The sequence below is a fragment of the Aedes albopictus genome, chromosome 3, assembly GCF_035046485.1.
Source record: "Aedes albopictus strain Foshan chromosome 3, AalbF5, whole genome shotgun sequence".
Classification (NCBI taxonomy): Eukaryota; Metazoa; Arthropoda; class Insecta; order Diptera; family Culicidae; genus Aedes; species Aedes albopictus.
This window is the reverse complement of record NC_085138.1, coordinates 436,749,092-436,820,025: the sequence shown is the minus strand read 5'-3', so window position 1 is coordinate 436,820,025 and position 70,934 is coordinate 436,749,092. Positions and strand designations below refer to the sequence as shown.

At 39.4% G+C, this 70,934-nt stretch overlaps 2 protein-coding genes across 3 annotated transcripts; one reads left to right on the top strand and one right to left on the bottom strand.

The window, feature by feature from the left end:
- Positions 1 to 28,057: 28,057 nt before the first annotated feature.
- On the top strand, positions 28,058 to 56,097 carry LOC109426022 (alanine--glyoxylate aminotransferase 2, mitochondrial). Of its 2 annotated transcripts, XR_009998728.1 has the most exons (7): positions 28,061 to 28,384; positions 46,263 to 46,557; positions 46,620 to 47,448; positions 47,504 to 47,617; positions 54,519 to 54,653; positions 54,985 to 55,377; positions 55,649 to 55,760. XR_009998728.1 is itself a non-coding variant. In XM_019701450.3 (6 exons), exons 1-6 carry the CDS (start codon positions 28,357 to 28,359, stop codon positions 55,769 to 55,771), a joined length of 1,524 nt encoding a protein of 507 aa, XP_019556995.2. In that variant the 5' UTR covers positions 28,058 to 28,356; the 3' UTR covers positions 55,772 to 56,097. The 2 variants fall into 2 exon arrangements, 1 of the variants encoding a protein (XP_019556995.2); XM_019701450.3 differs by lacking the exon at positions 54,985 to 55,377 and having other exon boundaries at positions 28,058 to 28,384; positions 55,649 to 56,097.
- LOC109426023 (protein amnionless) lies at positions 47,645 to 50,957 on the bottom strand. Its single transcript, XM_019701452.3, has 2 exons — positions 49,722 to 50,957; positions 47,645 to 48,078 (listed from the first exon to the last, which is right to left on the bottom strand). The coding sequence occupies exons 1-2, from the start codon at positions 50,692 to 50,694 to the stop codon at positions 47,678 to 47,680; spliced, it is 1,374 nt and encodes a 457-aa protein (XP_019556997.3). The 5' UTR covers positions 50,695 to 50,957; the 3' UTR covers positions 47,645 to 47,677.
- Positions 56,098 to 70,934: the final 14,837 nt, after the last annotated feature.

The following is a 70,934-nucleotide window of genomic DNA, read 5'->3' as shown; positions in this document are numbered from 1 at the left end:
AAAGGTTTCTCCAAGCATACCCGTCAATAGATTTTCCAGGAAATTTTTAGAGATGATCAAGGAATTTCTAGCGAAAAGTTACAATTGTGTCCAAAACTCTTCCCTTAAATTTTCTCCAGCAATTTCTTTCAATGTTTGAACAGAAATTGCTCTCTTCATACTTTCAATAGAATTCTCTTGAAATTTTTAAAGATAAATTTCAGAAAATTATTCACAAGAAGCATCTCTAAAATAATACCATGAAAGATCTTTCGAGGCATTTTGGGGCTTTGCTTTGCATTATCTATATTTGATAAACATGTCAATCAAGTTCGTAAATAATTCAGTTTTGTATGAAAATTTAACATTTTTGTCACTTTTCTATTTGTTACGTCTGAAACCAGTATTTTGATATTATTAAGTTTTTAGTAGGAAATACGGCCACTGAATCACTGAATAACTTTTGATTTGTATTATGTTAACTGTGTCCCGCATTAATGCAAAATAAATCTGGTCACTTTAGGTTAATTAAACTGCATTCAATCAGATTGGGTAACGAAATCCGATTAATTTGATTGTGAATAACCGTTGTGAGGATTACATGGATATTATTGCCAGAAAATTAGGAACAACAAAAAAACCTAAAAAGCGAAGCAGCGAAAGTCGGTGTTATGGAAGGCCCCAACTACGGTGTAAAATGGGATACTTAACAACTGACAACAAAGAGTGTCACGAAATACGAAAAAGCATCTTAAATAGAAATTGAGCTCCAGGAAGAATCAAACTTCACAGCAAATACACCACGTATAGAACGCTTCTAAAACCAGCGATGATATTCTATTGGTGATTTGATGTTGCATGAAGAAGAAGAGAAGAGCGATGATGTTTTGAAAAATCCCTATCCCTATAACACAGGGGAAGATTTTGAAATGCCTCTAAAAATCTAAAAAAATCTAATTAAAAACTTGAATGTAATTTGATGTACGGTGTTGAACTTCGGACGGACTACATATTGAACGTATATGTCCGTCCAAAGTCTAACACCGTACCGTCTACCCCCGTTGGTTTGAACGACATCTCATGCAAACCAACGGGGTTCACTTTTTAATTTCTAGTTACCCTGTGGAATCGAAACACACACTGATGGAAACCCTTTTTGCTGTATTGTTTTGATTCTGCGTTCCGTTTCACCCCGTTCCATGAGCAGAATGACGTTTGAACCATTTCATGAACGATGTGCAGATTAGAGGGGGTCAAATTAAAAAGTGTTCAAATCAGATGCGGTCAAACCTACGGGGGTAGACGGCATATCAAACCTTTTTTAATTAGATTTTGTTTTAGATTTTATAGAGGCATTTTAAAATCTTCCCCTGTGTTATAGGGATAGGGATTTTTAAAAACATCATCGCTCTTCTTCTTCTTTTTCATGCAACATCAAATCACCAATAGAGATAAGCAGGGAGATAAGTGACATTTTAACACACGAACACTAGCGCGAGTTTATCTTCACACAGAAATGCACGCCAATTCAAAGGCTATTCAGATTGCATATGAAAATATTACCCAATCGAATTGAATAAAACGGGTAAATAATGATAAAACTAACGTCCGGGGTAAGAATGCAAATGTTTTCCTCAAAGTTTCACACCTACATCTACAAAAAAGGCACGCATACATTTGAACATGATTACCTCAAGTCTTGGATCAGGCACGGTTTTTGGCTGTGTGCAGGAGAACCCGATATGGCGACGAAGAATCGCGAAGTTGCCACACTACACAGTTAGAAAATCACCGACTTCGGTTATGTTTTACCGAAATCTCAACCGTTAAGTTTGTTTTACAGGAAAAATTCGGTAAAGGTAGTAACTTTTACCGAAGTTCGTTAGAGTTTGACAGATAAATGATAACATTTTACCGAAATTTGTTATTTTTCTACAGAATTTCAGTAAAAATCCATTACCGAACGCTCAGCGGTTGAGATTTCGGTAAAAATTACCGAACGCGATTAGCTGTGTATGTGGCGAGCCCAAAACAATAAATATGACAAATGCTGGATAGATACGTTGAATGGAGCATATTGCGAGAATGCCGGACAAAAAGTACGATAGAAGGTGAAGGTTGTCGTGAATTTTTAACAATCCGTAATTTTAATCGGATTTCAAGTCAGTCACTTCTTCTTGGCGTAAGGTCATCCCCACTGGGACAAATCCTGCTCCTCAGCTTAGTAGTCAGTAACAAATTTTGAAAACGACGTATAATCAATGATGTAGCATTGATTATACGTCGTTTTCGAAATTTGTTACTGTAGTATTCTTTGACCACTTCCACAATTATAAACTGAGAGCTTCCCCTGCTAATGACCATATCGCATGTGTATTAGTATGGGACCCGCTTGTATGGAAAAAATAAATCCTCGCTCCAGTCGGCTTTTTAGATCCCATTTAGGTCCCATATGAACTGTACAAAATTTCAGCGCAATCGGTGAAACTATAATTTAGCGCAAGCGGGTCAAAGTTTTCATAGGATTTACTATGGAAAAAGTTACACTTTCAAACAAAAAATCCCAGAGGTCGCCCTTTGTCTCCTTAATTCAAATCGATCAATGCTTCTTGTAGAAAAATCATTTATGAAACTTTCCTTCGAAGACCGCAAAACAATTGGATGCTTGTGGAAAAAGTTATTGATTTATTACCAATTAGTGATCCTACGAACGGGTTTTTGTTTTGTTTTATCAGCAGCACTGCTGCTGTCGCTGTTGCATGAGGTGGCGGGAGGCATCACCACCCCCAGAAACAGCAGGAGCCAAGGCAGCTGATACAGTGCTGCTAATAAAACAAAGCAAAAAGCCGTTCGTTGGATCACTAATCAGTAATAAATCAATAACTTTTTCCACAAGCATCCAATCGTTTTGTGGTCTTCGAAGGAAAGTTTCATAAATGATTTTTCTACAAGAAACGTTGATCGATTTGAATTAAGGAGACAAGAAGCGACCTCTGGGATTTTTTATCCGAAAGTGTAACTTTTCCCATAGTAAATCCTATGGAAACTTTGAACCGCTTGCGCTAAATTATAGTTTCACCGATTGCGCTGAAATTTTGCACAGATCATATGGGACCTAAAAGGAATAAAAAAAGTCGACTGGAGCGAGAATTTCATGTTTGTCCCATACTAATGTGTATATGTATCGTGAGGCAGGTATGAAGATACTCTATGCCTAAGGAAATCAACGAAATTTTAATTACGAAAAGTTCCTTGACCGACCGGAACCGAACCCGTCAACCTCAGCATGCCTTTTCAGCTGGGGGGCCTCAATCAAACACTATGATTTAAGAGTCGAAGATGAAAGACTTGAATAAGATTACCCGCATGGGGCGCGTTCACAGTTGTTGTTAGGAGTATAATCATTTTATTTTGTATGGCGAAAAGCATCTAAATTTAAATCTCTCGAAAATAAAATCCTTCGCCGAAAAATGTTTGGTAGGCACCAAAACGGTCCCCGTTGTGCCACCTTGGCTAGGGGCTGTTCATAAACTACGTAGACCAAATTTTGGCCATCCCAGACCCCCCTCCCCCCTCATAGACTTTCGTTCATTCAAACATTTTTAAATTTGTATGGAGCGTAGACATTGGCTAGACCCGCCGCTCTCCCCACAAAAAGTCTACGTGGTTTATGAATGGTCCCCTAGCACTACATCGGTCGATGTGGAGCGTAGAAAAACCTCCAAAGCATTTAATTCATTCGTTGACGCATCTTCAATGCGTCTTGGTGTGATGATATAACAAGGAAGGCATCCCTATGCTTATTTTTTGTGCGTCGAAGGCGTTAACTGAGACGGAGTGGATATTAATTGGAGGTAGAAATCAAGGATGAAAAACACCAGCTGTATGCTGACCAGTCCTGCAAAATATCAGTCTCAGTGCCTGTTTTTCAGCCGAAAATGAATGACTGCGGCGGTCGTTTTCAGTCCCTCGATGTGAGAACTGACAGAGTCCGAGAGCTCCATTCGTGAGCGACCCAACAAGATCAATTCCCAATCATCCACACACTACTCATGCTGAAAGGCCATTCGTCTCAAGCGGTGGCTTGTGAGAGTGAGTGCCCTATACGCTACCACGGGTGAAAACACTCAACTACAGAAAATTGAATGGAAATTTAGCCCTGTCAGCTCTCGCTTTCGCGAGTGTGAGTACCTATTTCATTTCGCTCCCGTGTTAGGATAGGAAAGCAACATTGACAGGAAAACCAAAACGGAGAAAATGAAAAAAAGCAAAATATCGCTATCATAAAGGCCTGTCGAAAAATTGCAGCACTGATACTGGCTGACATTGGACTAAAAATAACATAGCAGTGATTTGGCATGGGTGATTCTGTTCGAAGTCCATATCGAGCATAAGGTTGAAGAAGTCATCATAGAAACACGCGTATGTAGTTCTGATAGTTATCAAGTAACATGCGGAGTCAATAAAATGCAGATAAAGACAAGGCAAGTTTGAAAAGAATTTATAGAACACTGAATGAAGCTCAGCATAATAAAGCCACAGATAAATAGACATATTACGTAGAAGAAATTTGTTTCAAAAACATCGTTTGGCATCTCACTAGCACCCTAGCACCATCTCTAATGCTCAATCCGAAGCATTCATTCGCAGGTTATGTTTATCTAGGCTCGATGTAAAAATTTAACAGGTGACCACTCCCCCGTGACGTTATCCGTCAAAAATTCATGATTGAATCATTCTATGTAAAGATAGATCGGTGTTGCGTTAATTTGTCCTCAAAACTGAGAGATGTAGGTTAAGCAGCGCCACCATTGATTTTAGGAAAATTGATCTGTGTTACGTCTGTTTGTCTGCGCTTTGATCATCAAAAACGAAAACGAATGTAGGATAGATTTGGTGACAAATCCGTGCGTAGAATAAAGGGGGACACGGGTGAGGGTTGGAACCAAAATCAAGGACTTGCTAATGATCGTAATATTCTCATTATTTTCTTATGGACTCCGTTGCTAAAACCTTCACGATAGGTTTCCTTGGTTTTTATACCAATCCACTAATCCATGGGAATCAGACTTACCTTATCGGAAGAAAGCTGAGAGCTCTCTCAGTTCAAGACGTCTTCATCAGGAGTTTTGCTTCTTAGAGGAGCTATAATTTTTATCTGAACTATTAGCTTTGCAATAAAAGGGTTGCGGTACCGGTGAAGTTGAAGCTATGGGCGGCCGGTTCGAAGCGCCAGAGTCGATTTTCGATTCGCCGGTCAGCGCGTCCCTTTCCCGTCAGTGATGCCAAATTGAGATGCAAAGCGAGAGTTATCCTATATGAATATGTGAAAATTCCAATAAGATTCCGTATACGTGAAAGTAAACAGTGACATCGCGAATTTGCAATTTGACTTTTCGCAGCTTCGTACTGGGCCCTATCCGAGGTGCTCTCTTTTCCGTCGCGTAATATAACCACGTAGGAACTGCAAACCGATGCAACAATAGTGAGTGAATTCGGGGAAGTCGTTGTACGGTAGTGCTAATATCTCAACATGAGCAAGGAAGATGTCTGTAACAGCTGCGGCCGCGAAAACCCGCCTAGCGCCAAGAAAAGGAAAGGGAAAATGAAGCAGGATATTCAACAAAACGCTATCAGTTGGATATGTTGCGACAGTTGCCTGAAATGGTACCACACAAATTGCCTGTCGATCAACACTCTCGTTGTACCCGAACTGAAAAACTTCTGGTACTTCTGCCAAGCATGCAGCGCTCTGGGGAATCTGATTCCCAAACCCAATGGCACCTCTACCCCCTCCGTTGTTTCACACGACCTTGTGACGGAACAAATCAATGATCTGTCTGCAGAACTGTCAAAGCTGCGCGTGGAAACTGAAGCTTACAGAGTATGGGCTAAAAAGCAGCTGGAACGGCTTCAGAACTACGTTCGAGATACAGACAGAGTACACGAGCGGCACTCAGAGCAAGCAAAGTTCCTCGAGACCATAGAGCAAAAACTAGAAGCTATTGAATCTGGAGCCAAACTCGCCAACATCAACCTACACAGCGTCAACAACGTCAGAATTGCCGTCAACAAGGTTCCACATCGCCCTGGGGAGTCTCTCAACACCATCGTAGGAAGCATATTTCAATTTCTAGGTGTTACCAATCTAACTCCTCACATTGTGAAGTGTTTCCGTGTCCCTGTGAAAGCCTCCAAATGGTCCGACCGGACGCTCACGCCGACAATCATCATCGTGCTGGATAGTGCAGAAGCGAGGAACTCCATTCTTCGAGTGTATTACAGGAAACACAGGGATGCAAAGCTTTGTGTCCTCGACAACAGCCTCCAGTTAGACTATCGGTTCACCATGAACGAAGTTCTGTCCCTTCCCACCTTCCGAATACGGAATCTCTCTCTCAGGCTGAAACATAGGAAGGTCATCAAGTCTATCTTCATCCGAAACGACACGGTCTCTGTTCTTCTTCATGGTCAGCAAGATTACACGTTGGTCAGTAGCATCCCCGAACTCTTGGAGCTCACCAGTTCAACTCCTGCAAGCGACGAGTCATCCGTGTTTTTCGACGCGGTATCAGCGAATTCCTCTCTAGAATAATCTCCACAGCAGCACTATCTACCCGACGACCCCACTACCATTGCTCTAAATGACGACATCACACCCCAAACTACTTCGTATAGGACACCTCAACGTTCGTAGCCTTGAACGGCATATCGATGGTGTCAAGTTAATGCTCGACGATAACAGATACCACTTCTTTGGTGTCACCGAAACAAAACTCAAGCAGTCATCACCTGTCGGACCGGTTCGGATCCCCGGTTACAATTTCATTAAACACTCCCTATCATCTGGACGCGGCAGAGGAACTAAAACTTGCGGGGGCGTCGGTATCTACATAAAAAAAGGTATCAAGTCTACGACTGTCTTGAAATCTTGCTTCGATCCGGCAGTCCCCATCAACCAACGCCTGGAGTTCCTGGCAATTCAAGCTAGAATAGGTGAACTGAACACCTGCATCGTAGTTTTGTACAATCCCTCTGGCAACAACGTGCTCTTCGCGCAGCAGTATGAAAAAATGCTACTAGACCTCCTCGATCGCCACTTTGACCGAATTTTCTTGGTAGGAGACTACAACATCAATGTTGCCACTAGTCAACCTACCGCCAATCTGCTCGCTCTACGACAGATTCATATCGCATTCAATCTTACTATCCTTCCAACATCTGCTACTAGGATAACGGAACATAGCTCTACTACGATTGACCTAATGATTACCGACCATCCTCAGCTTATCAAGAAATCTAAATCAGTCAGCGCAAACACTATATCAGATCACGACGCAGTATATTTGATCGCCGATCTTCGGGTTCCTCGAGCTCCACCCCAACACATCAAAGTACGGAATCTACGCAGAATCGACCCCGTGAGGCTACAGGCGGACTTTCAAGCGACAAATTTTCAACATATCTACCAAGAAGAGAACATTAACAATAAGGCTGAACTTCTTAACAATGAGCTACGTCTGCTGCTGGACCAACACGCTCCTGAGCGAACAGTTTGTGTTCGCGATAAACGTACTCCGTGGATTACGAACGAAATCAAAAATGCCATTGCTCTACGCGACCTTGCCTATGCTCTCTACGTTCGGGATCCGAACCGTGTTAGAGGAAATGTTCAATGGCAAGATTATATCTCCAAAAAGAGCAGAGCCAACACCTTGATAAACACTGCGAAAAAGCACTGCTGATTTGCATTTCAACAGTGATCTTCCAGCTAAGCAACTGTGGAGCAATTTGAGAAGGGAAGGCATCCACAACAATGTCAAAACGCATTCAGCAAGCGAGGAATTCGACGCCAACCAGCTCAATCAGTTTTTTGCCGAGGGCCACTTGGCGCTTCAGCATAGGTCATCGCCTGCAGCTCCGATAATCGAACCAGCGCCGAATTTAACTGTAGAACGCTTTCGGTTTTCGCCAACCAGTATTGATGAGGTTTGCAAGAGAATCTACGAGATTACCACCAACGCAAAAGGAATAGATGAGATCCCTATCTCGTTTATTAAAATGCTTTGTCCGTTCATCCTTCCGCTTTTGGTGCATTTGTTTGATGCGATCATAGATGCCCGTTCATTTCCTTCTCTTTGGAAACAAGCACTGGTAACACCCGTACCGAAAACATCGAATCCAGCATCATCCAAGGACTTTAGACCAATCAGCGTCCTGCCTGCTGTGTCTAAGGTGTTTGAAAAGATCCTTCTCTCCCAAATTACCGAACATCTCCAGAGGACCAATCCTGCTCTCCTTGCCAAACACCAGTCCGGATACCGTAGGGCACATAGTACAACAACGGCTTTAGTCAAAGTCACTCATGATGTCCTGAAAAACTTCGATAACGACAGATGCACGCTGATGGTCCTCGTCGATTTTTCAGTAGCTTTCAACTGCGTCAAACATGGGCTGTTAAGCGAGAAACTGAAAAGAGAATTCATGTTCTCGGATTCAGCGTGTATGCTTGTGTCATCATTCCTTGAACAGCGAAGTCAACGTGTCAACTTTGGTGGCATTTCCTCGGACCCTCGAATGCTTGCTGACGGCACTCCGCAAGGATCGTGCCTGAGTGCACTACTGTTTTCACTCTACATCAACAGCCTGCCAAGCGTCGTCAAATGTGAGTATCATCTATACGCAGATGACCTGCAGATCTACGTGTCAGGTCCAATAAACGAGATCAACAGACTTGTACGGCTGATCAACGATGATCTCAAAGCGATTGAAAGTTGGTCCATAGCGAACGGACTGTTTCCCAATCCCAAGAAGACTAAAGCGATAGTTTTCTGCAGAAACGGCACTGTAACCCCGCAAGGCAATATTTGGTTTTGCGGTGAAACCATCGAATTATCCAGGGAGGTGAAGAACCTTGGTCTTATCATGGATTGCAACCTAAAATGGACCAGCCAGGTTAACGACATCACAAAGAAAATTTATTGTACCCTGCGCACGTTTCGGCGCTTCCAAGGGGTACTGCCTTTCGAAACCCGCAAAAAACTGATGCAAGCCGTTCTGATGCCGTTCTTCTCCTACGGTGACGTTGCATTCTACCCTGGGCTTTCAGCACTGCAAAAACAACAACTAAATCGCTGCTTCAAATCATCGGTAAGATTTGTCTACGGACTTCGACGACGTGAAACGACTGAATTGGTGCGACACACTATAGTTGGATGTGATCTCCCTGAATTCTACCGTCGACGTATCTGTCACTTCATGTATGCGGCCTACCATGGTAACCATCCGGACTACATCACCCAGCATACACCAATAGGCCGGAACGAACGGGCTAGATCTTTCATCCTGCCACAGCACACCACTAGTCTACGCAAAAGTGTGCTGGTATATGGCGCATCGGTTTGGAACGCATTACCACTCTCCGTGAGGCAACAATCAACATTGACGTCTCTCAAAACTGCACTGTATACGATCAACTAACCAAATAAGTTATATAGCAATAGTTTTTTACTTGTAACTATTACCAGAATTGCCTGTAGTTATCCAGTATTATCTGTATTTTTTCCCATTTGTGGTTTTCCTTGACATGACTTAAAGTTCAAAACTAACATGTTACCGTTTAGTAAAATAAATACAATAAATAAATACAATACAATACAACAAAATTTAAAAACCCAATTAACAATACAGTATTGACCAACTTTCAACACCATGGACCAACAGTGCACGGCGGCTAGTTTGGGAGTGTAGAAATGCAGCAAGACACAGCTTTTCTCCGCGGACGGCAGAATGAGAGAGAATGCATGCATGAAAAGGAAATCGAGGAAAGGCCAAAAAGTTTGATTTGGTAACAACAATATTTGCAAAATTTCATCTAAATGGGACGCAAACTTCACTAATGCTACTTAAAATATACTGCTTACCTGTTAATTATGGATATTCCGCTTGAAACTCTGGATCCGGACAGAAAAATCCACCGTTTTTATAGAATTAAAAATTCACTCCTCCACGCATATTTTTATTCTTCACTCCTTCACCAAGGAAGCTAGGCAAGAGGCGATTCCAATTCACGGTACACTACGTACGTTTCATCAGCACAGAAATGCAAGATTTTCATGCAAAACCGGGATCTCTCACTAGCAAAACAAGGATCAAACACTTCACCGATCAATTGTTTATCGTCTTTGCGTTCAATAATCGGACGAGGCGATCTAAATTTCGCTGAAATTGATTATGGAAATGAAGACAAAATTTTTGCACCACTCCACCACTCGTTTATAAACACATTTGACGCACACAACGGACTTTGACAGATTTTGTCAAAAACGAATGAATAAAATTCATCCCGTTCACCCAGAACGGGTGAACGATAGCCCAGTGAGCTTCGACATACACGGAGAAAAATGGATATACTTGTTAGCTTATTTTTTAATAATAATTATTTATTTCGTAGATTTAAACATTGGCATGTGTGAAATGTATGCATCCCGTTCATTTATATTATACACTCCAAAGGATTTCTGAAATATATTGATTTCCATGCATATCAATGCGTTGTTATTATTCTAGGGACTTATGAAAATAATTCAGTTGCCAACCGCCATTGCTTCTTAATGGATTTTTGTCATCCGAGGCTATTTTGCTGGATTTTCCTAATTTCGGTAAGTTAAAGCTGTTTATTTGTTTGGTAGAAAATAGACTATAGACAGACTTGCACGGAAACAAGCACGGAAAATACATTTTTTTGGCAAAATGTTTTTAGCATAAAAAGGGTCATTAAATAAAATTTGTTGAATATTCGTTCGTTGAGAGCTCGATGGTTGAATCACAGACAAACAGACGTATCACTCTGATAATTCCCATCGTACACGGATTTAACAGTGTATTTAAAAATATGATAATTGGCCAACTGCCCACCCGTGGTGCTCGCATCGTTTTCGTTCGAGTTTGACATTTGCTAACTACCGCCACCTAGTTCATGGTCAGCCAAACTCAGTCCTTTTAGTATTGGGCGAACATGTGTCCGTGACTATGATTTGAGTCGAAAAATGTTCGAGGTGTTACGTCTGTTTGTCTGTGGTTGAATGTTCACTGGTTGGGGCAAAACCGAACTAAAAAGCACTGTCAATGTCAAAATAGATGTCAAAACGAGTTTGACGTCTGACCGCCGTCGCATCACAGCTCCTGTATACAGAACGTTTGCGCAAGTATGTGAGTGTTCCGTAACGTATTTCTCGTCACTTGCGTGTGTCTAGAGCATTTTGATCAGTTGTCAGTTGCCCTAACGAACGAACACGATTCGCTAATCGGGGCGCAGTCGTGACCCAACCAGTGAATCCGGACTGTATTATCTAGCAGGGAAGCAGTATCAATGTTTCAAGCGCATTTTTGCCATGAATAAAGCAATCAAACCAAAATCCTTGATCGAAAACGTCTGATACCTAACACTAGTTTACAAAATACAATTCAAGTCATGAACAAACGAATATCTCAGCCAAATTTGGTTCAAATCCATGATGAACGAGTGCACGCCAAGTGCCCGGCGCGGATCCATCACTAGGGTGGCCCCAACAAAATGACCGGGACAGGCGCTTCACTTTTCAAAAAAATCTTTTCAATTAGTTTAATTTTTCAAAAATGTGGTACCTTGTGGTATGCACATAATAAATTATTGTATTGCTCTATTACGTTTAGCGTGTATGTTTACATTGAGTATCTGTCATATGCGGAGATATTGTTATTGTTGTCTGGAGTGTGATTCATTGTATGTAATATTGAAGTATCGGTAATAAAGTGTATACAAATAATGAATACAGTTGTTGAATAATCATTACAGAGAAAGATTCTCACATTGGCGACGAGAACGGTGAACAGTGCATGTGAAATTAGTTTAATTTCGGTTCGGGAAGTGTTGTCTTTGGAAAAAGAATGAGATGAGTGGTGTGTGTGTGTGTGGTGCATGCAGAGTGGTGATGACCTCCAGGTGATGACTTGTGAATGAATTTCAACATTGAAATCAAAAAGGTAAATATTGTGTACTAACTGTTCAATATGAATCAAACAATCTATTTGTACCTTCGACTAATGACAATGATCAACCTGTGAGAGATTTTGATGGTGATCGGTATTGTTTAGTTCAAATCGATGACAATCACTATTGTCAGATAAAGAAATAAAGAACTGTGAAGAAAATCTAAGTTTTGTTGATTGTGATATTGATACTCGTTGAATAGGGTTGTTGTCCTAAATCTAGACTTAAATGCTGAATGATGAATGAAGTATTGATTTGTTAAACGGATGACCATGGAAGGCGTAGAGGTGAAACAATACTTTGAAATCAAATTTTGCCGTTGCTGTTAAAAGCCAGTGAAGGCGATAAAAGCCAATGAAGGCGATAAAAGCTAATGAAGGCGACATTCTTGAAATAGCCGTAAAAGGCGGAAAGGATTACAGATAGAAAAGCCGTTGAAGGCGGAAAAATGTTATAGGCAGAAGAGCCGACTAAGGCGAAAAACTGTCGATGGCGGAAAAATCCGTCGGAGAGTGAAAAGCTGTTGAAGGCGGAAAAAGCCGTTGAAGGTGGAAATGCCGTTGAAGGCGGTAAGACCTGCAAGGCAGATATAGTCGATTCTTTGTAGAGCCGTATAAGGCGAATTGTGTCATTAAAAATTAAAGTACTAAAAACGCAACAGTGTCGTAAATTTCGTAAGAAACAGATTACCAGCCAACGCAGATTTAAGGGCTGTTTGCAGGTCAGAGGGAATTTCTCGGCCTATCTTCAGGCATGGGAAATTCCTTGGCTGAATCACTCAAGAAACCGTTTTTTCTTCGATCGCAGTACGCAGTTGCAAAGAAATGACAGTTCAAATGTCACCATAGAAAGTTTCTGCCAGGAATCGTTCTAGAAGTTTCTTGAGCGATTTCTCTTGAACTCCAATCTGGGCTTTTTAGTTAAATTGAACCATTAAAAATGAAATTTCACACCAATTAAGTGGCAGCTGAGAAGGCGAAAGACAAAACTAAACTTTAGGCTGAGCGTGACTAGAAAAACAGTAACGAATAGTATTTAAATATGTTCCAAATGCGAATATAACTGAGCAGATACTGAGGTTGTTGTGGACCCACCTCAGGTGATATATATTGAAGTTATCATTGCTCAGTAAAGTATAATAAGTCTACCCGTATAAAAATGAACCATTGGATTTTCTGTTGATACCATTGATTTACAATAGAAAGTACCGTCCACATAAAAATGTATTGTTTTTCAAATGTCAAACTATATTTGCAAATTGTATCTACAATACAAAAACATAACATTTTTATGTAACAATAGATTGTATTGTTTTCCATATGTTTTACCATACGCATTTATTTTTTTTCCGTGTGTTTTTATAATCAAATTTTGGGGATTTTGCTTTACCGTGCATGTTTTGGTGTCATTTTGTCTCAAAAAAAAAAACAAAAAGTTTTGCGGTTGTGCTTTTTTCCGTCCGTATTCCCAGTGGACCCAGACTAGAACCGGTAAAGGGAACCCTCCGGAGCGTGTCCAGCTGTCCTAACGGAAGCCATCGCCGTTCTCGAGAAGTACCGGATCAATGTGAAAACGTCGTTGCAGAACAAAAGCCGGAGGAATCTTCTGATGCGGGGTAGCAGGAAAATGTTGAGAAAGGTAAGCTTTTTTTCAGGGAAGTTAGAATCATTCTAATTGGCATCGCCCTCATTGCCCTATGATAATTGCAGGTTCGATTATGACTGTGGCGCGGCATTCATGTTCCAAATCGACTTGCAGTGGAAGATCTTAAGAATGCGGTGCACTTGCGACCCCGGCGATGCTGAATATCAAACTGCCGGCAAGACGAGAAGCTCGGTTTTCATCAGGGCTCGGTTCGCGGAGAAGGAAACACGAGCAACTGGTACAAGAACTGGTACTCATTCCCGGCTTTGAAATACGGAACACAGATGGAAGATTTCCGGATGCAAATGGATGACAAGTTTAGGAAGGACGGAACTCAAATTGTATTAGCCTCATGATTTTACGGTAAGGGGCGAGTGGGGGTGGAGTGCAAAGAAGGGGGTGGCGTTGTCGAAGTACGACCCAATGCACACGAGCGATAATTCACGAGTGTTTCAATGGGGTATGCGTTGGTATTGCATACGGCGCGGTTGCGGAGTGATTGCGTTGCGCTCTTGTGTACATTAACTAGACATGATTTAATGTAAAAAAAAACTACCTTCATAAATTGTGTGAAAGCGCCTCACGCGAGTTATCTATTGTAACAAATATTAAAAAATAACTTTGCTACGCTATCTTTTGCATTAAGACAATCCGTATATTTGAAGGGCTATTCAAATTAGAAGCTTGTGTAGTCAAAATTTAAATGATTTATAATCTGTACAATGATGTATGCGTCGTTTTGGGAAAACAAGTCCAAATATATCATTGTATTAAAATTATCTTTTGCATTTGAACGATCTTCTAATATAGGTTCCAGTTGTAGTATAGCGAGTATTTTTAAGTGCTACAATAATGGTTAAGCACGCTGTAATGTTACTTTTGTACCTCATCACCCACTAAATGCAACTACATTAGTGGACTAATAACACTTAGCGCGCTTAGGCACGGTTCCATTATGCCGCTTATAGTGTTGCCACATATAATGCTTAGTCTGCTAAACCCAGTTATCTGGCTGTGGGGCATGGGAGCTTAAGCTTCAACCATAAATGCAATTAAACATTACTCGATTTACAACACGAGTGTTCCAAATATTCGATAATTGTTCGATCTGTGTTCTTAAAATGTAGCTTAAAATATACAAACATCTAGTTCAAATGCATCATGATAGTTCAGTTTCGCTTTATTCGAGTTTTTTGTAGCAGTCAGTAACACAATCAAAAAGCAGAAACAGATTAAACTATTTCAAAATCATCATATACTTTTGTAAAATTAAACTATTCCAAAATATCAGAATATTCTGTTTCACAATAGAAAACAATTCCAAAACAATTAAATCTGATGTGGAGCCAGTTATAAAGTCACTGCTCAAAGGAATACGTTTACCATAGATTTCACTGTCTAAAATAATTTGAAAACATAAGAATCTTCTCTTTCGCAATAGAAAACAATACCAAAACCATAGAATTCAATGTAAATACAGTACAAACAGTATGCTCTGATTCACAATTGAAAACAATTGAATTTAATGTGGAGCCAGTTCTAAAGTCACTGCTCAAAGGAATACGTTTACCATACATTTCTCTGTATATTGATCAATTTGAAAACATAATAATCTTCTGTTTCACAATAAAAAAGCAATACCCAAACCATAGAATTCAATGTAAAAACAGTGCAAACAGTATGTTCTGTTTCACAATAGAAAACAATTCCAAAACAATTGAATCAAATGTGGAACCATAAATAAAATTACTACTCAAAACAATACGTTTACTGAGCATTTTACTGTTTGAAACAATTCGAAAACATAAGAATCTTCTGTATCACAATTGAAAATCATCCCCAAACCATTAAATCTAATGTAAAATCACAGTTCAAAACAGAATGTTCTCGGTTTATATAACTGTTCAAAACAATACAAATACATAAAAATCTTCTGTATATTTGGTTGGACATATCGGTATTACCAACATTTCATTTACATTAGAATCTTCTGTTTTGCGAAAAAATTTGTATGGAAAAAAGTAATTTTTTGTATTGTTACGATACTTAACAACCTATACAATTCAATGTGAAATGCTTATTCACAATTGATTCTATTGTTAAAAACAATTGATTCTATTGTATTTCTATTGTTAATTTAACATTGAATTCTATTGTGAAGGCATGGTTTTCAATGGTACTGTCACATTGGAATCTTATGTTTTTCTATTGTATTTTTTATCCGGGTACGGAGACGTAAAAAGGGTTGGCTCTTGAAACCACATTAACATGAAGACATGATTTAACTAATGCTTTGTCCTCTCTTACAAGACTTCAAGAAAATTAACATCAATGTATGAGAATAATTAAACTGTCTTGGTAGTTTGCAAGATAGGAAGTCAAAATGACAGTTAAAGCATTCGTTGAAGCTAGATGACATATTCAGAGCAGTTGCTAACCACGATCCTGTTAAGTATCATGCTAGTCAAATGGCTAGTTGAATTGGATATTTTAAAAAATCGAACAATAAAAAAATGAAACTTTCGGCTTAACTAGAAGTCTCAGGAATTCGAGTAAAAGGCGCTTTATAACCTATTGAATGCCACTAAATGTATATGCGATTCAAATACAGTGAGTTCTTGAGTAATCACTTCTGAAGTCTTTGAATATAAAATGTATCGGGTGTGGTCAGGAGGGGCATTTTGACTTATGATTGTCTAACACTGGAAATAGTGCCATTTTTGCTAATGAGTGGGCCATCTTGCCAAGAATTGTGGCACAAGTTAGAGAAAAAGGTACAGCAGTACGCTCAACAACAAATTCTGCACAATAATTTCCTTACAGGAAGAGACAAATTTTGATCAGTTAAAGAAGTATTGAAACTATTATTGAGGAGAATAACGTACAATATATCAAAAGCACAAGAAGATATTGGAATAATAAAAGATAATCATTTCTGTAACTACAGGAATAGATATATCTAATGAAAGGTGGATTATGAGGTTTGTTTTTCAGTCGAGCTTATTAATGCAAACAGGTACCATTTACTAACAAGTTACCTTGTTTGAATTTTTAGATTTCATACACTGAAAAAACTGCAAATATTGTATGCATGTGTCGCTCACATAGATTTTTGCAATTTGTCATAGATAACCTTTTTCATGTGTAGATACACATTGTTTATATAAGGTCCACCGATTTTATGTGTGATCCAGCGTGGAAAACGAGTATGTGTGTACAAATAAATTTTATATATAAAATTCATGGATTTTTACCAATAAAAATGCGTGTACATGTATAAGTGATATTTGTGTTAATAAGTTCATTGATAATTTGAATAAAAACGTGCTTTAAATTGTTTCAGTACAAATAAATGAATCGTAGAGGCAAGCGTAAGGGCCATCATGACACAAACAATCATGGTCAGTGTGCACTACGTCAGACTTGTAGTCGTTAACAAAAAAAAAAAATGAGGATGTATTTCATCGGAAAAATGTGAAATAAGTGATATGATAGACAGATGATTGGGCTTTGCAATAATGCAGAATATTCTAGTTCGATCCAACGAACTGAGAATATTATCAATATGATGAGCATATGTAGAAAATCAGAGTTACTTAAAGATAAAAAGTTCTAAATTTTGACGGTACATTGAATGCGAATAATTTGGAAAAGGCTTGTTGAAATAGCTTCATTAGGTATCTAGAGTGAGAACATAACATGTTGAGGGGCTTTTGCAATATTTTGGAGGTACACCATTAAAATAAGTCCTACAGTTCAGATCCCGAAAGAGCGACATCAAAGGAACAAATTTTTGGTTTTGTAATGTTAAAATAGGTTTGATTGAGCACGAATCACCAGTTAATGCGGGGGAATATGCATCGTAGAATGTAAACCTATTCCTTGACCTATTCAACGACCAAACCGAAGTGACTGGCGGTGCGAAAATTGATGTTTAACCTACTTATAAACATAGCAACTCGATTTAGATTGGTGCTAATTTCAGCTCTTAAGGAGCTTAATGATGCGCAATACCAGCAACCGGTTCAAATTTACGTCACAACTGCAACTTTGCATGTGCTTAAATGCGTGACTTCGATTTGGTACTGCGTCGATTATGTATGTATTAAGAATTTGAGATAATTATAGGATCACAACATGAAAAAAAAGAATGAATATTAATATTCTACTATAGTATATATACTTTCAAACAGCTAGTGCGGGTGCGAGTTTTGTGAACAATATATATTAAATATAATTCAAAAACTGGATGTTTTCAAGTTTTCAAATTACTATTCAGCTAAAACTAGTATTACAAATATTGCTTTGGACAAGTGACGTTTTTCGAAATCGTGATTTGATTTAAAAAAAAGTATCAATCCCTTCGATATTTAGAAAACAAAATCTGTAAAGCCAAACTTCTGAATATATTCTGAACAAGAAACGAGTTCCAGCAAAGTTCGCTAAAAAAAACATGAAATGAAATAGTGTTTGTATGACACTTGGACACTTTGGATCGAAAACGAGTTAATGGATATTGATAATCTTTCCACTGTAACATTCGTGCAGTGTTCCGACATATTAGTTAACAAAAAATGTCTGAATAATAATCTGAATATACATACCTTATGTATGAGATTCTTCTATGAAAGGACATGTCAAAAAAAAAATCAGTGGGCAGTATACAATGTTTGCATGCTGGCTGTCATTGAAAACATTTGAGAAGAGGAAAGCAATTCAATTAATTCATCAGCAAAGGTAATATTTAGCTTGACACTCAGTATTAAAAATGTTTTGGGATTTGGGAAAATATTTGGGTCAAAATAATATTTCTTTTTAGGTACAACGACAAGTAACGGCCAAGTAATTTACCAAAATGCCGAGCAGAGATGGATGACCAAATGGATGACTGTACTTCTAATTCTGATGTGAGACTGAAGCGAGACGTTCATAAACTGAGGAGACTATAAGCGAAACAACGTGGAGTGACCTTGCTACGGATCTGGAGAAAAAACGAGATGTGGTACCTTGTGGTATGCACATAATAAATTATTGTATTGCTCTATTACGTTTAGCGTGTATGTTTACATTGAGTATCTGTCATATGCGGAGATATTGTTATTGTTGTCTGGAGTGTGATTCATTGTATGTAATATTGAAGTATCGGTAATAAAGTGTATACAAATAATGAATACAGTTGTTGAATAATCATTACAGAGAAAGATTCTCACAAAAAACTTGTAGAAAAATGCGCCAAAAATTCTCATTGAATCCGGAGATATAACGATTGGGTTGTTCAGTGAATAAAATAATGCTATTTTCTATAGCCTAGCCGAAAGAGCTCGTTTTTCTGAGTATAACGTGATTGTATTGGATTCCAATGCCTTCATTTTGATGGTTAAATTTAAAGTGTCTCGAGCATACCAAAGTGGAGAATCCTTGTCGTTTTGACAGGTCTCCTGCTCAATTGGAACTATGGGGATGACACTACCCAAGTAACCAGTAACCACGTAGCCGTATATAAGTGCATCAATTTTGCCATATATTTATATTTATAATTGTGTAAATAATGCTACAATACTTTAAACACCTCATTGAAGCAATATTAAAGTCGAAAAGGACCCCACTAAAATCAAATTAGTGCCACATATTGCAGCACGCTGACAGCCATTGCTAAAGTAACATAAATTGGGTTTTTAAATTTAGAAAAATGTTTTGATTTTTTGATTTCATACGAAAGAGCATCTTTTTCTGAACCACTATGATTTTTTTCAGATTTTTAGAACTTTATTTTGATACCTAAAATCAATATCAATGATATTTTTCGAAATCACCTTTTGACAGCTGGGCAACTGCTGGACAGCTCCGCCCAGTACAAAATGCGACGAGGGGTGATTCGACAAATCGCTCCCATACAAACTTCAAATTGATTTTTAAATAGGTTCCCGGGCACCAAAAATCATGAAAATTTGGATTTCGGCTCAGTTTCGCATGCAGATTCAGAATATGGGATTATCTCAACACCGCTAAAGAAGCCAATTACTGATACATTTTAAAAGATATTTAATCAATATAAGAAAATTAAAACACTCTTACCATACTGCTCATATGCTAATTGGCTTCTTTAACGGTGTTGTTCCATATTCTGATTCTGCATGCAAAACTGAGCCGAAATCCAAATTTTCATGAATTTTAATACCCGGGAACCTATTTAAAAATCAATTTGAAGTTTGTATGGAAGCGATTTGTCGAATCACCCCTCGTCGCATTTTGTCAAAAGGTGATTTCAAAAAATCTCTTCGAAATCGATTTTAGGTGCCAAAATAAAGTTCTAAAAATCTGAAAAAAATCATAGTGGTTCAGAAAAAAATGCTCTTTCGTATAAAATCAAAAAATCAAAACATTTTTCTTAATTTAAGAACCCAATTGTGGTTTCCATCATTATTGGCATGTGATAGCAGCCTACAGAAAAGAAAAAAGGTCATCTCTAAAAAGGTTTTGCTGTCGTCGATCGGTGGCTCAAACGGGGATTAAGTTGGTCGGGAGTCGAACCAGAAATGTTGAAGAGCGCTAGAGTTGACCGTAAAGTTGTTCAATTTTCTTGATTTCATTTGTTTACCACTAGAGTCAAGTTTTTTTAATTGTATTGTTAGGGTAAACTTTGCTAGTTTGTACATTGCATTTATTCAGTTTTTACAGCGTTGAATTATTGAATTATCTTATATCACCTTTTAATCAATAGTTCGTACAATAACTGAACATTAGCTGTTGCGACGCCGCAACATGGTGCACAACAAAATAAGTTTTCTGGGCCGGTCTAATATTGGACCCGTCTAACCGCAGCATAACGCAACATGACAGTTCTCGCGCGAAGTGGTAGTGGTAGGCGAAATGAGACTAGATAACTGATGTGGAAGAGAGAAATAAATAAAAACAGGAGAATTTCGCCATCGTAAGAATAGCAAAGAAAGTAGTTCTGTAGGTGTTTCGGAATTAATAATTTAATTAACTTGTGAGTGCCTTTGAGTTTAAGTTCAGAGTGCGGCGCGAGGTGCGGTGTAAATTAACAAAAAGTCCGTAAGGTAAAACCTGAAAAGAAAGGCTAAATGGTTAGTGGAACAATTAAAAATACTTAGCTGCATATTTCTTCTTAGCTGCGCGAATTCTGGTACCAGGTGATTCCTGAAACAAGGAAATTTACCAAACAAACCTACCGTGTCAGTGGACTGTATCACCCGTGCAAAAGCTACCAATTTAGGGTAACGTCACTCAGATTGGACCACTTTGATTGGAAGTTACAAAAGAAGTCGTGGCAGAGGAAACCAATTAATTGTAAGTAGTTTATTGTTAAGTTATGTAATATAAAATTATAAATGAGTTTTTTTGTTAATAAAATTACAGTTTAAGCGTTGCTACAAAAAACTTGAGCCGCTCTAAAAACCTGGTTTCCCTCACGGGAACATTCTTAAAAATTAATTGACACCCGCGAAGTAACTTCCGCGAAGTGATAGTGTCAAGTGAGAAGTTCGGACCTGCCAAAAGATGACTTCCGATGCTGAGTCCACCCACGACCAAACCGTCATGGATCTGACGGCAACTCAATGTACGATTTGTGGACTATCTACGAGCGACGAGGTGATGGTCTGCTGTGACGGATGTTCTAAATGGTTCCATACATGTTGCGTGGACATCGATGAGGACAATCTGCCGAAGAAGTGGTACTGCCAAAGCAAGGCGTGCCAGAAGAAGGCCCAGGAGTACCGGCAGAAGCAGAAGGACGCCAAGAAGCAGCCTCGCACCCGGAAAAACGGCAACGAGTCGGACATATCCAGCGTCAGCTCTCGTCTAGCTGCGTCTAGCGTGGAAGCAAAAGGCCGAGCGTTAGAAGAGAAGCAGAAGCAGCAGTATGAAGAGCTGGAGGTAGAGATGCTGCTGCGGAAGAAAGAAATGGCGATGCAGCGCGCATTCGAGCAGCGAAAGATGGAGTTGGAGCTACAGATGCGCGCTGAAGAAGAAGTGAAGCAAAGGGCATGGCAAGCGGAGATGCTCCAAAAGAAGAAGGAGCAGCTTCAGCGGCTGAAGGCGAACAGGGAGTCGTCCTTCGAGATGCAAATGGCGGCCATGGATGAGGAGCTAGCTGAACTTTCGGGTCAAAAGTCGAAGCCGGTGCCGAAAGTAGTCACGGACGTTTCGCGAGCGATTCCTTCCGGCAAAATCAACCCGAACGTGTTGAAGCTGAGCAAGGAGAAGGAGAGAAAGCAAACGCGAGGCTACGACAGCACCGACGAAGAAGGCGAGGACGAGTATTCTGACGATTCGGATCTGCAGAGTCAGAGTTCAGTCTCGTCGATGGAGCGCAAGACAAAACGGAAGATGCGCAATAAAGTGGGAAGTCTCAGCCAAAACGGGCTGGGGCAGCAGCAGACCGGACCGACGAAGGCACAGCTGGCTGCGAGGATGGGGTTAACCTACAAACTCCCAAAATTCTCCGGCAAACCAGCACAGTGGCCATTGTTCTACGCGGCCTACAAAGTGTCCAACGATGTCTGCGGCTACATGAACCACGAGAACTTGATGCGACTTCAGGAAGCCCTGGAAGGCGACGCTCTCGAGCTGGTGTCCGGGCAGTTGCTTCTTCCCGAATCCATCCCGCAAGTAATCGAGAAGCTGCGCCGGCACTTCGGCCGCCCGGAACAACTGCTTCAATGCCTGCTGGACAAGGTGAACCGGCTGGAACCCCCGAGGCCGGACAATCTGAGGAGTTTTGTTCCATTCGGAAACACGGTGGAGCAACTCTGCGGCCATCTAGAGGCAGCGGATCTACGGCAACACCTCGTCAACCCGCTGCTGATAAAGTCGCTGGTCGCCAAGCTGCCGGATCGGGAAAAGCGTGAGTGGGTCCATTACCGGCGAGGTCGAGGGGAAACAACGTTGCGGACGCTGACGGATTTCCTGATGAACATCGTGGCAGACGCCTGCGAAGCTAACGTTGACGTGGACTTCGTGGAGTTCAATTCACCACCGCCGTCCGAAGCAGATTCCCAATCCGAAGAGGAGGGTTCGGATGAGGCTGGACCCAACCCACTCATGCATCCGGTCGAAAATACGGTCGGGCTGAGTGCACACATCCGGACAAACTGCACCGTATTGTTCCGGATCGTTCCGGTGCAGCTGCACTACGGTGGAAAAACGGTGTCAGTGCTGGCGTTCCTGGATGAAGGTGCTTCCGTCACGCTGGTGGAGAAAAAGCTCGCCGACCGTCTGGGCGCGGTCGGAGTACAAGAGCGATTGACCATCCAGTGGACGGGAAACACGTCGAGAGAGGAGGATTCCCGAAGAATGAGTCTTTGGGCGTCGGGAACAGGCGCTGCAGCCGGCGGCAAAATGCTATTACACACAGTGCACACGGTAGACAAGTTGATGCTGCCACATCAAAAGTTGGATTTGGAGGAGCTTGCAGCACAGTACGAGCACATGCGAGGGCTGCCCATCGAATCGTACGACGGACAGCCGCAGTTGCTGATAGGGGTAAACACCATCCACGCGTTTGCGCCGATAGAAGCAAAGGTGGGTACGCCCGTGGAACCGATTGCGGTTCGAACCAAACTAGGATGGACGGTGTATGGGCCGCGACAGGAAACCTCGGCGACGGCCGACAACTATCTCGGTTACCACCGGCAGATAACAAACGTGGGTCTGCCGCCCGAGCTATTTAAGAGCAACCATGCGTTGGAAGAATTGGTGGTGGCAATTCCACGGGGAACCGCAAAGAAGAAACGGAGCCAGGAAATACGAGAGCGAACCACCCAACTCGTCGGCGACCGCTGCACCACCGGGTTGCTGTCGAAGGCCCGCTTACAAAAAGTTAAAACGTTTCCTAAACCGGACAGTCACAGAAGAACCACCACGAACATGGTCCCGAACGCAAGAAGACAGGTTGAACAGCAAAATAGGTGGGTTCGAAATCCGAAACGGGATGACCAACTCGCTGGAAGCTCTACGGAGCCTAGAAGAGGCGAAGCCGGTGACACCGGCGCATTGGAGCTGTGTCATCCTGCAGATGGCAAAGGAGAAAGTCTTGGAAGCGATCAGGAATCCAAGTGGAGACCAGCGTTTTCGACTCGGTTTTTGACGAGGCACCGCAGCGAGTTGTTGCCGCAGCTGGACGAGGAAAAGCGGCCGTCGAGAAGGCTCGTCGCAAATGGAACAAGTCCGGACGAAGTCACGATCGATCTGCAGAAGAAAAAGTGTTGGGCGATTCGCGCGCCTGATGAGGGGCGTAAGTTGTCGGACGAGGTGCAAGCTACAACAAGCAGAAGCGGCTGGCATGATCGAAACCGAAGCACTGTCGTCGATATACCTTCCGATGGTCAACCAGCGGTCGAAATGGTTCGACGATCAGCAACCGCTTCGAGAGGGCGACTTGTATTCGTGGTCGAAGGCAAGAACCATAGGTCCTGGACATGCCTCACAAGCCAACGTGAGGACACAGATGGTAAGGTACTGAGACGAGGCGTAATAAAGGTTGCGGCGTTAAAAGGTAAGGTAAATCCAGGAATGCAGGATATTACGGGCTGGGGTGTTACGACGCCGCAACATGGTGCACAACAAAATAAGTTTTCTGGGCCGGTCTAATATTGGACCCGTCTAACCGCAGCATAACGCAACATGACAGTTCTCGCGCGCAGTGGTAGTGGTAGGCGAAATGAGACTAGATAACTGATGTGGAAGAGGGAAATAAATAAAAACAGGAGAATTTCGCCATCGTAAGAATAGCAAAGAAAGTAGTTCTGTAGGTGTTTCGGAATTAATAATTTAATTAACTTGTGAGTGCCTTTGAGTTTAAGTTCAGAGTGCGGCGCGAGGTGCGGTGTAAATTAACAGAAAGTCCGTAAGGTAAAACCTGAAAAGAAAGGCTAAATGGTTAGTGGAACAATTAAAAATACTTAGCTGCATATTTCTTCTTAGCTGCGCGAATTCTGGTACCGGGTGATTCCTGAAACAAGGAAATTTACCAAACAAACCTACCGTGTCAGTGGACTGTATCCCCAAGTAACAATCGCCAGCCGCAAACAAGTATGCGTGCTGAATTGTTGCTTTATATGTAATGGTAATTATAGCTGAACTAAAATTATGCTGTACATATTACTGTACAAATGCTTTTTCAATTGAAAAAGTAGCCAATGTTCAACTTTTCGTATTGGTATCAATAATGATAATTTAAAACACTTTTCAAGCGTTTAATAAGATTTTTATTCGACTCGCAGTAATTCCTTTACAACATAGTTTAACAAGACTTTTTTCTGCTTCTTGTTAAGTTCATGTAAAAATTAGGACATTTATCTGAATTATGTGTTTTTCACAAGTCAAATGAGCGCTTTCGTTTCATCATACTTCGACTCAGAGTACATGATGAAAAACACGTGTTTTTTACCGAACAACAGCTGAATTAATCTGTTGTTCAGTCGTTAACCATAATGTTGTGCTAATTCACCACTGCTGTATAGGAGTCAGAGTCTGATCATTATTAAACCACGGGAAGTTTATGTTTTGATTTGAGCGCTGCAATTCATCATCTCTAGGATGGCGCAGATAGGAAGGCATGCGGCTGGCCGATTCTGGGAGACGGCGGGTTCGATTCTCGTTCCGGTCGGGAAAATTTTCTCGACTCCCTGGGCATAGTGTATCATTGTACTTGCCTCACAATGTACAAATTCATGCAATGGCAGGCAAAGAAAGCCCCTCAATTAATAACTGTGGAAGTGCTCAAAGAACATTAAGTTGTAGCGAGGCAGGCCAAGCCCCAATGGGGACGTCGAGCCACAGAGGAGGAAAAGGATGACAAATTTCATAAGATAGACTTATGAAAAGAACAAAAAAATCTTAAAATGATGCAGAATGGATTCGATCCATTAACGTCGGGATCACCGAGCCCGTGTTTTATCCACACGGCTACCGACGCTTGAGAATACCATGTTGCTAAACATGAATAAAAGCCAAGCTGTGAGACGATTTTACGTTATAGCGTAACCTTATGAAATTCATTTGAATCATTATGAATTATTTAAAGGACGTTTCATAAGTTTGGCCTTATGGAAATCTTAAGGTTATTTGGCTGAGTGTAGCAAGCACGATCTATTTTCATAAGGTATTCTTATGGCATCCGTAAGAATTAGTTATAGCAAATTTTCATAAGGTATTTTGATGAACTTCGCTAGTTTTTTTCGCTGAGTGTATGATTCTTATTATAAATAAAATAAAATGTGCATATCATTCTGGCGGCCGTTAGTGCTCGTAAATGTTGAATATAAATGTTAGCGGGAAATAAAAATTCTATGGATTTTCAAAAGCCAAAACTGCTTACAAATAACAACAAATATTATTGTATTTTTAATGTAACAACGATTCATTTGACGCCATTTATTTAATGAATTGTATTTGTATTGTTAGAACAATGAAAAAACATTATATTGATATATTGTTTTCTTTTGAAAATTGCCCTAAAAATGTATCATAAAAACACAATACATTCTATTGTTTCTCGTGGAAAAATGTATGAAAATTTTCTCAAAATTGTATGGTTAAGATACATAACGACCACCATTTTTTATTGTAAAAGTGCCTTTTACCATTCGTCGAATGGTATAGAACAATAGGGGTGATGGTGAGTGTGCTGTGCAAATTACAATACGTTGAATGGTGAATAATTTTCGAAAAAATGGTGTTGTAACAATAAAATTTATCGTATTTTTATGATATTTTTTATCAGGGAATCTCTTTCTGTTTTCATGCTATCTGGTGCTTCGCCTGGGTTGACGAAACACTTCTCTTCAACCCAGGCTAAACGGCATATAGCATGAAAACAGAAAGAGAGTGAGAGAGATGCGGATACAAAATGCATAAATAATAGTAATTCCGTTCTTGTACCGACTTTTCGAACCCTCTAAGCAGAATACCCTCTTCGAATGAGTGTAATCAGTTTTGTACCTTTTAATTCCGCCCTATGTTGCTTATCCTTTGACAGATACGCGTATTTCGACTACCACTTGTAATCTTCCTCAGTGTCAGTTATCCATTGTGGATAACTGACACTGAGGAAGATTACAAGTGGTAGTCGAAATACGCGTATCTGTCAAAGGATAAGCAACATAGGGCGGAATTAAAAGGTACAAAACTGATTACACTCATTCGAAGTAATTCCGTGTATACTTTTATTTCTGAGTGTAGAAGACCATATTTGTCTTAGAAATCATTTGAAGGCGCTGAATGCATCTTTCCTCGTAAATCTGTTTCGTGGACCATTGTGCAATGTGATTGCATACTTTTAGGATTTTATCTGTGTATGGAGGTTTTCGGCCCAATCTACAAAATTGATTCCAATTTATAAAAACGCTAAGAAATTAAAGCCCCGGTTCAAATTCCACTTCAATTGATCTACCGGGAATACACACACAGCTATTTATTGAAAACTATCCAAAACACAGCTGTAAAACATACATATCTCTAAAACATTGCACAAGGGAACACTTTGTTCCGGTGCAAAATCAGGTACATACAAGCATGGACTTCCGGTTTGACAACTACCGTTGCATGAACTACAACACTTCCCGTCCATGGTAGTGAAAACCATTTAAAAGTTTGTCCTGGGGCTTTGAGGTTTGAACAAATATTTCAGCCAAATTTGGTTCAAATCCCGGATCCCGGTCGAGTGCACGCGGTCGGTAACTTGGCGTGGAATGACCGGAATCACCCATCACCAATTATAAAGAATTTAGGGTCCTTTTGCGCATCGGATTTGAGAAAATCTATCTGCTGGCCAGTGCGATAAAGAGGCAACTAAATCGCAATGAAAGTATGCTTACCAAAATGTGGTTCAAAAATACCCAGGGTTTCAAAAAAAAAAAAATGCTGCTTGATACGTCTGTTAATGATGATAGCAACACGCCCTCTGCGTCACCACTAAATGATAACCAAAATTATTCATTTTTACATAGCTTTTCTATTTTGACCAGGAAATCATTTTTTCACTAGGGAAATCATATTTCGAACAGATTTTCCAAAAAAAAGTATGCCCACACTAACGGCCCGGATCTACAATCTACAATGCTATTAATAAGACAACAATTATTTCAGTGCGAAAATAGTTATTTAGTAAACTCCGGCATCCGCATCCACCTTTTGTTAAGCTAAGAAAGACATCTAATCTGCGAGCGACCACATGAAATTTGCAAATTAATCGTCATCAATGTTCTATAGTTCCATGCGTATGTACTTTTCTCCGCTTTTACTCCATGCGTACTCCACGCCGGCGACTCGCGTATGATTGCGCGTTTATTCTCACCGAGAAGAGCATCCAGTCAGCAGCAGAGAGCAGCGCAACTAGCTGCTGCCTGCTGCTGGCTCTGCACATGTGTACTATACGCCTAGACAGTCGTCAGCCAGCCGGTTTGAATGAAGTGCGAATATATTCCCTTTGTACTAACTCGGTACCGTCGCAGTCTCAGCTGAGCAGCGTTCTAGAGTAGCTCGTAGCTCCCGCGGGATCGCGATTAGACCCGGGCTCAAGCCGTGCGTGTGCTTTATTTATTGTGTAATTGGTTCGAAAGTCAGATATTTTGAAGTGACCCAAACGCGATCGTGTCGGTTAAGGTTATTTTTGAAACACCCAAGAAGTGGACAAAGTTAGATTGTTGGAAGTGTGATTGGGTGAAACGAGTGCGATCATGCTGCTGAAAAAGCTACCGTTATCAGGTTGGTTCGAGGGTGATAATGGCTTATGCTTAATAGATGGATTCTTATCAAGAAGTAGCGAATAATTTATAGCATTCAATCAAAGCTATAATTGCAAGTATCGTCCGTTGTCGAGAAAAAAGGTGAATCGTACGTGCATTTTGTCATGTTTCTTTCTTGTCTGCATGGTGTCCACGATCAACGATCCAGTCGATCCACCACTCACTGTCTGCAGAACATGCGCCAAAGACGCAACGGAGGAAAGCAATGATACGATAATTGTGGTTGTACTTATTCCGCGTGTCCAGTTGATTTGAACTGCCGGTCATTCCTCGATCGTATAATGTTATAACAACGAACCATACCCGCTGCATTATCTGCATTTAAAAAGTGAATCGCAATTCCTTCGCAGTTCGAAGACGATCCAGCTAAAGAAAAGAATACAACAAAACAAAACTGACCTTTGGCAGCAGCCTATATGGAAATGAGATTGGCGCGATCGCGAATTTGACCTTGCATGTATAATAATCAAGCGGACTGCCGCCACCACCGGCCGGGCTGTAGAACGGCATTTGAATATTACGATCGCTGCGCGGCGCTTACTCGCTCGATCGCTTATCGTAAGTTTCGTTGTAACGCATTCTTGGCACACGAAATACTGCGCGTGTGCTTTCGTTTATTAATTTATTCAATCGTCCCGCCGGTATGTTATTAAGATCAACTAAAGTGAACAATGCGGCACCCAAGCTGTTCAAAACTTGTATATTCGGTGTAAGAGGGTGTAAGTTAGAATAATATTAATACAATCGGGTCTTTTACAGGACTCTACCTTTCACCATGGTGCACCACCTGGAAATTGCGGTGTGCGTAAATTAGGTGGCAATGTGATATAGGAGACCCGAAAGTTTCAAAGTGCGAGCGAGTTGCTCACAAACATTTTTTTTTGTTTTGATGTTGAGCAGTCCTAATACCTAACTCGTGTAAAAGTTATAATAGGTGGTTATGAATTAAGCAGGAAAACAATAAAATTTCAATTCATTCCTTAAACCAGTGTTTCCCAAACTTGTTGGAGATATTGCTTTGAGAGTTTAGGGAAAGATGTTAAACCTCTGAGAAAAAAACTTTATTGGCACGTTACAAGATTTTGACACCTAGGGTATTGTACCATTTGGGCAGGTGTACCTATTTTGGGTACTTGCCGCCATAACTAAGTCAATTTCAAACCGATTGATTTGAATTTTTGTACAGAGTTAGGTACTGTACGTGTGTGGTACGTGCCTGACTATATACAAAATTTCAAATCAATCGGTTTGAAATTGACTTAGTAATAGCGTCAAGTGCCCAAAATAGGTGCACCTGCCCAAATGGTACAAGACCCTACATGGTCGGATTTTCCGCTACACAGTCATACCTCGATTTGATGTAACCTCGATATGTGATACTGGGAGTGATAACAACAGGAAACCCTGCAAAAAATCGTTAGGGATTTTTTTTAGAACTATTAGGAGATATTTTGAGAAACAACTGGGCAGAAGAACTCTTGAAGGAATCTTTAGAAAAATTAAATTGAATTCATGATTTTCCAAAGGAATTCATGGGATAATCACATTTTGATTTCCTGTATGTACAAATCATAGGTGGAGTCCAAGCAGGAGTTTCGGAGTTTCTGTAGGAATTCTGGCATGAACAACTGGAGGAAAACTAGTCAAAATTTCTAGAATCCATGGAAAAAATCTCAATGTAAATTCCTGAAGGAATCATTAAAAAATCATTGAAAATATCCTGGAGGCACTGCACAAAGGGTCCAAAGCCGTATTTACGAAGACAAAAATGTTTGTACCTAAACCTTCTAGTTTTAGATACATGCCCAAGAAACAATTCAGAGCCATTAATCAGCATGCCGGTTTAATAGAAGTTCTACGAAAGCGCCAGCAGTTTAACAAGAGTATGTGTGGAACAAAGTGGTGAATACATTTTTCATACAGTGAAAACAGCACTTTTGTTCAACACATTACTTTACATCGAACAACTAATGAGCGTGAGCATGAGCATGAGCATGATTGACCGCCCGCGGTTGCTCCTCTGTTATTGCAAGGACAACTGCATTTACACAAAGAACCAACAAATGATGCTTGGGATTAGCTTTCTCTTCATTGTGTAAATACTGGAATCCCAATACTTTTCAATAAGCAATACCAGCGCCGGCCGCGTCCGAATGCAGGTCAATTGAGGATAGGGAAGGAAGTGATGACGTGATTCTCGCTTAGGCCAATAACCGAGGAATTCTCTGCGTTACTACGAGAAATCACTAGGAGTTTGGACAGGGTAAATGGAGATGTGTTAATTAATTCGTCGTGGTAAACGAATGTAATGTTTTGATTTTTTGATGTTAAACACCGACGCACCCGTAGTTTGCGTTTCCGCCCGAGACAATGTTGAACGCGATCGATTCACAAGTATTTACAAAATTACACGTGATAAATAAATCAGAAAGACCTTACCGCATGGTTCGCCGTCTATCTTTCACCATTTATTCATTTGGACTAAAATATTACAAATGTCGACACCGAAGACTTTTGTGTTCATGCAAAAAATGAAAGAAACATATATATTATCAACTAAATCTGCATTTGGAACTAGCGCCGACACATGACGTGACGAACTTTTCAATATTTGTTAGATAAATACACAAAAAACAGAGCAGAATTTCATACATCCTTTAGCATTAATTATTATTAGATGGAACGAGCTCACCAATAAACATCCTTCGAAGTCTCCAGTGCGTATGTGCTGCAACATCTTCCACTAACTGGTCACGAAATCACACTGAACCGCTACAACAACACACGGGTACGACGATGTGCACATTCAAATTGTCGACGACGACGCGGCCGATCCGAATGAAAAAAGCGGCACTTCCACTTTGCCATCAAAAAACACACTAAACCGCCCCGTACGAAGATGAGCACGCACGCAGAACGACGACGCGATGCAACGACGAACCAAGACGGACTCATTACTTTACATCGAACAACTAATCGAATTAAAGTTGAAAGAAAGTTGTTTAAAACCCTCTATCAGACGCTTTATAGTGTTTTAATAATGGTAGAAGCTAAGCTTTTTCAAGCATATTAGATGCCATTATTCCACTTGTAATTCACAGTGGTACAAGTAGTTTGAGTAAAGAAATGTTTTTTTTTTCAGCTGCATCGGACAATGTTTAAAAGTATCACTTAATCGCCACTGTTCAACATGTTTACTTTTGTAAACATGATGGCTGATTATGAGCCTAACAATAGCATCCACGGTTGCATAGGCTTGATTATCAAACAAATGCCCTGCAGCAGCTCTTTATAATTATATTTCACTTTTTAAAACATTCAGACTCACCTTTTCTTTCAACGAGAGCGAAACTGCAGACGGGAACACATGAAATCTGGAGCTCGATTTGGAAAGGTCGTATGTGCTTTTGTCGATTAAAAATTCGATCAGTCGTATTCGCTTATTATATCAAAATCCGTTGAAATTGAACGAAGCTGATACATACAGCAGAATCATCACAAAACAGGCTTTCCGTTCCATCAGTAAAAGTCTCCAAAATATCTTCCATATTGCTACAATAACTAAAATAAACTGATCGAATTTTATATCGACAAATGTACATACGACCTATTCAAATCGAGCTCCAGAAATGGCAGATAAAGAAGCTGCTCATGCTCGCCTCTAATTCTTCCACAGGATACTTTCCTGATTTAGAATATTTTAGTGGCACGGGTCCAACCGGCTTAAATATTAACCGGGCTCAGGATCGTTCAGGGCCCATATAGCCGAGGCGGTAAATGCACGGGTATTCCTTGACTTCCTTGGGCATAGAGTATCTTCGTGCCTACCACACGATATACACATGCAAAATGGTCATTGGCAGAGGAAGCTCTCAGTTAAAAACTGTGGAAGTGCTCATTGAACACTAAGTCGACTGGTCCCGAGTTCGAATCTTGCCAAAAGTGCAAGTTGTTTCCTAGGTTGTTCATTAAAATATGATTAAAATGCGTAGTTACAGGTTAAAAAAGTAATCTCAGTTAAAAGTTGAACACAATAAATTAATTTTGCTAATTTATTGGAACAGTGATGTTTAAACAGCGTTTAAGAAACTTTTTTGCCAACCTTTGTTAAATCAATTCTATTATTAGAAATGAAATCCGTACAATGCTACAGGAAGCATGATGTTCAACATGTTTTGAATGCATAATGGTGGAATCATTGTCGAAGAAAGCTTGTTATTATGAGCCTAACTTCTATTCCACAACAATGCTTTTAATGACTTTTCTGAAGGGATCATAGAACTTTGTTTAAGAAACGTTGAAAAAGAGTTTATAATGTGATGATAAATTGCTGATGGTTTAAACATTGAATTATAGCTACACAACCGAGGTATGATCGTGGAATAAATATAAATGTGATGACCGATTTTAGTTGAACAGATTCTCAATTTTGGGCGAACAAGAGTTTAAGTGCAGTTTATTCTAACTAAATCAAAAATAATTCAACTTATAGCTTAAGGCGAAACTGGATCCATTTCCTCACTTTTTGATTTTGATTTTTTATAAAATAACGAAGCAAAATTTTCAAAATCGGTTTTCGTACACATGTAGAGTATGGATCAAGGTATCTCCTGTTTTTGTTTTTCGTGGTGGAAAATGTTTTGGTTTTTGCAGAAACCATTTTTGAATAAAATTTCACAAAAAATGGTTTCTGCAAAAATGGAAAACTTTTTCCACCACAAAAAAAAATCGGAAGATACCTTGATCCATGCTCTACATGTGCACGAAAACCGATTTTGAAAATATTGCTTCGTTATTGAATGAAAAATCAAAAACCAAAAAAATGAGATAATGCATCCAGTTTCGTCTTAAGGTGAAACATCAAGAAATCCCATTGCAATTTTTCATACAAACTTTAGAGGCACAAATCTGACGAACAAAGCATCGAGCCAAGCCGCACTTGTTTTTCCTGGCTTTGCTCACTTGCAAAAAGTGAGCTTTCACAAATCGAGAGCATTTGTTTACGAATTTTCAAGATTGGTGCTCTTGAAAACGTGAGTAGGGGACCAAGTCGGCCATAGTGGCAGCCATGTTTGTATTCTTTGAAGTTTCTCCTTAACAACGTTGCTTTGAAAAACATTTCTTTAAGCAATATTTGTTTCTTGGGCTGCTCTCCGAGGCAGAATACGACCTTAAAATAAAGATCATTTGAGGTTTATGACCACATATGCTTAGCCGGGACGTTATGCCCCTCTTTTCTCTACTGGTTAGAATTCAACTAGGAATCTCTGAAGAAATTCCTGGTGGAGCTCATCCAGTATACCTGGAGAAATCCAAGTAGCAATTTTTGAAGAATTACCGCTGGAATACCTGGACTAATTCCTCCGAAAATCTCAGAAGGACATATTTTTTGGAATCTTTGGAGAAACTCCTGGAGGAATCACGGATGACATCTTGTAGAAATTCCATAAAATTGTGCTGAATAAATTTCAATAGGAAGTTCTGTGTTAATATCAGCAAATGCTTCTTGAGCAGGAATTGAATCTCAGAAGTACATATTTTTTTGGAATCTTTTCGTTCGAAATTCTTTAGAAAAGTGTAGTTGGGTTAGGGATGTAATTTATGGAGGCCCCCTGTCAAAATTCGTGTATTTCTTGAAGAAATTTCGAAAGAAATTTGTGAAGAACTCCTAGCAGTTCTTGAAAGTTTTACACATATTTGTTATATGCTAAAAATTCGTATTCTCGCCAAAGAATTTCCAGAATGTTTCCAAGTAATTCCAACAGAAGTGCAGTCAGAAATTTCATAAGGAATTCATCATGAATTATAATAACTCCCCAAGCACTCACGCACGTTGTTACTTTTTATGACTAAATTTCACATAATCACCAGCAATTTCTTCAGAGATTGAACCAGAAATTCTAGAAAAACAAACTCTTTGGGGCTTTCGTCAAAATGAAGCGATTATTTGTATTACAAATTTCAGGTCTAAGAGTTCTTGCTAAGATGTCTCCAGAGGTTTCTTCGAGGAACCCCCAGGAGTTCCTACTGAAATTACTCCGGTAGTTTTTTCTGGTGTTTTTCAAGGAATTATTTCTGGGAATTCTCAAGAAGTTTCTTCTTTAATACTCCAATAACAATAAAACTCACAACGCAAATCCTCAACAGCACCGAGCGTGAACTTGTCACGCATCGAGGAGTTCGTCCAACACTTGCTTGTTGTGTTTCTCACGTCCCCTCACACTCAAAAAGCTCTCGCGAGTTCCACTCCCATACAAAGAAAAACTCTCGCACTCTTCTATCCGAAAATCATCATCGGCTCTTATTTCGTTCCCCTCTTCCTAGCTTAATTTTTATTACCTCTCTGTTTGCGGTTCGTTCGCTCCCTCGCGACGAGGCAGAAGCAAAACACCGCTCTTGAGCATATTGCAAAACTCTTTTGATTTTGAGGAGAATTATTAAGCCTGCCAATAAGTTCCTTTAAGGATTTATTTTTTTGAGACTTCCTCCAACAGTTCCTCCTGGGAACTCTTCAAGAGTATCTGCTGTGATTTTTCAAAGAGTTCCTTCTGAGACTCCTGAAAGAGTTTCTTGGAGTATTTCTTAGATTCCTCCAGATGCTCTTTCGAGGATTCCTTCAGAAGTTTCTTTACGGATAACTTCTGGAGTTTCTTCTGGGATTCCTTCAAGGTTTTCCATGTTTGACCAGGAGGATTCTTTTTTCTGGGATTTTAATCCATGATTCCTTTCGGTATAACTCCAGAAGTTTTTTTTCCCGAATTCACTTTTTCGTTTAACCGTTGTGTGGCCGGCAAACTTTTTGCTTTTTTCTACACTGTGTATTTTAAATGGGTGCTGGGTACCCGGGTACCCTGCCGGCCACATAAGGGTTAAGGATATCTTGATATGAGTTTTTAGAGAATTTTTCAAGGAGTTTCTTCTGAGAATCCTCCCTTTCAAAATTCCAAAATTCCTACAGGAGTTCCTTCCGGATTCTTTCCTGGTTATCTAGAGCTTCAAATCTGGATCTTTGTCATGAATGAATCGTAGTGGGCACCAGTTTTTTTCTTCTTCAAAGCTACCGTCATTTGAGGTAATATTACGCCTGGTGGGTCACATTGGTCCATCTAGAAAGAGGGCCCTCACAATACTGTGGTGAGATAAAATTTGCGGTTTGAACCAACGAAAGGGGGATGAGGATTTGTATCTCCGTTTACTCTCGGTTGTCAGCACATGGCTGTTGTTCGAAACTTGCGCGCAAAATCATAGTCGGCTATGTTTTCCTTCACTTCAATGGACTTCTGCACGAATAAATACTAAATGTCTTATGCCTAAAAAAAATTGATAAATCCTGGCATTCGGTGAAGAGTACGAACATATTTTTTTATTTTTAAAACATTTTTTTATACCTACATTCAACAGAGAGGGGGCTTGTCCGACGCCAAGTCCGAACAACAAATTTAGAACGAAGCAAAAATAAACGTGCTTGTGAAGGCACACCAATCATCAATAAACGGTTCATACGCATTATTTGTCCCCAACCATCTTCGAGTTCAGACAGAACGCAGTATTGTAGGCGCACACTGAGTGGAAAACAACAGCAGCATGTATAGCGTAAATTCCTCGGTTAGCCATGTGGGATGTGTACACATATAGTATGGTGTCACTTAGTTCTAGTTAAATTTTGATTGAATTACACCAGAGTTTCTCAACCAGCTATAATGGAGATATGAATGATGAAACAATATTCGAAGAAATTCAAATATTGCTCGAACAAGTATAAAATGAATCAAATTTTCAACAACCAAAGAACAATTTTATCGAATCTGGCGTTAGATTTGAATATGTCGTAAGTATACTGGGATTCGAGCTATTCAAATCGAACGCCAGAAATGCACTACATATATCGATATATTATCACTGTATGTAAGTAGGGACGTAGGGACTGGTACAATGTGGGCAGGGGCCGCATGTTGGACACATGACGCTATAGATCAGTAAATTGATTTGAATTTTCATTTTCGATTAGGCGCTGAGCGTATCTCATCTTGAACAAAGAATTTTACATAAGTCAGGTATAAAATTGACTTAGCTTCAGCGGAAAGGGCCCAAAGTAAGAACCCTGTCAAAAGGGTTCTTAGTTTGTTGTAAGTTTGAATCGTTCTAAACGTGTCTGGATTTTTCGATAATGAATGTTTATAAATAAAATCAAGATTCGAATCTTATTTGATCAATCGAATAAAGTGTGTAAGCAACTCTTCACATATGGATATGAACCGGTTGCATTCCATACACAACGAGAGACGACGCAACGACATCTTGATCTATTAATAGCAATTCCGCGAGTGCGATGCAAAAGAAACTGTTATCATCCTCCGTTTTGTCCATTTTTCCATGTCATCTGCAAAACACCATCGATTGATGCAAGGCATCAATGATCACCACCATCATCCACTGACTGTGAATAAGCGTACCTACTGTTTTATAGCAACGCAACGGTTTCAACCAGCCGCAACTTGAGACGATCACGCCTACGCTGTTGGCGCGCTTGCCGCGATGTAAACAAAATTGACCTTACCCGTGAATCGCGCAGTAAGCGGTGCAACGTGCAACCATATTAACCCGACCGGTATCGATTTCGCTGCTCGGAGAAGAATATTGTCGGGCCGCCACCAAACCGGACTTCGCACAATCAAGTCGCGACGCGACCCAACTCGCGACGTTTTTTAATCGTGTCAAAAGTAGTGCGCATCCTTCCCGTTGTTGTCAGCAACACAGTGCACTAGATGCGAAACAGTTGTGACACTTGTGGATCAAGAAAATGGCACTTTTTGATTGAATGTCGGTCTTGATTCCAACCGGATAGACAATACCGATAGCTAGATGTATTCCTCTTACACACTCTCGAAGCGAATGCTAATCAAAACTTGATTGTTTTTAAATAGCAAAACAGAATATTATGTAACTCAACTGTGTCATATATGCTACTAAATCAATCAATGTATAGAAGATTTATTTAATTCCGAACAAGCGATAATGCCATTAGAAATCAGATTGACGATATCGTAATCTGGATGGAGCTCTCCTGCAGCTGATTAATCGTTCTATGATAGCGTCTGGTCTGGTACGAAGTCGAAGCATTGCAATAACCAGGCGTCAATGGACCGATAGCAGCGATAAGCTGCTGCTGGAGCGCATCAAACTGTGTACGTAAATAAAGAAGCTGAACTCAGTGATGAACCTGCAGCACGTACACCCCCGATCAGAAATTTGGAGACACATGGACTTGCTTTGAGACTTGTTTGCATTTTTTAACGGTGGATTCAAATATCATGTAGATGGTTAATCGATTGAACAGTTCAAAACGTATCCTGATTTTACTCTTCGACGCTAGTCACCGCTTGATCACAGACGTAAAACTTGCAATATGTATGTACAAAATTAATGTTTTGGCCAATCGTACACTACGGTTTTGATCTGATTCCCGTAGTACAAAGCACCGACCAATAATAATCGAGAGTGTTAATGTAAAACCACAACAAGATACATATTTAATAAGAAATAAGATTAAATAATTATTCCTCGAAATCTATTTCCGTCTACTCCAATTCTATTGTCGGCGCAACGTGAATTCAATTTCCGTCAAACCTTCAAGAAAACACTATGGTACAAAAGATGGCCGAAAATTATAAAACAAACCTTAAACTTCCATTCTGGCGTGTAAGCTAATCAATACAGCAGCGTGTGTAAAACTTTGACCCCTCCGGGCTGATAAATGCGAGAATCGTAAGCAACATGCTACTTACTCCACTTGTGGAACATAAACAATATGCGTCACCACCATCCTCCTAGGTAGGTACCACCAGCACAGAATTCTAGACGAACATTTGAAAAGGGCCTATCTGCTTTTTGTAAACAAACATGTTTCTGCCTCTGTAGGGCCCATCTGCATCCTCCCACGCACATCAACACCCTTAACAGATAGCTTGAAGAACACTCTTTCTGATAAGGGTGTTGATGTGCGTGGGTGGATGCAGATAGGCCCTGCAGAGGCAAAAACATGTTTGTTTACGCAAAGCAGATAGGCCCTTTTCAAATGTTCGTCTAGAATTGTTCAACGCAGGAGAGATTCGTCCCTCGGGTCGTGCGACCAACAGCAGCGGTGATAATATTTCGACAGAGAAAAAACCGCGAAATGGGCGTTGCTCACAAAATAAATCCATCGCTTCACAGTGGGCTATTGTCGGGCCGCCACCAAACCGGACTTCGCACAATCAAGTCGCGACGCGACCCAACTCGCGACGTTTTTTAATCGTGTCAAAAGTAGTGCGCATCCTTCCCGTTGTTGTCAGCAACACAGTGCACTAGATGCGAAACAGTTGTGACACTTGTGGATCAAGAAAATGGCACTTTTTGATTGAATGTCGGTCTTGATTCCAACCGGATAGACAATATATATTATACTAGCTGTCCCGGCAAACTTTGTCTTGCCAAGCTGTGCTGGTTTGACAACTGTAGGGCTCAAAACAGCACCGCACTCTAGATTGGTTTCATTGCAATCGGGTTGATTTTCCTCCCAGGTCATAAAAATTAGGATTTTGTAAATTTTCTTCATTTTTAGTTCATTTTTGTAACTTTTTTTACATATAAACACAGCCAGCATGAATACGAATCTAACCATGCAAAAGTCATTCTAATCGGTTCAGCCGTTCGTAAGTTTTGTTGCCTCAAAGGGACTTCAAAGTCATTTATATATATATAGATAGATGTATTAGATTATAATATATAGAGAGGACATTATAGTGAATACTGATATTCCGAAAAGGCTTATTATTCGCCATGTAGTGACAGAAATTTACTCTCTGATGACCTAGATTTGCATATTTTGGACAAGGTCAGACATTTTTTTCAGATTTCCATTTTCCAGAAGTTTTGGAGTGTTGTCAGGAATTTTGCTACAAGCTCCTGTTACATAAATTTTTCTCGAGAACACACCTGTTGTGGTGATATTGTTTGTGAAACAGGCAACACTGGTGTCCAACCCAGAAACAGTAGTGAAAATTTTAGTGTTGGTTGAGGAGGTAGGCAGTTCACAGTGTACGAAGTGAGACACCAAGTTTTATGTTAATTGATTATGTATGTAAGCAAGAATGAATTTAAATAATATAAACTATATTCCAGCATTGAAGCTGCTATCACCTTCCTTACAAACTATTGTTGTGGTGGGTCATCTACGGAATGGTTCAATACTTGTATTGAAAGCAGTCTTTAGTTTAGCTTCAATGCTGTAAATCAATTGTATTTATTTTCAATTTATATTACATCTATCTTAAAGTTAACTTACACTCAAGTATTCTACTACCATTCTCGATCACATTTTCGCCTGAACTGATCTATTTGATCCACTTTTTACTACAGTCACTATATATACAGTCTGGCGAATAGAAAATCCTTAGAACTGGCAACTGGATTATTTACTGCCAACACTAGGAAAAGTTCAAGCTTTCGAATGACTTTGAGTTTTCAGAACATAAATTTATTATCTTTACGGATACAATACTGCCCTCGTATTCAAGCTCTCTCGAAATATCAAGTTTTATTGGCTCCATTGGCGTAGCTAGAGGGGGGCCTGGAGGAATCCTTATAGAAATTTCTAGAGAAATTCTTGGAAGAATTTATGGGAAAATCCCTGGAGAAATCCCTCAAGCAATTTCTGGAGGAACCTCAGGAGGAATGCCAGGAAAGTTCTGGACAAATTCCTTGCGGAATCCCAGGAAGAATTCCTGGATAAATTTGTAAAGGAATTTTCGGGGAAATTCCGAGGAACTATTCCTTCCTGGAGGAATCTCGAGAGAAATTCTGGAAGCAATTACTGGAGGAATTTCAGAAAAATTCCAAGATAAATTTCTGAATAAATTCCAAGATAAATTTCTAAAGAAATTCCAACAGAAATTTCTAAATAAATTCCAATAGAAATTTGTTGAGTAATTCCCAGAGCGATTTTTGGAGGAATTCCAGGAGGAATTCCTGGAGGAATTGCGGTAGTAATTTATGAAGGGATTCCTATGGGAGTTCCTGGATCAATTCCTGGAGGACTTTCTGAAGAGATTCTTGGGGAAATTCTTAAGAAGCCTCTTGATGAATTCCTGGAGGCATTCTTAAAGGAATTTCTAGAGAATTATTTGGAAGAATCCCTGGGGGAACTTTTGGAAATAAACCTGGAGGAATCCCTGAAACAATTTCTGGAGGAACCTCAGGAGGAATTCCTGAACAAATCTCTACAGGAAATCTTGGGGAAATTTCGTGGAACTATTAATGGAAGAACTCCAGGAGGAATCCCTAAACGAATACCTTGAGGAATCCCTGAATGAATTCCTTAAAAAATCTCTAGAGGAATTCTGGTAGAAATCCATTAAGAAATTTCTGAAGGAATTCCTGGAGAAATTTTTAGAAGAATTCTGAAAGAAATTTCTGGTGGAGTTCCAGGAGAAATTTTCAGAGGAATTTCTGGAGGGATTCCAGGAGAAATTCTAGAAGAATTTTCAGGAGGAATTACTACAGGAATCATCAGTGGAATTTCTGGAGGGATTCATGAAATAATTCCTGGAGGAATTTGTAGAAGAAACCCTAGAGAACAAATTCCTGGATTAATTCTTGGAGGAAACCCTTGAAGAATTCCTGGATCCATTCTAGAATAAATTCCCGGAGGAATTCCTAAGGAAATACCTGGGGCAACTTTACTATTACAGTCGAGCACTTGACACTGAAGAAGTCTGTAAGTCACAGACGAAATAGGCCTATCTGTCCGAAGATAAGCACAGTAGTAGAATTAAAAGGAATTTGCTCGTCCTTTCTAGTTTTTCTTTAAAAGAGTTATTCATTTTTTATTTTCTTTTGCAAAAGTAAAGTATTAGTGAAGTGTTTTTAAATTAAACTAGAGTCTGAAAAAACCTGGGGCAATTCCTGCAGAATTTCTTGGTAGAACTCTTGCAGAAGTTCTTGAAAAAAAAAATCCGGGAGGAATTTCCGAAGCAATTCCTTGAGGAGTTTCTGGAGGAATCTCAAGATTTATGATGAAATACAAAGTTCGATTTCTGAGAGAATTCCAGGAGGAGTTTCTGATGAATTCTTAGAGGAAATACTGAAGAAACCGCTAAAATTTCTGAGGAAATCCTGAAATCCTGGATTAGTTCCTGGGGGAGTTTCTGAAGGAATCCCAACAAGAGTTCATTCAGGCATTTTTGAAATAATCCCGGAATTCGTTTTTGAAAGAATAACAGAAAAAACTTCCGGTGAACCCCTGGAGGAACTCGAAGTAATTTCTGAAGAAACCCGATGAGCAATCCCGGAAGCAACCCCATGAGGAACTCTATGGATTCTCAGGAGAGCTTTCTTAGCGAATACCTGGAAGAATTTTTGTAGGAATATTCCTGGATAAAAAAAATTGAAGAAATCAATGTCTGCAGTAATTCTTGAAGGAATACTAGGATCCCTAAAGGTTTTTTTGTACAATTTTTTCAAACAATTCTTGGAGTATTTTTTAATAATCTCTAAGTAAAATTTTCTAAAAGATTTTCTGGAATACATTCCTGCAGAAATACTTCGAATCATTCCAGATGTAATTATTGGAGCAATCTCTAGTGGAATTCTGGAAGGCATATATGGAGAAATCCCTGTAGAAATCTCTGAATACCTGCAGAAATACCTTAACCTTCCGTAACTCGCGCGGTTGACTACCTGCGTCAGCACCACGCTAATGCTGAGTACAAAAAGCGAGATTTTTTCATCGTGTTGTACAAAATACAACAGCGCGATTGCTCGAGGGTTAAAGGATTTCTGGAGAAATTCCTAAAGGAAACCTCGAAAAAAGCACTTGCTGGAAAAAGGAACAATTGCTGGAGGAACCTCTAAAGATATTCTAGCACAAATCCCGGAAAAAATGTCTAGTGGAATCCCTAGATGAATTCTTGATTAAATTTCTGGAAGAAGCCATGATGGAATCACTGAAGCAAACTACGGAAAAAAATCTTGGAGGAATTGTTCGTACTCATATAGTTTACGAAACTATGAGCAAATCTAAAACAGTCATTTTGATTACTCAAAACTACAATACCAATTTGGATATTCACATATCGGGCGCCCATCCCGCTTAAAATTCATCTCAAGTCAGGCCCCCCCTGGGCCCCCTCCAGGAAAAAATCCTAGCTACGCCAATGATTGGCTCCGCTAGTTCTATCCGCCAGACTGTATATACAGTGACTGGACTTTTACATCTACCTTTAGATTCCTTCAGTGTTGCCAGTTTCAATGAAAATCACCACATCAAGACTACAGTCAGGTTTTTTCTACGCGGGGGATACGTACCGCGTAAAAAAAACGCAGTTCAAAATTATAAAAACCGCGTAAAAAAAGTGTCACCATTTCTCGACGAATCCTGCAAAAATAAGACGATGATTTTTTTTGTATGGAGTGAAAACCTCGTAAAAAAGACCTGACTGTAATTATGATTCTTGCTAGAACTTCTTCTGGGGATCGAGCAAAACGCTTCCATTTATTATAAGTCTTTTTGTAATAAAATTGCAGTAAATACAGTCCCGAGCTACAAGCATGCTATATAAGAATCACAACAGCGCAAGTTGTGATTGTATAGAAGATAATTTGACGTAATTCTAACACAATACTATAGAATTACGTAAAATTAATTTCTACACAACCAAAATTTTCGCTGTCATAGCTCTTATAAGGCATGTGTGTTACTTGGGGTTTGAAATGTACAACAGACTTTCGTTATTCCCAGAAGACTTTACAGAATAGGATTAACTATAGGACAATCTACTACCAATTTCAGTTTCAGGTTTCCCAGGATATTGCTAGATTTCCATGCTGGGATCTATTTCCGATGTGCTCCAGAAAATTTTCAAAATAGTAATGTTCTCATGAGTATCACTTTCATAATAAACTCCGTAATCATGAGGGAATGTACTACTTCTTACAAAACTATATGATGAGAATATTGACATAAATGCTTGCTATAGTTATGTACTCAACAACAGCTTCATTAAGTTCCTGCATCTGCAGAAAATCCTGTGAATATTTTATAATGCATCTTGAAGATACAGTTCTTAGCAAAAAAAATATTGTTACGGCTGTAGAACCTATGTTCTAAATTGTAAAATATAGTCCTAAATATTTCCTAAATATCTAGAAAGTATCTCATATTCTCTGTTATCAGTTTTGTATGATGATTCTATGACAATTCCCGGAAAATTATTTTCCGGAAAGACATTTTCCGGAAAACATTTCCCGGAATGACCCATTTCCCGGAAACCCATTTTCCGGAATGGAACATTTCCCGGAAAACTGTTATGAAATGCACAATAATTGACTCATTTTGGTTGGTATTCATAGAGGGGCTTTCAGCGTTATTTCCACTTGTGTGAAGAATTAGCAATAAGTTAAAATTCACAAATACAAAGAAATTAAAAAAAAAAAAAAAAACGTTATTTCCAAATTTTCGAGAAAACATAATATTAGCAGTTATGATGCCGACAGTTTTATCACTACAGCTTCATTGAACAGCCATTGTTCAATGAAGGAAAATCTTCAATGACATTTCTGGCAGCTACAATTCTAAAAGATAACATTCGAGAGAATAGCCTAAACACAAAAAAAGGAATGATATCTAATAAAATGGTAGCGGTTGTATTTTGCGCAGTAGCCAGTATACTCTTGGTTTAAAGTTTCCATACTTTTTGCGAGCTCTATGGGTGGGTAGCGAATTAGTCAATATTAGTCTTTTGACAACACCTCTGAATCCTACACATCAGACGCGAACAAAAAAAAACAAAAATAAAACGTTGGAATGAGAAAATAAATGAGAGATGAAATGTCAAATTTAAGAAATGGGAAATCCAAAACTTGAATGACTACTTAAAGAAGAGAATACTGTATTGAATTTATCTGTAGCACTCACTCTATACCCTCTTATTAGTTTCGCTCATATGTTCTCTGGCTTTTTCATACTAAACCTTTAAAACTGTAAATAACAAGAGGCCAACTTTAACTTTTTGCCTAACGACTCATTCGGTTTAAGGGCGATTTGCACATATACACTTGAGATATAGCTGTCAGTAAAGGCCCTTCAAATAACAACTGAGGTAATGGTGGTCGAAAATACATTTGACCACATTATTACTAAGCCAAATGGTCATTAGGCTAGGTTGAAACGAAAGCGATCAAGAAACAGGCCTCGAAAGAACAGCCTATTTCCAGAAGAAGGGAAAATCTCTAAAGGTGCAATTCACAGTTTGGCAATTAAACAACTCTGTAACAGTCTAACTTTGGCCTAACGGGAAAGAACAACACATTTTAAGGAGAAGGAAATATATCAGATAGAGTTAATAGTTTGGCCGGCAATCAAATACGCAACGATGTAACTAGAAAGAACAGCCTATTAAATAAAGAAGGGCAAATCTCATATATAGAAAGCAGCAAGTGCCAATAAAACACATGTTTGTTACCGTGTGTTTTATTGATATGTACTTGCTGCTTTCTGTATAGGATATCTGCCCTTCTTTATTTAACCCTCGAGCAGTCACGTCTCCGATCACCTTCAGCTACACCACGCTCACGCTGTGTATTACAAGTATGCATTTTTCATGGGGCGGGGCATGTACTTAGCACACAACGCGACCGCTTCCGGGTTAATAGGCTGTTCTTTCTAGTTACAACGTTGCGTATGAAAGCTTGCACAGTGACGTCAGCTTTATCTCTTTCTCTTTCATTCCTTCGGCGTCAATCCGTAAAGCCGTCTTTGCTCTAAAACAGAATCGATGGCAATGTTTACAAATCGTATGAGAATTCGATGAGGTTAGGTTTTTGCTGCAAGCCTCTATTTGATTGGCGGCTAAACTATTAACTTTATCTGATATGTTTCCTTCTCTTAAAAAAGTGTTGTTCTTTCAGGTTGAAAGAACAGCCCCTTTTTAAAGAAGGACAATTACCAGATGGAATTAATAAATTGAGCACTAATCGATTCTGTAAAGATACATCGTTAGAAAGAACAGCCTGTAAATTGAAGAAGGGCAAATCTCCTATGCAGTTAGCAGTTCAACTATATAAATGCACCTAGAACAGCCTTTGACGAAAAGGAAGAACAATTTGTTATTGAAAAGCCAGTCAAAATATGTCTAATCGACTCAACGATGCTGGCTCTACTTTGTTAAGTGAACTGAAAGGAGAATCTGAGTTCAATTTATAAATGAAGTTATAAAGTTATACAATCTTGAAAAAAAAAATAGAATATAGTTTTAAGGCTCGATGTTCTGGAAATTGATCATCAACTGATAAAGTTAGTCGTAATAAGAAACAAAAAACAAGATCATGTTGAAAGATTCTAAAATATCTGCTGAGGTCTCAGGAGTTCCTAGAACTGCCTTTCCTGGAAATTGGGCATTCCGGGAAATGGAGCATTCCGGAAAATGGTTTTCCGGGAAATGGGTTATTCCGGAAAATGTCTTTCCGGGAAATGGGGTATCCGGGAAATGATTTCCGGGAAACGTCTTTCCGGGAAATAGTATAGAACCTTGTATGATGTTAAAAGATACAATTACTCCCGTACTCTTTATGATGTAAACTTAAAGACAGTTTAAATGACCTAAAATTTCTGAAAATAAAATATCTTTCGCTATTGCTATATTTTCAATATAGGTACGTTAACAAAACTGTTATATAACACTAGGAAAAAATCCCAATAAGCTTAGAAGCAAGCTCATCACACTTGAAACGTTATGCCAAGAATAAAAAGAACAGCAGTAAAACTAATTCACATCGATTTACTATCTATTCCTCAACTACAGCACCTTCTTCGGCTGCCACCATCAGAAGATGTCTGTCTGCGCAGGCCAGCACCAGTCTGAACGAAAGTCCCGAACAGTCGAAATCCACCAAGGAGTCCTTAGCCTACAAAAAGCACAGCTATGACAAAATTACCTCCATGCGCAAGCAACACCTAACCCCAAATGTGACGTCCTACTACAAAAAGCCCTTGCTCATTCACAAGGGAAGCATGCAGTGGCTGTTCGATCACGAGGGACGCCGCTATCTGGATATGTTCGGTGGAATCGTCACCGTATCCGTTGGACACTGCCACCCGTGAGAACGTCCTTCTCTTCTTCACACCAGTTCCAATTTATAACAGATCTACATTGTTTCAGGAAAGTCAATGCCGCTTTGGAAGAGCAGATGAATACCCTGTGGCACACTACCAACATCTACATGCACCCCAAAATTCACGAATACGCTGAAAAACTGCTGTCCAAACTCCCGGCCGATTTGAACAATGTGTACTTTGTCAACTCCGGATCGGAAGCGAACGATCTGGCAATGATGATGGCACGGCTGTATACCGGAAACAGCGAAATCATCAGTTTCCGTAACGCCTACCACGGAGCATCGCCATACACGATGGGTCTGACGGCACATTCAACGTGGCGATATCCCTTGGCCGGTGTTAGCAACGGCATAATCCACGCCATGAATCCCGATCCGTACAGTGGTATCTGGGGTGGAAAGAACTGCCGAGATTCCCCGGTCCAAACCACGCGCCATTGCGATTGCCCTGCCGATCAATGTCTGGCTAGTGGTCGATATTACGAACAGTTGGAGCAGATCTTCAAGTATTCGTTACCACGCGGCAAGGTGGCAGCTATGTTTGCAGAATCGATTCAAGGAGTCGGAGGATCCGTTCAATATCCCAAAGGGTACATCAAGAAGGCGGCGGAGCTGGTCCGCGCCAACGGAGGCTTGTTTGTGGCGGATGAAGTTCAGACGGGTTTCGCCAGGACCGGCGAGCACTATTGGGGCTTCGTGGGTCACGACATTGTGCCGGACATTGTTACGATGGCCAAGGGTATCGGCAATGGATTCCCGATTGGAGCGGTGGTAACGTCGCGGAAGGTGGCGGAAACACTGTCACAAGCGTTACATTTCAATACCTATGGGGGAAATCCGCTGGCCAGTGCTGTTGGAATTGCCGTATTGGATGTGAGTATATTGACCTTTCTTTGGAATTGTTTATTAAAGTGAGTTTATTTTTTAGGTTATTGAAGAAGAAGGTATGCAACGCAATGCACGTGATGTTGGTACATATTTGCTCAAAGGATTGGATAAACTACGGGATAAATATGATGTCATCGGAGATGTACGAGGAAAGGTAAGGCATATAGAACTTTATTGAAATGCGTTCATTTATAAAAATTATCATTGACCAATTTTATTTGGTCAAATCCAACTCCACATCGACATAAGGCTCCTCTTCGACGGTAGTTTCCGCCGTGTTGGATGTCGATCCGACATCCTTATCGTTTCCTTCAAACATGGGATTATTGAAGGAAGAATTCAGATTTTCAATTCCTGATGGGTTGAAGTTTATGTCCACGGTTGAGTCATCGTTGGCGTTGTTGGGATCAAATCGGGCAAATACAAATGGTGACGTGAAAAATGTTCTGTTCCGAACCATAGCCGATATCTGAGGAACTATTTTATCATCGTAGTAGTAAGCATACAATACGGTGAAGAATACTGATACCACCAGCAGCGAGATGAACATCACTAGGAATAGCTGCCCACTTTGGTACGGGATATGCGGATGGCCAGCGTGAAGAACATTATGACCTGTGAAAATTTAACATGTTAACTTATCATGCATTTAGTGACACACGGATGTAACTACAATATTCTATTTTTCGATGTTTTTTCTTTTGTTAATAATTTGTATAGGACCATGTTTTCTATTGCTGCGGTCTAAACGTAAGTTTCGAAAGATCGGATTCACTGCCCTTTGCAGTATAGTTATCCCATGTTCTTTGGAAATCCCTATTAGCATGGGACAACTATGCTGTTGTAGTAATTAAGTATGTTAAGTATGTCACTAAGCCACTCCCAACATTACAGTGAACACAGTAGTCATTGACTTTTATAGATTGACGTAGGGAACATTTACATCATTCTGTAATAAACGTTAAAACAGATAAGACGTGTTGTCCTTATATCGCCTGCTACACTTCAGAAGGGGATACCAACAAACCCTACGATGAGTATGAGTAGCCAGAGATCTTCGGATAAGCGTGATTCGGGAAATTTCGGAACTGGATTTCCTTTTTCGGATCAACGGAACTCTATCGAAGTACCATTTTTTTCTGGGGCACAACCATCATTGGGAGGATCCTCTACACACGTTCAGCGGAACATCAATAATTTTCCAGGAGAATGTCGGCCAATAACATTGGAGGAATTGTTCTTGCTGTTGCCCAGTTATTCAGGAGCCCCGAATGAGAATTTTGAATATTTCGAAAACGTAGCAAGACAGATGATGAACTACTTCAAGATCAAGGATGAAATAATGAAGTTGATGGTATTGAAGCGCCTTAGGGGGCATCCATTTAGTACGTCACGCAAAATTTGGGAATTTTAGACCCCCCCCCCTCCCCCCTTCGTACGGGTTTTTCGTATACCTAATACATTGCTTGTCACACTTTCCGAAACCCCCCTCCCCCCTATGAGTGTGACGTATTTTTTGGATGCCCCCTTACCGGAAATGCGAAGATTTAATCCGTGCCGCATCCCAATTTGTTAGAAATGAATTTCCAAGAGTTTTTCGTAACAATGAGAGAAGTATTTTTCGTGAAAACAAGTTTGTTGGAATTGTATAAGAAATTGGAGTCAAGAACATGGAACTTAGGAGAATCTTTCAATCAGTATTGCCTTGAAAAACGAATACTTGCAACACCACTTCTTCTTTCGGAGTCTGAGCTGCTGGACTATATTATTGAGGGAATCCCGGATCCGCAGCTTCGAAATCAAGCCAGAATTAAAACATTTTCAAAAGTCGCAGATCTCAAGAAAGCTTAGGTTGACTTGTTGAACATTGTAAAACACTGACATTCAATAAACAACCTCCAAACAGAAAAGAAGTATATTCTTCAATTCAGAGAATTGTAGTAATTAAGTATGTTAAGTATGTCACTAAGCCACTCCCAACATTACAGTGAACACATTAGTCATTGACTTTTATAGATTGACGTAGGGAACATTTACATCATTCTGTAATAAACGTTAAAACAGATAAGGCGTGTTGTCCTTATATCGCCTGCTACAGCTGTACACGGTAGATCAGGGATGAAAAATGTCATGAAATGTCATGGGAAAATATCATGACATTTTTCAGCTTGACCAATTTTTTTGTAAATGTTGGCAACACTGTCAATAACTGACAATAACTGTACCAAGACACAAATAGCAAAAAAAATTAAACCTACCATTACGAAACCGTTGCGCAAAATAAGGCTCCAAGCTTTTCATCAACTGAACACTCTGCTCGGCATACTCCCCTTTATCAATAATCACCAGTTGTAGTGCATAACTTTCAACACTGATGTGATACTCCACATCGGACTGGTCTACCTCTGATAATGCAATTTTTAGCTCCAATTTCCGTGTGAAATCCCCAAAGTCGAAGTTTTCCGCAAAATTACCCAAATCTACAAAAAGCACACTTCCACAGATGGCACAGCAGTGGCCTCTAGGTACGACAGGATTCAAACATAGCGGAACCGGACATTCTTCATTGGCGCAAACAGCTTGGAGGACCCACTCCGATTGGCAGGGACATTTTTGTGGACTTCCACATTTACCCTCCGTCACCAGGGTTTCTTCTCCATTGTAGAACACATACTGGCCCAAATCGGACACCAAAAACCGGCGAAACTCATCCAGACCCGCCATGCCTCCATAGTTGACGTCCTTAACCTCGATAGCGGAGTGGTACTGCATATCAACCGGCGAAGGCACTTTCCCGAACGACACGGACTCATACTGACACGGGATGCGCTCCAGGTGTGGCGTGGCTCTGTTCGGTTCACGAATCGCCTTTCCGGAACTGTCCACCGCTTGCCAGTTGGCAGTTGAGTAGTACGGCTTCCGGATTGGAGTCTTGAATATAGCTGGCTCGCGTTGTTTCCGGTCGTTATCAAAGTTCAGTGAAAAGTCCGTTTCCGGAACTAGGACTGCACCGGTGCTGGGGAGGATGATGGATCCAGCACTGAAGCTGGCGGGAAGTTCAACCAGGGCGTTCAGTTTGGCAGGATACTGAACCGGTTGACCGAATTTGGGCAGTTCATTCGACTGCCAGTTGGCTGCAACGTTGAAGTCCAGATTACTCCGCCATAGTTTTGTTGCGGAGGAAAGATGGAGAGAACTTATGAACACTATTAGTAAATTGGATGTGATCATCTTGATGTGTAGAGGGACACTGAAGCGCTGTTCTGATTCTACTCGAACTCATAGAAGGGGGCGTATATGGGAAGTGATAGTGAGATAATGTAGTGGCGCAAGTTGTGTCTGGCAAAAACCTTAAATGAGTGGAATCCATCGGAGCAGCGTCATAAATTGTACCTGTAAGTGATTTAGTGGAAAATCATTGATCATTACGTTTTTCCATAAAATATAGAACTAGAGCGATTTGGAATTCTATATACGTGTTAACCCAAATTGGGGCCTTTGAGGCCGGAGATGTCAAATATGACCCCAAGTTAAAAATGGCTGCATAGAATCACACACTTGATAAATATTAACTCTGTCTTCGACATATACTTATTGAAAACCTCATACTCTTCCTACATTATTGACATTCTCAAGGGCGTAGCCAGATTTTCGGTCAAGGGAGGGGAGGGGGGAGGGGTGGTTGGCGCGCAAGGGGGAATATCTAGGAAAATTTCAAAAGTCATATCTTGAGGAATTCCTAGAGGAAATCTTAGATAAATTTCTGAAGGAAACCTTGGATAGATCCATGAAGGAATTCCTGGAGGAATGAACCCTTGGAGGAATTTCTGGAGGATTCCCTGGTGAAATCTCTGGGAATATCCCTGGAAAAATTCGTGGAGAAATCCTTGGAGGAATCCCTGAAGCAATTCCTGGAGGAATCTCTGGAGGAATGTCTGGAGGAATCCCTGAAAGAACCCTTGTAGGAATTTCTGGAGGATTCCCTGGTGGAATCTCTGGGAATATCCCTGGAAAAATTCGTAGAGAAATCCCTGAAGCAATTGCTGGAGGAATCTCTGGAGGAATTTCTGGAGGAATGTCTGGAGGAATCCCTGAAAAATTCCTAAATTTTTTCCTGGAAAATTTTCTGGAAGAATCTCTGAAGAAAACCCTAGATAATTTCCAGATTATTCCTGGACGAATTGCTGGTATAATTTGTGAAGGATACCAGGAGCAATTCCTGGAGGTATTTCTGGAGAAATTCTTGGTGAAACTCCTGGATAAAATCCCGGAGGAATGAATGGAGGAGTTCCTGTTCAAAGAATTACTGGATGAATATCTAGAGGAATCTACAGTGGAATTCTGAGAGATTTCTGTTTCTATTTCTGTTATTTTTCTATTTCTGAAAAAAAAAACCTTGAGAAATTCCCGGAGGAATTTCCAGCGGAATTTCTGGTAGAATTCCTGGAGAATTGTCGAAGGAATTCCTTAAGAAACCCCTGGGGTATCCTTGACATTTGTGAAGAAATCCTTGGAGGAACCTCTCGAGGAATTCCTGGTGGAATAGCTAGAGCAATCCCTGAATAATTCCTGAAAGTATTCATGGTGAATTTCCTGGAAGAATTTCTGAAGAAATCCCTAGAGGATTTCTTCGAAGAATCCTTGGAGAAACTTCTGGAGGAATCTTCGTAGAATTTCCTGAAGGATTCCATGGAGAAATCTCTGATAGAATCTCGGAAAAAAAATTCTGGAGACATTCCTGGAGGAATCTCTAGAGGAATTGCTAACATAATTTCTGAAGGATGTCCAGGAGCAACTCCTGAAGAAATTCATGGAGAAATTCCAGGGGGAATTCCTGGAGGAATCTCTAGAGGAATTCTTGCAAGAATAACTGGATGAATTTCTAGATGAATTCTGGAAGATTCCTATTTCTATTCTATTACTTTTCAATTTCTGAAAAAAAAAACCCTTGAGAAAATCCTGGAGGAATTTCTAGCGGAATTTCTGGAGGAATTCCTGGATAAGTGCTCGAAGGAATTCCTGAAATAATCCCTGGGGCAATCCTAGAAGAAGTTTGTAAAGAAGTCCTTGAAGGAATCCTTGAAAAATTCCTGAAGGTATTCCTCCTGGAATTTCCTGGAAGAATTTTTGGAGAAATCCCTAGGGGATTTCCAAAAAGAATCTTTAAAGGGACTTTTGAAGGATTTCCTGGAGGAATTTTCGGAGGATTTCCTGGAGGAATTCCTAGGAAGAATTTCTGAAAAAATCCCCAGAAGATTTGCTGGAAAAATTCCTGGAGAAATTGTTGACACAATTTTTCTAGGATTTGTTCCATGAGCAACTCCTGGATCAAATCCTGTTAAAATTGCTGGAGGAACTCCAAAATCTTGGGGTAATTCCTACAAAATTTCCTGGAGGAGTTCTTGAAGAAATTCCTGGATAAATCCTGGAATTCCTCGAAGCTCTCCTTTGGGAATTGGTGGAGGAATTCTTGAAGGAATTCCAGGAGGAATCTTTGGAGAAATTTCTTCAACAATTTCTGGATGAATTTCTGGGGGAATCTCTAGAGGAGCTCTGAGAGAAATTTCTGAAAAAAAAACACTGAGAAATTCCCGTAGGAATTTGTAGAGAAATCTCTAGAGGAAGTCCTGGAGAAATCCTTGACCGAATTTCTGAAGAAATCCCTGGAAAAATCCCGGAAAAAGTTCTTGGAGGACTTTTTAGCAGAACTCCTGGAGGAGTCTCTGTAGCCATTTCTGGAGGAAAAATTGGAAGAATTCTTGGCGGAATTCCTGGAATATTCCTGAAGGTATTGCGTCGCGTTGCGTTGCGTTGCGTGGTAACGGAGTAATTCGTAGATTGCATACTGAAAGTTGGCATGGAATATTCCAGAAGGTATTCAAAGAGAAAATCGTGGAAGAATTTCTGAAGGAATCCATAAAGGATTTTTTGGAGTAACTCCTGGATGAATTGCTGACATAATTTCTGGTATAATTCCTGGAGGAATCCCTGAAAAAAATCCTGGAGAAATCTCTGCAAGAATCCAAGGATAAATCCCTGTGAAGTATGACTGGAAAATTTCCTGAAAGAATGCCTAGGAGAAGTCCTGGTGGAATTTTTGGAGGATCCCCTGAAGAACTCTTTGGAGCTCCCTGGAATCCTTGGAGAAATCTTTGAAGGAATTCCTATAAGAGTCTCTGAAAAAAAATCCTTGGAGCAATCCCTTGAAGAATTCCTGGATAAATTTCTGCAGGAATTCTTGGATAAATCCCGGAAGCAGTTACTGGAGGAATCTCTGGATGAGTGCCTGGAGGAAGTCCTGAAGAAATGTATTGATAAATCCCTGGAGGATATTGTGGCGGAATCTCTGAAAAAAATCTTGTAGGAATTCTTGGAGGAATACCTGGAGGTTGTAAGAATTTCTAAAGGAATCTCTAGAGGAAGTCCTTGTGAAATGTCTAGAGGAATTTTTAGCGGAATTTCAGAAGGAATATCTTAAAGAATTCGTAGAGAAATACCAGAAATAATTCCTGAAGAAATCGCAGATGGAATTCTAGGACAAATTCAGGAGGAATCTTTAGAAGAGTTTCTGAAGAAACTCCAGAAGGAATCCTGGAAGCAACTTCAAGAGGAATTACTTAGGGAATCCCTAAACAGTTCCTGGAGGAATTACTGAAGATTTTCTTAAAAAATACAAGGAGGAATTCGTGGAGGAACCCTAAAAAGAGTACCTGGGAGAATCTTCGGAGGAATTTTTTAAAATAAGTTGTTTCAAAAAGAATCACAGAAGGAATTCTTAGAGGAATTTCTGAAATCTCTAGAGGCATTTCTGAATTAATCCCTGGATGGATTTTTAGGGGAATCGCAGCAGTAATTCCCTGGAATAATTCCTGGAGGAATCCCAGGAAAAAATCCTGAAAAAATTGCAGTTGGAATCCTTGGAGAAATCCTGAAGGCATTCTAAGAAGAGTTCGTGGAGGAACTCCTTGAAGATAGTAAATCAAATTTAATCTATTAATCATACAATATCATAGTCTTAAGTTTAATTTAAAGTTTGAATTAAATCACTATTCCAGGGTCTGATGATCGGGGTTGAGCTGGTGGCCGACAAGGAGACACGTCAGCACCTCAGTGCGCCACACTTTGTGGAAATTTGGGAGATGTGCAAGGACATGGGCGTCCTATTCGGACGAGGCGGTTTGAATGCTAACGTAAGTACTTTTACTTCCAATATGCATGTATTCTCGAATCTAGAATAAACCATTATATTATTACCCAAAATATTTCCGTTAGAGTGAGACACAGTTGACTAGCTTGAATGTTCAAGAAGATGCTTTGTGGTATCTTAGAATACAAAAAAAACTTGCAAATTAGCTCTGATTTGAGGTACGGCGTAATTGTTTTTGGTAAACTAAGAAGTTTTCTTAACTCATCTGTGTTCCACTCTGCCATTTATGTACGTTAAATCTTAACTCTCTCAACTTAGTTCATTCTGTAATTCCTTCCGTATCTATCTTTCTGCACCACGGTGCATCCCCACAGGTACTTAGAATTAAACCACCGATGTGTTTAACAAAAGAAGACGTTGACTTTGCCTTGCAAGCGCTAGACGTTGCACTCGAGCGTCACTCCGAGAGTGCTCAAAAACTAATTTGAAACTGACCAAAACCTGTTATTTGGAAGCAAAAACTTTCCACTAACACAGCACACCATTTCAGAGCACCAAAGCTTAATTGTTAGGAATTTGAACCTCATAAAATGTGAAAATTGGCACAAATATATAACACAGAAAAAAAAAACAACAACAAAATCATTGCTTTGGTTATCCTGAAACATCCTCAACCGTAGACAAACTCCCAAGGTCCCAAACAACTTCCACCCTGCGTCAGAGTAGTGTAGCTGCTAACCAGTCCTGAAAACAAAAACAAAATGGCGGTATCCAATAGTATAAGTGTTGTAGATCTGTGTGTCCGTGTTAGATATAGGGTAATATATCGAAAAGTCTGATGACCTGAACATCATCGGTGATAAACTTCTCTTGATAGAACAGTCGACAGTCAGCCTTCTCGATATGTCACCTTGGGTGTCAGCTCACTCCATCCTACCATCCCGATCCTAATTCATTTACACTGTTTGGAACTAACCCAAATGCCAAATACCCTTATATAACGCAAAACTATGCTAAAACAAACTGATCTCATTTCAGGTTATACGGTTTAAACCACCCATGTGCGTCAATATGTCCGACGCGGAGTATGCCCTAACCGTGTTTGACTATGCTTGCCAAGCCTACCAAAACAAGCGGAAACGGGGCTGCAGAAAAAGTTGATATTGTCGGCCAGGAAATATAGTTGATCGGAGCATTCCAAAATTCTGTGATTGTACAGATATGTACGAACAACTTTTAGACGATAAGATCCAACATTTGAGGAAAAATCATTCCATTCCATCAGTACTGTGATCCACGATTATAGCATAAGTGTATGCAACATAATGCAGTTGATTACACGCATTTTTTAGGTTTAGGAGAAATGGTTTACAAATATCAAAGCAGTACTATCAATCATTCCGAGTCATATTCATAAATTTTTTATTAAGAAAAATAAATCGATTTTATTGAAAACAAAGAAAAAATAATGTGTTTGTTTAATCCTTTCTCTTGCAGTATGTGATAGGTAATATAAATAAAACTACCAAGGTAGATTGATGATAAAGATTCACCCATTATGGCATGTTATAATGAGAAGCTTTTAATTTCGTCAGTAGTTTCGAAGATAAATCATCACACGAATAAGATCATTAAACTGCGTGTATCATTGTGTTGAAACTCACTCAACAGAGTTTCAACCTTGAAAACAAAAACATAAAGTTTTCAACCGTTCCTTGGTTTCGTTGTCCGGCATTTGGTTTCTTTGCTCGTCCCTGTCTATTGTCGTTCCCCTTTTATTTGTCCTCTTCTTGTCATTTTCTACCGATATAGTCCTTTCTTTTTGGTTCCGTTACAAATCTGGACAGTTTGTCCCATCAATGTTTTTAGTATAAGTTAGCAAATAATTTAGTTTAAAACCATAAATACCTCATAAGGGAATTGAAGAATTTGTGCAAAAACCCAAAACAAATGTGTTTTTGTGAAAATCGAATAAAAACTCGTGTGTTATCTCCACCATAGATTTTCTAAGAAAATATACCAGAGATTTCTTGACGAATTTATTATGAATTTGGCATTGTAGTTTTGAGGAATCAAAATTACTGTTTTAGATTTGTTTTCAATTTCGTAAACTGAGTATGAGTAATTCCAAAGCTTGCTGCAATGATTCCATATTGAATTCCTCCAGAGATTCCTTCAAAAACTCATCTAGGAGTTCCACCAGACATTTCTTCGGGAATTTGTCCTGGGATATCTTTAAAGGTTCCTCCAGTAATTGTGGCAGTGATCTTTTCGAGGTTTTCTTCAGGAATTTCTTCAGAGATCCATTATGATCCATTCAGAGATTTCGCCAAGGATTTCTACATATATTTTTTCCAGAAGTCCGCAGGAAATTGCTCCAATAATTCCATTTGGAAGTTTCAGAATTTTTTTCAGAAAATTTTACTAGAGGTGATTCAAAAACTAATTCAGGAATTTCTTGAAAAAAACATTATGAGTCCATCCAAGTATTAATTCAATAATACGTCCAAAAATTACTGTGTGTCCAAAAATTACGGTGGGCTGTTCGGGCTCGTTTGGAAGTTGACCATCAATGTTAACTTCTTTTCCCGATCAGCCTAGATAGCTGTGTAGTGTCGGTAGCGGTTGTCTCAATTGGCTAAGAATAACACTACGGATCGCCTGATCCAGTGGTAAGAGTCCACTAAACAGGTGACCCCTAATTCATTGTGTTATGCGGCTTTATGCTTACCGTGCCAAAGAATGAATGGTTAGGGGGGTCTAATAAAAACCTAACTACAAACGGAGCCTGTGGAGTACTAGGGCGCCCTCCACAGTATTCTGCCCTTACTGCGCTAACCGGAGCAATGGTGCAGTTGACCTTGTGTTTCTCCGAGATAATCTGCTATCCTTCTTAAGCCTCAACTGTGAGGCTCAATAAGGGTGGGATTATTCCCAAGTAACCACGAAGCTGTATATAAGTGCATCAATTTGGCCATATATTTATATTTAAAATTGTGTAAATAATGCTGCACTACTTTAAACACATCATTGAAGCAATATTAAAGTCGAAAAGGGCCCCACTAAAATGAAATTAGTGCCACATATTGCAGCACGTTGACAGCCATTGCTAAAGTGACATAAATGCATGTGCTGTACATTTGCATTAGCACAGTTTAATACGTGCAACACGAAAAACCAAAACAAAAATCTATTTTTAGCACCGTTTCGTCATCGACGGTACTAATGCCCCCCATATGAATGTTTTTACCATTTTTTTTTGTTGCCGAGTCGGGAGTCGAACCAGAAGTGTTGAAGACCGCTAGATGAGTTCCATACGCGCTGGTGCCGTAGACCGTTTCTGCTACAGTGGTAACAAGAGATATTTCATTAACTAAAAGGAAACTGTTCTTCTGCCTCAACCATTGCAGTAGAGGGCAAAACGACTATGGCATATGTAATCACTGATAAATACATAATGCATTCTAGAAGATATTTAACAAATATAAGAAAATTAAAACACCCTTCATACACTGCTCATAACATTATGCTAATTGAGGTTTCCATCATTATTGGCATGTGATCATCAGAAAAGAGAAAAGGTCATCTCTAAAATGGTTTTGCTGAAGAAATTCGTCGATCGGTGGTTCAAACGAGGATTAAGTTGGTCGGGAATCGAACCAGAAGTGTTGAAGACCGCTATAGTTGACCGTGAAGTTGTTAGCTCTTCTTGATTTCATTTGTTTACCATTAGAGTCAAGCTTTTATAATTGTATTGTTAGAGCAACCTTTGCTAGTTTGTACATTGCATTTATACAGTTTCTGCAGTGTTGAATTATTGAATTACCATATATCACCTTTTAATGCACCCTAATACAAAGAAAAAATGTAATGCATCAAAACATTGATAATGCCAATCTAAAGGATTATTGCATGATAAGTGTGGAATTACTGCATTTCGCATTGCAAAGGTTGATATGCAGTCTAATTCGTGCAATGATATAATGCTTGTGGTTACTTGGGTTATTATGTTGTTTATTAGTTTTAATTATAACCTATATGGCTCTTCGCATTATGCGTTCTTCACAGTGTCCTCCGTGTATGTTCGTCTCTGGCGCTCTTCAATCGATACCGAATTGGTTTTTATCGCTGCTCTTTTTTCTTGTGTTGTGATTGTAAGAGTTTGATCGTGCCTAGTTTGGGTAGTGGCTATGGTTATGCCAGCTCAGATCAATCTCCAGCATAAAAGAACAGCTTTGGTCCAAGAACCTTACTTTCGTTGGGAGGATTTCTATGTAGATGTAATGTTTTAATTAACACCAATATGGTTTCGCATTTTGCGTTTGACCCGATGTTTGCTACTTTCTGTAAAATTTAAATGACAGTCTTGCGTGTCATGCCTCGAGCCCCAAAATGTTTTGATAAAACTACTTGTTTGCAGCCTTGCCATTCCCAAATCTTGGTGGGATTATACTGTCAAGTTTATTCCGTAAGTGAATAATGTCTTCGTATGAAGATCAAATCTATCAATTTGACCTCTTTCTTTGCACGCTTTGTCGAGCATCACACCCGTGATGTTTTTCTAGCAAACATGCCTCTCCATGGGAACCAACATGCTTACCAAAATGGAAAGTCCACTGTGATTTGTTTACACAATATTGTTTACGATATCGGAAACGCATTCATTCAAAAATAATTTTGTTTGGGTGTTTTCTCGGATTTCCAGGATACTTTTGAACACGAACCTTTCGATTCCATATTGGAAGCCACATGGATTGTCCTATTTATCTTTCAATGATTTCCAATTGGATTTACCAAATGCTCAAAAACCAACATCTCTTCTCGGCATTACGTCAAGCAGCGATTAGGAAATTGAGTGTTTGTGGATGCCCCCATGCGGGAGTCTTGCCATAACTTTTGAGGAATCTCGTAGCAGAAACGCAATTGAGATAACTCAATGTGGTTTTCCTACTTATGATTTTGTCCATCACAAGCCTCAACAGGCTGCTTCATTTGTATATCTTAGCTGAAAATCCGACTGTGGAACCTTGAATCATTTGATATGTAACTACCCAGTTTTTACGCAACTGCGTTTCCGAGTACTCGGTAAACACTTGATTAAGTGAAACTGACCTAAGAAGCCTGACTCTTCAGGATGTTCTGTTGTTCTGAACCCGTTGTGGCAAGTAGATATAGGCTTACTTTACGCTTTATGCGTTTTCTACAGTGCCCTTTTCAGGACGCTGTTTGAACCCGTTGTGGTACGCTTATGCGATTATATCGACCCTATTCCCTTACCTTCCCTTTCCCTATCCCATCCCTTATTCCTCCCTTCGCTCTCCCTCAGGTAAATGATGAATAGGCTCGTATTCATGGCGATGGCACAAATTTCCCAAATGGAGGAGAACGTGCCTCTTGAGCTGACCTACTGATACCTGATACATATATTTTTTCCAGAAGTCCGCAGGAAATTGCTCCAATAATTCCATTTGGAAGTTTCAGAATTTTTTTCAGAAAATTTTACTAGAGGTGATTCAAAAACTAATTCAGGAATTTCTTGAAAAAAACATTATGAGTCCATCCAAGTATTAATTCAATAATACGTCCAAAAATTACTGCAAAAATGAATTTCTTCAAATTTTTATCCCGGAATTCCAACATAAATTCTTCCAGGAATTCGCTAAGAAAGATTTTGTGAGATTCCCTAAGGAATTCCGCGTGGAATTGCTTCCGGGATTTATCATGGAGTTTCTTCACAAATTTCTACAAGATTTCTCTAGGGATTACCCAGGGAATTCCTTCTGTGATTCTTTCGGGAACAACTTCCAGGATTATTTTGAAAATACCTCCGAGAACTCTTCTTGAGATTCCTTCAGGAATTCTTCCTGGAATTATTCCAGAAACTCCTCCAAGAATTATTCTAAGACTTCCTTCACGAACTGTTTAGAGATTCCCTTAGGAATTCCTCGTGGGATTCATTTCAAGCTTCCTCCTGGAAGTTCCTTCAGGAACTGCTTCAAGGATTGCTCCAAAAGTTCCCCTGCGTCCTTTTTTTAGAATTCCTTCAAGATTTCCTCTGGAATTTCAGCAATTTCTTCAGTACTTCCTCCTGGAATTTCTTCAGAAACTCCTCCTTGAATTCCCTAAAAAATTGATCCCTGGATTTTTCCAGGAAATCTTCCTGGGATTCCTCCAGAATTATTACTGTAGGATTACTCTGGGAATTCCTACATGGATTCCTTTAAAAAAATCTTAAAGGGATTCATCCGGGAATTCCTCTAGCAATTTCTCTAGAGATTCCTCTAGGTATTTCTCCAGAGATTCCTCCTGGAATCCCTACATGCATCCCAACTAACAATCACTAGGCTGACCAGATAGTAACACGATAAAAACGGGACACATGAGCATAAAATACGGGACATACAAAATGTTCCAAAAGATCGTAGATATACAAATTTGTGTACACTTATGAAAGCAAAATACATATGAATAAAATCTGCGAGTGCAAACAAAGTTTTGAGACGTCTAGAGTTATCTTTAAAATTATGTTAAAATATAACGTAACAAACATTATTGCTGTACAACAGACGAATAAGCCGCTCTTAAACTTTTTTCAAAAGCTAAAGCGTGCAAAAGTTAAATAATTATAAAACAAATAAAACAAAGATATTAGATGTTTTCCGCAGTACATTTTATTCATCGCCTCTTAATTCTATTATTTTTGGCTAAAAGTTTTTTTTGCGATTGAAGAATGACTGAAAATGCTAAACATTCTGTATGTTTATTTTTGAATGCAATTACATTATGATAGCGGTGATTTGTTCTATTTTTATTTTTTCTTTATATTTATGGGCAACTATTTTAGTAGACATGAATGAGATTCTTTTAACAGATATTTTCATTTTTCGTATTTTAAGTCTGAGATCTCTAATCATGTAAAAAGTGTTGATGTCATAAAAGCTCCCGAAAAAATCACATTTTTGGAATGATTATGTTGTTTATCTTCAACTCCTTTATACATCACTTAATAATTTCCATTAAAATTATTTGTTGACTAAGAAAATATAGAAAAATTAACATTTTATTCCAGTAAATTTCTGTAGAATTGCTGAAGAATCTAAAGGGTATATACTAAAGTAATTCAAAATTCATTTTAAACTTGTTTTAAACTTGTTGAGAATTTTAATAAAAGCACGAAAAACCTATTGAACTGTGAATTTCAGTAAGCTCTTAGGAAACATTTCTGATACTTCAAATTATTAATATTAACTCGAAATTCAAACCTTTATTTCTTAATCAAGAAATATCTGTTTCATTGAAAAGAGTAAAGATAGGAAAATATGTCGACACATTATCTTAATTAGTTAAACTTAACTTTTTTTTATTAACACTAGAATGCTCGTTTTCCGAAAAATACGGGACATTTTGGCCTTTTCCCACAATACGACGGGACAACTCTAAAAGGTCAAAAAAACGCTACTGTCCCGTTGAATACGGGACATATGGTCAGCCTAACAATCACTCATTTAACAGGCATCATTATGACGAATTATTTCAGCATAATGTCGAATAACATTTGAATTATTTTCACGTACAACCTATGTTCGGGTTTTGTTCACACAAATTTGGAGAAGTTATAAAGCATCATGTTGTGCAACAACTTAATTTTTTGTTGTTTAAAGCGTTTTACAAATGTACAAGAAAGTTGTTATTAAGCATTTGCAAAAATGACTGAAAATAAATAAAATGCAAAAATGTTGAACTCTCACGAGAATAATTATTTGCTCTCATGTTGAGAACACCTATTATGAAATAAGAATTACATATAAAATTACCTAAATCCGGATTAGGACTCGAGACCTGTCGATTGCCAGCCGCATGCCTTCCTATCTGCGCCATCCTAGAGATGGTAAGATGTAGCACCCAAAGCAAAACATAATCTTCCCATGACTCAATAATGATCACTCCTGAACTTGTGTTCAGCAGTGGTGAATTAGCATAGCACGTGGTAATCAACTGAACAACGCCTCATACTTCAACAGCTGTTCAGCCCAAAACACGTGTTTTCCTTTCTAATTTCGCTGTCAGTATTTTTATCGCACGGTGAGAAAACTTGTATCCAATGCGGCCAAAAAGTGTTGGTACTTATTGAAGATATTGTTTCCAGACGTACTTATTGCGAAATGAATAAGTTTTTATTTTTATTATTAAATATCAATCTTTAAAAATGTATGGCAGTATGTGGTGCGGTATGGTCTTGGATATGGTACATTCACAGCATCTGTTCAGGTAATCTACTCATGCTCAGTCGAAGCTCCGTTATGCAATTTTTTTATTTATGCTTTTTCCACGGAATCTTGATATTAAGTTCAATAAATAGTGCATAAGGATGTTTAGGGATACTTGAAATGTGTCGATTTATTAATGCTGTTTGATTATCTAGGTGACTGTGGGTACAATATTCAGTAAACACGACAGCACTGAAATGTCAAATGCATCGATCCAAGCGTCTCGTACAATCGAACTGCTGCGGAAGATAAAAAATATAATAATCAAAGTACAAGATATCTTGTTACAGACTAATAATAATAAGTAAATGCCTCGTTGATTACGTCTCTTGGCACTCAATGTTAAACTACATAATTCTATTCTGTTTTATTTTATGTGATTCGTTTAAAATATTGGTTCTTTAATAATTTGGTTGTCTAAACAGTTTTAGCCATGATTTATCCCATAATCCGAACAAAGCTCCGAGTCAAACTATAACGGGCTGAAGGCGTTTATTTGACAAGTGAAAAGCACATTGTTCAGGAGCATATGCTTATCGATACCTCAGCTTAATAAGATGGAGACAAATGTTTTGTTAAACTCTTTTGTTCAGGAATCAATGCTTGTCGAATAAATTTCTTGTTAAACTTTTGAAAAGTGTTCTAATTTATCATTGTTGATACCGATGAGGAAAGTCGAACATTGACTATTTTCTGAATTGAAAAATCATTTAAACAGTAATGTGTAGAGCATAATTTTAGTTCAGCTATCATTACCGTTATTAAGCAACAATTCAGCAAGCTTGCTTGTTTGTGACTTGCAATTGTTAGTTGGGATGTCTCCAGGAATTTCTCCAGGGGGTTTTCAAGGCATTCCTTCACTAATTCCTCTTGGGATTGCCCTTAGCGTCCAAAAATTCTTTTAGGAATACCTCCACGATACCTTTGGCAATTTCTGCAGAAATTTCTTCAAAAAAATCTCTAGGGATTCCTTAAGAAATTTCCTCAGGAATTCCTCCCAGAGGTTATCCACGAATTATTCCAAGAATTTTTCCAGCGATTCCTGCATCAATTCCTTCAGAGATTCTTCTAGGAATTCCTAGGATTTCTTCAGGAATCCTCCAGGGATTCCTTCAGAAATGCCACCCGGAATTCATCCAGGAACTATTCCTAGTAATCATCCAGGCATTTGTCTAGGATTTCATCCAGGCATTTCTCCAGGAACTCCTTCGGGAATTTTACCAAGAACTTCTCCAGGGATTACCCCAGGTATTTCTTCAGGAATGCATTCAAGAATTTCTCCAGTGAATCCTGCATAGATTCTTTCAGAGATTTATTCAGGAATTCCTCTAGGAATTTTTCCAGGAATTCCTCAAGGATTTCTTCCAGGGCTTCCTCCAGGAATTCCTCTGGGAAGTCCTCTAGGAATTTCTTCAGAAATTTCTCCAGAAATTTCTCCCAGAATTCCTCTAGAGATTCCTCCAGGGATACATTCAGCGATTTCTTCAAGAATTCCTCTAGGGATTTCTCCAGGAGTTCTACCTGGGCTTCCGCCAGGAATTTGTCCAGAGAATCCTCCAACGAATTCCTCCTGAGGTTCCTCTAGCAATTGTTCAGGGATTCCTCCAACGGTTTTTCAGAAAAATCCTCCAGGAGTTCTTCCAAGAATTTCTTCCGAAATTTCTCTAAGGATTGCTCCCGCAATTCCTGAAGATGTTTCTTCTCCAAGGATTCCTTCCAGATTTCCACAAGGACATTCTCCAGGAGTTCATCCAGGGATTCCTTCAAGATTTTTTCCAGAATATGTTCCAGGCATTTATCCCAGAATTTTGTCCAGGAATTCCTTCAGGGTTTCCTTCAGGTATTCCTGCAGGAATTCCTCCACAGAATCATCCAGGAATTCCGCTAGAGACGGTTCGATGTACAATGTCATTTATTGATATTAAATTTATTTAGACAAATAAATCATCCCAACTTGTACTCCAAACTGCAAACGGATCATTTTATTGATTTGCAACATTTTATAATATCGAATCGATGTGAAAACATCGATTCAAAGCATTCGATTGAATCGGTGAATCGATTCTGCTGGTCTGATTCGAATCGATTCACAAAAATTGATGTCTGAGTCAAACTTGCCCAATACCTATGTGTTTAAACTGTGGGCAGGGGATAATTCCACAACATACTTATCCTAGGAGGGTGTTTCACTGCATAAAAGTTGCAAAATAACACAAGCGAACAGAACGAGCTTCGTTTACAATGAAGTCAGTTTACAAGAGGTAAAATATTATTTCAAAGTTATTTTTATTGCTTTTCTGTACCAATCAACTAACGGACCAGCTTGATGGCAATTATTCTTCAATATTTAAGATTTCTAATCGATCACGCATGCGAAAAGCGCTTGAATAGCTAAAAAATGAATAGGGGCATTTCGCCCCGGTGGGGCGCATTATACCCTTTTACCACAGACAAACAGACGTAACACTTCGAACATTTTTCGATTCAAATCATAGCCACGGAAACATATTCGCCCAATGCTAAATAAAAGGACTAAGTTTGGCCGACCACCAACTAGGTGGCGGTAGTGAGCAAACGTCAAACTCGAACAAAAACTATGCGAGCGCCACGGTTGGGCAGTTGGCCAACTATCAAATTTTGAAAAAGACCCCTGAAAAGACCGTTAAATCGTTGTACGATGAGAATTATCAGAGTGTTACGTCTGTTTGTCTGTGCTTTTACCCTAATACTTAATCAGGCTATAGACCACTTCACGGCGAAATTCTATCTCTTTTGCTCCTTCAGAGAGTTTGAAAACAACAGGACCAGTACCTGTCAAATTTGACAGGTGTTGGTCCTGTTGTTTTCTAATTTCCCGTAGGAGAGAAAGATAGCGATTTCTTGATGACGTCACCGTGCAATGGGCAATAGTAAACCACAATGCTCGGTATGCGGCTGCCGCTTTCCAGATTCGGTCACGCCCAATGTTCGACAGATCACGCGCCACCTGGTCCGCCCATCGTGCTCTCTGCGCTCCGCGTCTTCTTGTACCGACCGGATCAGTAGCGAACACCAACTTTGTAGAGTTGTTGTCCGGCATTCTTGCAACATGCCCTGTCCACCATATCCTTTCGAATTTGGCAAATTTCTGGATGCTGGATTCGCCGCAGAGTGTATTCCATTTCTTCCAGGACCAGGCGGTTTCTGTTTCTTCTGATAGAGGTGGGTGTGCTGTTTTCGTTTCCGCTTCTGTTGTAATCCATTATTTTCTTCACAGTAAATCGTTATAATGGCGGTAATATCCCACCATCTAGCATCAATTCACTCTTACAACCATTGTGAACCGCTTCATCATCATCTAGACGTTATACAGAACAGTTTCTCATGTGCACCAAAGATTGGATCCTTGGAAACTGAAAATTGTGAAATTGTTATTGTAAAAAAAAAATATAAAATCAGATTTAGTGTTGTTCATGTAAAGATCATCCCCCACAAATGATTAGATAGGCGAAGCAAACACAAATAACAGCTAAATAGCTTCACCGATTTGCAAGATTCTTTTAGCGTGTATGGTATCTTGCATGCAAGAAACTCAAAACCTACTGCACGCTAGGTGGCAACACTCAATAATGTTCTGTACAAGTAGTTTCTTTTTTGTTCCTGAATTTCATGACTGTCGGATATTCTGTATTTTTTACAAAAATCCAATGCTCAATTATTAACATTTTTATTCATATTTCAGAGTCTTTTCAGTGCCTTACGTTACTAGTTGTTTTTATTTCTACAGAATATAATATACACCTAAGGGAAAGGATAATAACCATGTTATCATACAAAACAATAAATAATGAACAAAGGAAGGAAACATTTAAAACGTCTGCGACCTTCGAGCATTGTTGCCACGCGACATCATCTACGTCGACGACATATAACAAGCATCATCGCCATTTTACACCTTAGAAAAATATAAACCTATAACAAAAACTGGCGAACATTACGTTTATCACATTACTTGCGCACATACGCTCACAAGAACTGCTGTTTGAAAGATGTGTGTATATATGTTGAATACAAAGAACAAAATGCCAGTAGAAAGATATTTTAAAAACTTCTCTTTTCTATTGTACACGGTTGTTAACTGTCGCAAAATATGGATATAAAATAAATAATTCGAATATACGTGGCTATTTGTTTTGTACTATTCCTACATTCGGTTTCGATTCTCATCTCTACTTATGATCAAACAAATAATTTTCGAACAGATTAAATTTGAAACCCTTCGACGGCATGCTTTTCTCGATGGAAAATCGCTAAAACCTCCTTCGATGTTCACTTTTTAAGTCAGAAATTTGGTTTTACATGTTTTACTGGAAATACGTGCAATCCGATTTTGATCAAGAGTGCTTTGTTTCCGTTGGAATGGGAAAGCTTCCATTAGGTGACACGGACACCATGGTACCTTATTATTGCTTCAGGGAGATTCTATACACGTAGTAGACAATCGAAAAGCACAACGATGGGGAGCATTCATGAATGACGTGGTATTTTAGACAATTTTGGAACACCTCTATCTAGTTACACATTTATCAAATAAAAATACGTCAAAAACATTAAGGTGCTCATGCTCAATCCTTACGAAACGCCACGTGATTTGTAAATGTTCCGCATCATGAGATGACTTCCGCAGAACGCTTGCGAATGATCGTTTGCTGAGGGGAAGTCCCTACCAACAGCGATTATTCGTCGGTGGTGGTTCTGCCTAAACGGTACGTTATTCTTATCGCTTCACGCCTTAATCAATGTCTGACTACTACGTAATGTGCAAATTATTATTGTTTCTTACTGACTGCAGTAGCTTGGAAGTCAAATGTTTAGCTTCCTGGGAAACACCGGATTCAAAGCGTATAGAATACTGAACTACCCTCAGAGTAACAGTAGCCGCTCGTGTTCCAATAGCCGGTCACAAGCTTTAAAAAAAAACGTTCATATGCAAACATACAGGTTATTTGCTTTTGGAAAACGAGCGGCTACTGGTACATTGACAGTAATTGTTAAATACGACATGATTATAAATAAAAAATCATTTCAATGTTTGCTCTTGATTTTTTTTTACTTTCTCTTTAAAGTTTTCGGTAGGCATATCTACCACCACAAAATATGAGTACATCAAGGAAGATAATCCCAAGGGTGCCATGATAAGCTAGTCAAGTGCTAAACATTAAGATAGTTCATTGCAGTTACGTCCGTATCATACCGAAAACCTGAAATCCTTTTTTTTTGTACTCGTTTGCAACAAAACAAAGGCTGAGCTATATTCAATCACATATTACATTGTACTCCATCACTTTCACCCGCAAACGTTGCACTTTGTGTGGATTTGATAACGCTCTACCACACCTTCGAGATTACGTGCCTGCTTCAGAGAATAATGGCAGTTATTCCATTGTCTGCCGAAGTCGGCCATTCATGATCTTATATAACTTGATTGAACTGACAGTAGAATTTCTGCATTACACACTGAGTAATATGTTTAAGCAAAATACTCCCGGAGGTCCGAAAACCACCATAAAACCAAAACAAAAAGTGTTTTGCATTTATAACGGCTCTCAGAACCTCTACAAGAGTAATTGGACTTCAAAATGTTACTTGAGCGTAACAAAGCAGGTTTCCATAGTTAAAATGAGCTTGCGTTCGACTACTTTAAAACCTTAGTAAAACCATGATTAGTTGAGTTGGACATCGACTTAAGTAGGTTAATGGTAGTATAATAGATCGAGGTGATTCCCGATGTTTGGACGGTTTTCAAGTTTCAAAGTAAAAATAGACAGTGGAGCCGTGGAGCAATTGATTGATATCGAGAGTAAAGGATTCATAAAAGCATTTCATCCACCTATTTTACAATTCGCTTAGCCCGTTTGTTTCATAGGAACAAAACACCATCTTTGAACCGTTTTCTTTCCTAAAATAGTCCTCTTAAATTTTTGGATACATCTAACCATCAAAATATTCTTAAAATATACGACTTGATTCGATCTTTGTTTTCTTCTTCTCGCCACCTACGCTAAACATACTCTATACACAATGGTTAACGAATAAATACCTATTATTCACACAACGAATGCTGACGATAACAGACTTTCATCTTTGACGACAATCTGTTCGATCCTACGCTTCCACTTCGATCAGGATCTTCTCATCTGACTCCATGTCGGACAGCAAAGCTGCTGATAGTTCCGTACGGGCCTTCTGTATGACCCACACCATTAGCGCTGCACCAACCACTACCTACGGTTGAGTAAACGGAAGATTGGCAATCGAAACAGAGGAAACACAAAAAAAAACAGTAGATTACTCGACTAATTATGGACAACGACAATCCAAACAGAATTAAACATGCCGATATGTATGCACGGAACGAACACATGAAGTTGCGACGCAGTGCAGTGGCACGGAGTTTACTTACCTCTACAACAAACACACCGTAGCCGGCAAGACCAAGGGCAGCGTTGTGGTCGTTCAGCACTTCGTGGATCGAGCGCAGCTTGGATCCCAGATAGACGTTGATTGTCTGGGCCGGTAGGAGGCCTATCACCGTACCGGTGTGGTAGCTGCGAGAGTTCACAGCGCTGATCTGCAAAGATGGGAAAACCGAAAACGGTTCATATGGGTGAAGTCACGAAACAATTTATAAGGTGCTAATAAAACTAGGTAAAGTTCTCAGCCATCGATGTGGAATATGTAATATTATCGAACTCAGTTGTTGATTCTTAATAAGCCGTATTTACTTTGATTACACTGCTCAACAGTGCACAAGTGCAAAACATATGGTCGGTTTCGTGTAACAGGGACATACACTGTGGTCAAAATTTATCGGACAAACGCCGAGTTTCATACAAAATATTATGAGCTCAATTTTTGACACGGAACGGGTACCGCTGTCCGATCACTTTTGCGCATTTTGAACGCCTTGTCACGCCCAGACTTGTGTACGGAAACATTTGGTACTTCCGTTAACGCAAAATTCTGCATATCTTTAGTTCCGTGACAAAAAGTTGGTCATTTTGCATGAAAATCGGCGTTTGTCCGATCAATTATAATTGATCGGACAAACGCCGATTTTCATACAAAATGACCAACTTTTTGTCACGGAACTAAAGATATGCAGAATTTTGCGTTAACGGAAGTACCAAATGTTTCCGTACACAAGTCTGGGCGTGACAAGGCGTTCAAAATGCGCAAAAGTGATCGGACAGCGGTACCCGTTATGCACCACAGTGTAACTCAAACTTTGTCAGTTTTATGATTTTAAATGTAAAAACTATAAAACTTTCTTTACACAAAGACCTGCCCCAAAATTCGTTGCAAAACGCGACATTCCGATATTTTAGCAAATTTTGTGTAATAAAGGCACAACCCAAAATCTGTTAAGTTTTTTTTTTTTCAGTAGTTGCTGAAAAAAGTCATCCAAGACTTATGAAATTGATAGTCATTTATATTTACTTGGCCTATATTCACCCACAACTATCAAAGTTAACCCATTTATGTCTAAAGATAAGTTAAATAAGTAAATTACTAGTTTAAACTAGTAGGATAGGATGTCATTTGAAAACCCTAATTTTCAAACGTACATTCTGAAAATTTCTGATTTCTTTGTGTTGTGCCCCTATTGCACAAAAGCGATGATATAACTTAAGTGTATTACACTTAAATCTTTTTTTTTCGTTCAACATTGAATGATCGAACATAATTACATCGATAAAAAGAATGGGCAAGCCGAAAATTTTTATATGTTTGAATCCTTGTTTTGATTAAAAACCTATAAAGATAAATTAAAAATATAAAGCTGTTTATTTAGCTCATCGCTTTCACGGTAGTAGTTGTTATCGATCAGCCTGATACATTCATCAAGAAACCTCTTCGGGAATCACTCTAAGAAATCTTCGTGTATATTTCTCAATAGATTCTTCGTTAGTTCTACAGCTGATTTTCCTCGGAATGTCTCAAGGAATGGCTTTAGAAATTGGAGGGATTCCTTAGCCGAGGCGGTAAACGCACGGGTATTCAGCATGACCATGCTG

What these genes read in the sequence shown, in the direction of transcription:
- LOC109426022 (XM_019701450.3), top strand. Translation starts at nt 28,357, where the DNA reads ATGCTGCTGAAAAAGCTACCGTTATCAG. An exon ending in TCCGTTGGACACTGCCACCC is followed by an intron (nt 46,558 to 46,619) that starts GTGAGAACGTCC and finishes ACATTGTTTCAG; the next exon opens with GAAAGTCAATGCCGCTTTGG. An exon ending in TCGGAGATGTACGAGGAAAG is followed by an intron (nt 47,618 to 54,518) that starts GTAAGGCATATA and finishes TCACTATTCCAG; the next exon opens with GGTCTGATGATCGGGGTTGA.
- LOC109426023 (XM_019701452.3), bottom strand. Translation starts at nt 50,694, where the DNA reads ATGATCACATCCAATTTACTAATAGTGTTCATAAGTTCTCTCCATCTT. An exon ending in TGCGCAACGGTTTCGTAATG is followed by an intron (nt 48,079 to 49,721) that starts GTAGGTTTAATT and finishes AAATTTTCACAG; the next exon opens with GTCATAATGTTCTTCACGCT.